The 72,089-nt window shown below is 36.3% G+C and overlaps 2 protein-coding genes across 4 annotated transcripts; both read left to right on the top strand.

Moving 5' to 3' along the window:
• The first annotated feature begins 37,660 nt into the window (after positions 1-37,660).
• Positions 37,661-48,389, top strand: LOC145130001 (TMV resistance protein N-like). Of its 3 annotated transcripts, none has more exons than XM_079064850.1 (6): positions 37,661-38,490; positions 44,125-45,226; positions 45,315-45,545; positions 46,351-47,052; positions 47,186-47,264; positions 47,344-47,499. In XM_079064850.1, the coding sequence occupies exons 1-5, from the start codon at positions 37,901-37,903 to the stop codon at positions 47,213-47,215; spliced, it is 2,655 nt and encodes an 884-aa protein (XP_078920976.1). In that variant the 5' UTR covers positions 37,661-37,900; the 3' UTR covers positions 47,216-47,264; positions 47,344-47,499. The 3 variants fall into 3 exon arrangements, with proteins under 3 accessions (XP_078920976.1, XP_078920973.1, XP_078920972.1); XM_079064847.1 differs by having other exon boundaries at positions 37,664-38,490; positions 47,146-47,264; XM_079064846.1 differs by having other exon boundaries at positions 37,668-38,490; positions 47,146-48,389.
• Positions 48,390-65,638: 17,249 nt separating this feature from the next.
• LOC145130548 (uncharacterized) lies at positions 65,639-67,318 on the top strand. The gene is made up of 2 exons (XM_079065328.1): positions 65,639-66,315; positions 66,721-67,318. Exons 1-2 carry the CDS (start codon positions 65,639-65,641, stop codon positions 67,316-67,318), a joined length of 1,275 nt encoding a protein of 424 aa, XP_078921454.1.
• The last annotated feature ends 4,771 nt before the right edge of the window (positions 67,319-72,089 follow it).

Here is a 72,089-nt window from a genome sequence, read left to right as displayed (position 1 = left end):
TTTTCTCATGTCAGTCATGTTCCCTGACGACCTCTCGCTTCCAGCATGCGTCCGTAAGAAGGTTATTCACTATGGTGTGATATCAGATAAGCGGTTTCACCAACATACACTTCTTGACATAGGTTAGCTACCTTACATGATGGAAATTCTCCACAACTTCCGGAATGGCCCCAAAGTGATGTCTATGTGGTATCTTCTTTGGGGAGGCAATAGAGAAAGATGTTAACTCTCTTGTCGTGGTTGTTCTTAGTTTAATTGACTTGGGTTCTTCGATTTTTGCTCTACTTGACTATACAAATTCGAACTTGCTTTCAGCTTTAGTATTTTAGTTTGACATCTAATAAGCTTTGCCTGACGTAATTTTTTGGTTTTTTTATGCGAAATAGGAAGAAGAATGGTGTTTTTTTGGTGTGGGTACGTTGTGTTATATGTGTTATAGGTGGTATATGTGACTGGTCAATTGAGGAATTAGGGATTTGTGACTATAAGTTTTTCATGAATTTTCTTTCATGTTTCTACACCCCAACTGTTCGATGAAATGCCTAGAAGACTTTACTATTTGTTTATCATGGGTATATTTTGATTTGTGAACAGTTTCCAATCCTACGCTTTTGATTCGTGAACATAATCTTATTTTCTTTTAAAGAAAATGATAAATGAAAGACCTTTTTTGTAGATACAGCTTTTATAAAACTCCCTTTTTATAAACTTTACATTAAATTTTATAAAACTCTATTTTTATAAACTTTACATTAAATTTTATAAAACTCTTATATTAATTATGTAAAAGATGCTTGTGTTAGTGATAAATTATGAAGACCACCAAAAGTAAAAAGATTATTCTCATGGTCTCCCACTCACACCTCCCATCCACTTTCCTTTCCTTTCCTTTTTCTCCCAACATATTATTCTCTTCACCACTTAAACCTTCTCTATTATTTCTCTCACTCTCAATCTCGAAATTTCCTCCAAGAAATACTCATATTCCATCCAAGAACAATCTATTATACTCAAATCTTCATCCCTCTTGAAGCATTCATCAAGGTATGTTGTTAAAAGTTTTAAATTCATACAAGAAACAAATTAAATCCACCAAAATATCTAAAACTCATTTTATGCATAAATCTGATTTTTCTCAGAATACCATCAATAAAATAAGAAGTTCTGGAAATTTTCAGAAAATAACTTATTTTTATTGAATTATTATAATTATTGCAATAAAGTAGGGCAATAATTCACATAAAATACTTGTTGCATTCAATAAATTCTGAGAAAATTCTGGGATGACCTATATATTGATTAAACATGATATATGAAGTTTCATGCATTTATATTACTGTTTACTATTATTTATGATTTTATTGATTAATTAATAATGAAATATATAAAAAATACTTCCCATAGTCACAAACATCTAAAACTTATACACTGGGCTCTATATCATGTTATAAAACTATGGTTAATTTTATAGAATTTTTGGGAATAATTTACTATTTTTCCCGAATTTTGTGTTGTTTAATCATTAAAATATTAAATAAATACTAAAACAGTTCAGAAAAATATAAAAATTTTACAGTAATTCATACTGTATGAAATAATTATTTCCTAATAATTTCATATTTTTTCAACACTGTTTACTATTTGAAACCATTTTCCTAAGTATTTAAGCATGTAAAAATGCATTTTAATGATTATTTCATATAAATAATTGTTAAAATCTGTAAATAATTATAATTGGGCAAATTATTATTTTAATAAGAAATTATTAAAATCTGGCCTAAATTGAAAATATAAATTAATTATGCAAAGTAATTAATTCAATTTAAAATTCATTTCACAAATAAATACCTTAATATTATAATCAAAATGAATTATTGTTAATTCATCTAATATAAGAATATGTGTCTAATTATTTGTATTAATACTCCATTCTCGTTTAGCAGTTCCTAAACCAAAACTATTAATTATATTAGGTTCTACGCCATTTTGACCCGAACCGTCTATCGTACGACACACGCATTTCGTTTTGGGACTAGTGTGAGTAATCTACCCCATATTTTATAATTTTCAATACTTTTGGGGTGTATCATGTGGTTCTAATATGTTCCAACTTCATTTTATTGTTTTATCACAATTGAGACATTGTTGGGACATTTATACGTGAGTCATTAATTGTATAACTATTGTTTGTTTACGCTACATGTACTTGTAGTGCATTATCATTTTTAGTCTAATCTCCATGACTATGCCCGTATTCTTGAGGTACGTTATGGACAATAATAGATCTATTGGGTTGACCACCCCGCCTTGGGACGCTAAGGTGATTGATGGCACGTGGTTGAGTGTGTATGATGATTAGATGCTCCATCCTTTATATATATATATATATATATATATATATATATATATATATATATATATATATATATATATATATATATATATATATATATATAGGGTGAGGACTTATTGTTGTTGTTATCATTTGTTAATCAATTTTTGATTTATAAACCGTTATCTCAAATACTATTGTTTGTCGACTTCAAAAGAAAACAAATTTCAAATTATAAATGTTTCAACTTCACAATTTTCTCTACTAAAATTTGATTACTCACCAACTCTCGTAGTTGACCTGTTTTTACCCATGATGCAGATTTGAAGAATGAAGAATGATGAAAAATAGGTTGTGCCTTAGAAATCCACAAGACAATTTAAATTTGATGTAATAAATGTGGTTTGCATTTGTATTTGTACTTGTATGTTGTGGATCTTGTTTGCATACTTAGTACTTAATTGAATCTAATCACATTATAACCTAGTTGTCATGAGACTTTGAACAATATATCACGCCTTGATCGATTCCGACAAGGATCGGGGTGTGACAGATTGGTATCAGAGCCCTTGACTATAGGGAATTAGGTTAATTGCCTTGACCTAGTCTATAGCCTCTAGGGTCCTCTCGTATGCTAGTTTATAAAATGCACACACAACTGTATGCAATTCGCACTTAGAAAATCCTAGGAATACCTTTGTGTGTTAATTGCTCCCTTATATGCATACGTATTACTCCTAACACTTATATGTGTGCATACACTTGTGAATATTCTCCTCTTTCTCTGAAAATCATACACATATTCAAGTAGTTTTGTATATACGTATATATTCCTTAGAGCTCATAGGAAATTCAAAGCCATCCACTCTAGTTGGGTAGGATCATAGTAATGGACGCGTAGTAACTGGAAGGGGGAGGTGCCGGTAGCCCGAAAGTCCTGACTAGGTAAGCATTCGTATACATCCCAATCAACCGAGGGACCAGTTTGCTTACCTGGGGACCAAAGGCGAGAGTTCCCAAACCTATAGGCCAAAGCGCGTCATTCACATTACTTTTGAGCCATCAAAATACCCGACCTTATCAAACGTATCCGAAAGGATACACACCAAAATGGCCAACTCATTGGACTATTAAGTTCCCTAATGGGCCTAGAAGTGGGAAAGACATGTGAAAACTTAGTTTTGTGGGGGCCCACGCAAGTGCTACATGTTTCACATTTAGTAACCATGGAAAGCCCAAAAGGTGCCCAACACTCCTAACCATGGCCCAACAAGTGTTTTAAAATTATTTTACCCAACAATGTCTAAAAACTTTATTTCCATAATCAATTTACAAATAATTCACAAGTCCATATGCGTGTTTCTCGTAGATGGCATTACGACCCCCATACGCTGCTCGCAACAACCGAAGGCTAGCTGCCCTTATCGCCAAGGAGGTAGCAAACGTCATCCCAACAATTACAACCCAACTTCATTCTCTTCAGCCCCAAGCTCCAGCAACCACTCCTCGTTGCTCGTTCAAGCACTTTCGTGACTGCAATCCGCCTTACTTCAAAGGCATCGATGGTGCCACCGCACTCCTCACGTGGATTGAAGAAATGGAGAGTACTTTCATCCATAGCGAGTGTCCTGAGGACCTGATGGTCCGTCATGCTACAGGGTGCCTCCTAGGTCATGCTCTCACATGGTGGAACCTAGAAAAACGGGCAAAGGGAGAGGCTGTTGCCTTGGGAATGACCTGGTCAAAACTAAAAGAACGCATGATGGAGAAGTTCTGCCCTGACAGCGAACTGCAAACTCTCGAGGATGAATTCTGGAATCTGAAACAGGAGGGAGGCGACAACGCGACCTACACCAATAGATTCCATGATCTCTCGAGACTCCTACCTCACATGGTTCAACCTATGAAAACTGCAATACGCCGCTACATCAAAGGGTTACCACGCCAGATCCGTGATTCGGTGACCAGCAGCAGGCCATCTACCCTAGAATCCGCCATTGGAATAGCAGGTCAACTCAACGAGGGCAATATGAACGATGGTGTCCTCCCACGCAAGGGTTCAAAGATGTCAACTGAAAAGCCGACCCCTGAGACCCCCCTAATTGTCAAGTCCGAGTCCTCCCACCGACATGACAAAAAGAAGCGGAAAAGTCATCACCACAACCATGCTGTTATTACCCCTGCTACTCCTATCACCCAAGTTACCCCACAAGCCCAACCGAATAAAAAGCCGTATACCGGACCTCACCCCCTATGTAACCACTGTAACTATCACCATATGACCACCGGCCCGTGTCACCTCTGTACGAATTGTGGTCGCTATGGCCACTTGGCGGACACATGTCGTGCACCAAAAACTCAGCAACCACTCTATCTACCCTCAAATCAGCAAACACAAACCCGGTATCCAACTGGAACATGTTTCAACTGTGGTGACCCCACCCATTTCAGAAACGCATGTCCTAGGCTAGTCAATATCATCAACACCCAAGCCCAGGCAAATCCAACGGTGCAGGTTCCAGCTCCCAAAGGCTGAGCCTTTGTCATTACCGCAACCCAAGCAAAGACCGATAACAAGGTCGTAAATGGTACGTTTCTCATAAATGACTGCTACGCATCAGTACTTTTTGATTCAGGTGCCGATAAAAGTTTTGTGTATTTGGAATTTGAGCCCACACTTCACACATCTCGCACGATTCTTGATGAGTACTTTACCGTAGAAGTCGCCGATGGAAAATACGTTTCACTCAATGCAGTCATCCAAGATTGCACTTTCGATTTTTGCGGTCATAAATTTTCTGTCAAGTTAGTTCCTATGGAAATTGGTAGCTTCGACATCATCGTAGGAATGTATTGGCTATCCCAAAACCATGCTGAAATAGTATGTTACGATAAGTTCATTCGTATTCCTCTCGCCGACGGTCAAAGTCTTCGTATTTATGGCGAGACTCATTCGAAAAAGCTTAGTCTTATGTCATGTACTCAAGCTCGATCATATCTACGAAAAGAATATGGCTAAATACATAATACAAACTATAATACCCAAATTATACAAAATTTTCTGCATTAAAAAATCAATAGACTAACACAATGAAACTGAAAAGGGTATCAAACTATCAAGAGAAAAACACATACAATGTAGATTAAAATCCACTGATCATAACAAAATGACTAAAAAAAAAAAATAATAAACTCCTTGATTACATCCAAAAATACGTTAAAGAGAAAAGGTAAGGACTAAGGATTGTTAAGTTCTCTCTTCTTATAAATAGCTTTGAAGCAAGCTTGCCTAAGCTTCTTTGTTCTTTCTGTCAATTCCATACCTGGCAATTTCTCCATCATCTTCTTGTGCCCTTCTAACGTCTCTATCTCCTCCTTTAATCCCAACTCTTAGTTTTTTTTTAAAAAAAAGGTAGATGCAATATATTTTTCGTGTGAGTTCACAAAATTTACAATGAGTTAAGTTTATATAAATATAAATCAGGAAATCGTAGTAAATCAATTGAATTGATGTGGAATATGCCTAGGGCCATTGTTTATGTTATAAAGAAACTAATAATTAAAATTTTAGAAAATACCAAAACTACTTTGGTTACCAAGTGCAGGCATGCATGCATGAGTAATGTATAGAAGGTTATTATCGTAATTTACCTTGGCATTTTGAATGAGGGATTGTAGGCTCATAAGTTTTCTATGAGGCCATCTGTTTATGTTTAGCTCTCTGCATCTTTTCTTCAACAATGTTAACCCTATCCCTAGTTCCTTTGCCGCCATGATTATCGGCATCTCAAAGTACTTCGCTATCTCTTCAAACTCCAATGGTCTCAATCTCTTTGCCACCTTCCGGCCACCGTGATCAGTGGTGGCAGCACTAGAACTACATGTAGCCTCACCACCGGATTTACAGTCTTCACTGAAACTAACCAATGGTAAATTACCATCCTCCCAACAATCCCATAAGCTTATGTCTTTAAGGGGATCTCTTCCTATTAGAACATTGTATTTTGAAAATTTTGTTTAGTTAAAGCAATGTTGTCCAAAAACAATGCAATTTTGATTGCTATTATTGGATAGATTTGTCAATTATTTATGTTTGATTTTGATTTTTGTTTAATTTTGATTTATGTTTGATTTTGATTTATGTTTGATTTTGATTTTGTATGGTGTTTAAATATATGTTTTTATGATTATTCAAGAAGTTGTTTGGTTATTTTATAAACATAAACATTGAATTTGGCAAAAAATAATACAGAAGGGTAAAATTGTTATTTTTATAATTTAGCACATCAATTCAGAGGTTCCAACCAAACAGCATGTTACAATTCATATCTTAAAAATTCAGACCCTCTTAGAAATTCAGATCTCTTAAAAATTTAGATCTTAAAAATTCAGATCCTGCCAAACAGCCCCTTAGTCCGGCATGGATAAGAAAAAAAACACGAATAAAATATTCCATACTCTGAACCCATCTTGGGTACTTATATTTTCTGATGATTTTACGTATGTTCATTTTTTGGAGTAATGTTGGAGAAGAAGACGACTCTTGAAAAGTATCCAGGATAATCATCCAAACACTCTTAATTAATGAGAAATTAATGCTTGTAGAGTGCAATCAGAGTGTGAAAAGAAAAAGGACGAAAATATCATCGGGGTGCAAGTCACATTATCCTATTTAGGCAGTTATACTACGGAACGATGACTTATAATTAGAACGGTAACATATTTTTCGATTTGTATACATTTAGTCACTAAGTTATTTTTTGTCCACATTTTTTCATTAAACTTGTTTGAATGTTCAAAAAAATCCTTATGACCTGTTATCGCGGGTTTAGCCGGTTTCTGACGTATTTGCCATGTTGTGGCCCATCCAATGCCACTTCGTGGTCATACATAAATTCCAAAATATTAAATGATTAACTTAAGAAAAGAATACATGCAAACTAGATGTTACAATTCTCTCTCATTTGAATCGGATTTCGCTCTCGAAATCCTATGCAGTAAACAGGTCAGGGTAGTGGGTACGCATCTCCTCCTCGGGTTCCCATGTCAATTCGGAGCCCTTCTGGTGCTACCAATACACCTTCATCAAACTTACCACCTTGTTGCGCATGGGCTTCGTCTTCCTATCAAGAATCGTCATCGACCGTTCAACATAATTCAGATGATCATCAACTTGAATATCATTCAGTGGAACTATAGCTGTCTCGCCGGTCAAACACTTTCGCATTTGAGAAACATGGAAGGTGCTATGAATCCGACTAAAGGGCTGTTTGGTAGGATCTGAATTTTTAAGATCTGAATTTTTAAGAGGTCTGAATTTCTAAGAGGGTTTGAATTTTTAATATCTAAATTTTAAATATGTTGTTTGGTTGGAACCTCTGAATTATTGTGTTGAATTATAAAAATGACAATTTTACCCTTCTGTATTATTTTATTGTTGAATAATTATAAAAAATGATATAAACACCATACAAAATCCAAATTAACATGAATCAAAATTAAAAAAATCTATATAATAAAAATGACAATTTTACCCTTTTGTTTAGAATAATAATAAATACCACAAATCTATTTAAAAAATTAAGAAATTCATACAATACATTATTAAATTGAAAAAAAAAACCTCATAAGAAATCTATCAAAGGTGCCTCAACCGGTATGTATCTCCTTATCTTCCTCTTTATACGTCATCTGATCTTTAGTAGTATTCATGGTTCCATTTTAGACTCCTTTCATCTCTTCCTCTTTTAGTGCTCATTTAGTATTCATCTCTTCTGATTTATGTTGATTTTTTATTGTCTTTGATTTCATTTAAGGAGAATAAGCATTTCTATGTGACTTGAAGAGTTTACAATTAATCCATATCTACACTCAACAGCCTACATGTAAGGGAATTTGTTCAATCCCATGTCTTGGTGTATTAACAATAAAGTCAAACACTTTATCAAAAGAGGATTTCATTTAGGCATTTCATCAAATGGTTTATATGCAAGAAAATGTAATATTTAAATATATCTTATGTGACATACCTGTATATTAAAACTTGTTTCCAATTGCATCTCAACACATAAAACCTTCAAGCAATCAATTACTAGTTTTCTTTAATCATTAACAAATGATGCCAGATCTTTATGAGGTACCGACAATGTATAGATACATAAATCAATTCCTATCGGGACCTAAAGTTCTGGTCATTAGAACACATCCATGTATTTTCGATTTCAGCATAAGGATTTTTGAAAGTATTTTAAATTTCAAAGATGGTTACATGGAAAAATCGATTTCATAGAAAAATCGATTTCAGAGAAGAGATTGTTACATGGAAAACACGATTTCATAGATAGAGAAAGAGCTTACCAGCAAGAGAAGGTGTGGCGTCGGAGGTGTGGGAGGTGGCGTTGGAGGTGTAGTAGGTGGCGACGACCGGAGATGTGAAGTTGGAGAGGATGGAGGTGGGTTTTGTTTGATTGCTGCAAGAACGACGAGAAGAGGGGTGACGAGGGTAGGGCGAGGAAAAAAAACAATAACGCACGTCTCTTTTTTATTTTCAGATGTATGATGAAGTCTGAATAAATAGGAGGGTATTTTATAATTAAGAGGAAAAAAAATAAGACATTGCCAAACGATCTGAATCTGAATTTTTAAGAGGATGCCTCTTAATTTATCAATTAAGAGGCTACCAAATAGCCCCTAACTTGGAAAAGGACTGATAAACCTGGGGCCCAACTTGCCCCGCTTCCTGAATCGAATAACGCCCTTCCAATGTGATACTTTTAGGAGTGTCATATCCCCGAACTGGAATTCCAACTTAAATTGACGTCGTTTGGCATAACTCTTTTGTCGACTCTAGGCTGCCTCTAATCTCTGTCTGACCTGCTGTATAAGCTCCGTCATCTTGAACACTATCTTCATGCTTCCCATGACCCTCTATCCAACCTATCCCCAAAAACCGGAGACCGACACTTCCTCCATAGAGAATCTCGAAGGAGACATACCGATGATGACGTGATGGTTGTTGTTGTATGAAAACCCATCCAAGGGAAGATATGAGTCCCAAATCCCACCGAAGTCAATGCTGCAAAATCTCAACATATCCTCCAGGCGCCCCAGCATCTGAATGGTCCGCTCACTCTATGCGTTCGTCTGCAGAGGATAGACGATGCTGAAATGCAACTAGGTACCCAACTCCTCATGGAACATCTTCCAAAATTTAAAAGTGAAACGAACATCCTGGTCTGAAGCAATAGAAGTAGGCACACCATCAGGGGCGGAACACAAACACAATAACTAGGGGGGCCGAAATTAAAATTTCAAAACAAAACCATGTAAAAAAAATTGTTTCAAAACTATAACATATCAAAATTCGAAACAAGAAAATTAATAACAAATATTGTTATATCACTCTTCAAATTTTTAATTTTCATTTTTTGGGATCTTGAGTAGTATTGACACGTTTTTTTTAAATAACACATTAATAGTTGATTGTTTTTTTTATGTTGATATATGCAACATAAACAATTTAAATAACAAAATATAACTAAAAATAAAATTACAACCAACAAATATATTACGGCAAATATCAATATTTTGTAATAAAATACAAGTTATTGAATGCTTTTTATGATGATTTCAAAACCTAAGTAAATAATATATTATGATTTTAATCGATTATGTTTTTAGTGTTTATAAAGATTTTATATAATAGAAAACCAATAAATAATATCAATAAATTCAAAATAAATGTTATCATTAATAGGGTAAAAACTTTTCAGATAAAGCATGTGTACTGCCTATATGCCCTCCACCATCATCTCAAGACAAGTACTAAAGTAGACGAGTCATTGACATAAAACAAGAGAGGGAACAAGACTCAAGAGAATTAGAGAGAGAAAGGGAAAAAAATTACCAGTGTAGTCTTCTTGTGGAATCTGGGAAGTAGATCGGAAAGGGAGAGTGGCCGCCGGTAGCAGGCAGAGAGAATGACAAAGAAAAGAGAGCAAGACGGAGAATCGATAAGCCGACGATGGAAAAGGGGTGGTCCGGCAAGTGGCGTATGGGCGAGATGCAGTTGGTCAACGGCGTTATTCCGGTGAGATGGATGTTTCCGGCTTCGAAATTTCAGGATCTTTCTTATTTTCTTAAACTCAAATCTTGAGTTAATAATTTTATACCTTTGATTTTGTTTTATAGAGTTTAAAAAATAGTTTCTTAGTTGTATGAGTTTCCTATTGTAATACGATTCTTTTGATGGTTCATAACTAAATTTCGGATGATTTTGATGGTTCATAACTATATTTTATTTTTGATTTCATCAGTGATTTTCTGATGATTTTGATGGTTCATAACTAAATTTTGTAACTCTAACAGGGGGGCCAAATTAACAAATATAATGACAATGGATTTAATTGTTTTAAAATAAAACTATATATGTAAGGTATTAGGCTTAAAACCGGGGAGGCCATGGCCCCCCTGGCCTCTATTAAGATCCGCCACTGCACACCATGACGAGCAATCACCTCTCAAACATAGATCTCAGCCAATCTCTTGGCCGAACAACTCTCCTGAATAGCTAGAAAGTGAGCTCTCATAGTCAAACGATCGAAATCACTCCGATAGCATTGAATCCCTCGTAGTGAGCAATAGGGTCCTTTACCTAAAGAACTCGGGAGCTCCACGAGCACTAAAGTCGCGGAAGGAAAGAGTGAGAGTTCCCACAATAGTCATAATCTTAGTGAGGAACGTGCCCAGAAGCTCTTCCAAAATCTCCATGATCCCCTCCTTGACCGAACCAAAGATCACAGGAGTCTGCTCCAAAATAGCGCGGGTGATCTCCGACGAGATGAACTCCCACACCCGCTCATCAATCGGCTCAGTGCTAGAACCAGATCCTCCGCCACGAGTGTTCATCAATATACTGAAAAGCAACCATACAATAATCAGAACATACCTAAGAATCCTCGTTCACAAGCTTCCTGGATTCTCCGTGACTCCTCTCGATTCAAGTATGGACCTTGTGCTTTCAGTAGTACGGGCTCAATGCTACCTTCCACACCTATCCATACTTTCCTCAAGTGTTATCCCAAATCCTCCAAGTCACCTTATCAAATCGGTACTTCAAGTACCTGCTAATCAACGCAACCAAACCCACTAATGCACTTCCTAAGCTCTCCTAGGTTCTGACCTCACCCTTCCATCAGTTGCTGAAGAACTCCCACTAATATCAACTAACTACTTCATGAATATAATCACATGCCATAAAGCTTAGATAATCATTCGAGTAACAGACTCAACCCTACAACGGTTAGACTTAAACGAGAGTTGTTTGTGACAACCGTCAAATTTCGGTCAAGGCAAAGTCAAACTAAGTCAACAAGTCAAACCGGTCAACTCCCTTAACCCTTGTATGTTAGGGTTTACGTTATGTAATAACTGTACAATTCGCTACTTTAATGAGAAAACATCATTTGGAAAATTCATGTGTTTGATTTTCATTAGCCTTTACAGTGCTAAACAACATTGGAAATTTAATAAACCCTACTCAAGATTACTTGACGCTAATAGGATCAAAACCTATACACTACGATATAAATTGACGTTAATAGCAACATAGTATAGTACAACGTTATAACTATAATCAAATTAAATTATGATACCATATTAAAATCAAATCAAAGTATAATGCTCTAATTAAATTAAAAGAATCAAACTTGAATGCTATAATTAAACTTCAAATCAAAGTAGATTGTTATAATCAAATAATAACCTATCTTTTATAAAACTCCCTTTTTATAAACTTTACATTAAATTTTATAAAACTCTATTTTTATAAACTTTACATTAAATTTTATAAAACTCTTATATTAATTATGTAAAAGATGCTTGTGTTAGTGGGAAATTATGAAGACCACCAAAAGCAAAAAGATTATTCCCATGGTCTCCCACTCACACCTCCCATCCACTTTCCTTTCCTTTCCTTTTTCTCCCAACATATTATTCTCTTCACCACTTAAACCTTCTCTATTCTTTCTCTCACTCTCAATCTCGAAATTTCCTCCAAGAAATACTCATATTCCATCCAAGAACAATCTATTATACTCAAATCTTCATCCCTCTTGAAGCATTTATCAAGGTATGTTGTTAAAAGTTTCAAATTCATACAAGAAACAAATTAAATCCACCAAACTATCTAAAACTCATTTTATGCATAAATCTGATTTTTCTCAGAATACCATCAATAAAATAAGAAGTTCTGGAAATTTTCAGAAAATAACTTATTTTTATTGAATTATTATAATTATTGCAATAAAGTAGGGCAATAATTCACATAAAATACTTGTTGCATTCAATAAATTCTGAGAAAATTCTGGGATGACCTATATATTGATTAAACATGATATATGAAGTTTCATGCATTTATATTACTGTTTACTATTATTTATGATTTTATTGATTAATTAATAATGAAATATATATAAAAAATACTTCCCATAGTCACAAACATCTAAAACTTATACACTGGGCTCTATATCATGTTATAAAACTATGGTTAATTTTATAGAATTTTTGGGAATAATTTACTATTTTTCCCGAATTTTGTGTTGTTTAATCATTAAAATATTAAATAAATACTAAAACAGTTCAGAAAAATATAAAAATTTTATAGTAATTCATACTGTATGAAATAATTATTTCCTAATAATTTCATATTTTTTCAACACTGTTTACTATTTGAAACCATTTTCCTAAGTATTTAAGCATGTAAAAATGCATTTTAATGATTATTTCATATAAATAATTGTTAAAATCTGTAAATAATTATAATTGGGCAAGTTATTATTTTAATAAGAAATTATTAAAATCTGGCCTAAATTGAAAATATAAATTAATTATGCAAAGTAATTAATTCAATTTAAAATTCATTTCACAAATAAATACCTTAATATTATAATCAAAATGAATTATTGTTAATTCATCTAATATAAGAATATGTGTCTAATTATTTGTATTAATACTCCATTCTCGTTTAGCAGTTCCTAAACCAAAACTATTAATTATATTAGGTTCTACGCCATTTTGATCCGAACCGTCTATCGTACGACACACGCATTTCGTTTTGGGACTAGTGTGAGTAATCTACCCCATATTTTATAATTTTCAATACTTTTGGGGTGTATCATGTGGTTCTAATATGTTCCAACTTCATTTTATTGTTTTATCACAATTGAGACATTGTTGGGACATTTATACGTGAGTCATTAATTGTATAACTATTGTTTGTTTACGCTACATGTACTTGTAGTGCATTATCATTTTTAGTCTAATCTCCATGATTATGCCCGTATTCTTGAGGTACGTTATGGACAATAATAGCGCTATTGGGTTGACCACCCCGCCTTGGGACGCTAAGGTGATTGATCGCACGTGGTTGAGTGTGTATGATGATTAAATGCTCCATCCTTTATATATATATATATATATATATATATATATATATATATATATATATATATATATATATATATATATATATATATATAGGGTGAGGACTTATTGTTGTTGTTATCATTTGTTAATCAATTTTTGATTTATAAACCGTTATCTCAAATACTATTGTTTGTCGACTTCAAAAGAAAACAAATTTCAAATTATAAATGTTTCAACTTCACAATTTTTCTCTACTAAAATTTGATTACTCACCAACTCTCGTAGTTGACCTGTTTTTACCCATGATGCAGATTTGAAGAATGAAGAATGATGAAAAATAGGTTGTGCCTTAGAAATCCACAAGACAATTTAAATTTGATGGAATAAATGTGGTTTGCATTTGTATTTGTATTTGTATGTTGTGGATCTTGTTTGCATACTTAGTACTTAATTGAATCTAATCACATTATAACCTAGTTGTCATGAGACTTTGAACAATATATCACGCCTTGATCGATTCCGACAAGGATCGGGGTGTGACATTGTTTAGTAGAGTTAAATCCATCACTCTGAGATTATTTAACCTTTGTAACATGTGACTTGACATATTCACTTAATAGTTAACTGACATCAATTAAGAGTTCCATAAAGCACAAAGCAAGCAACAGTCGTGCAGTGACACTCCAAACTACAAATCAATAAAAGGACATACCAAGCTCACTTACTACTGTCCATGCTAGGTACCTCCAATCTCACTACCGGTTGCCTTATGCATGTAAACTATACACAATACAGAATCAAATAGACTGTCGAATAAAAGACTCTACCCTAGGACCACAACCAAATGAGGAACTAGAAATAAGGCCAAATCAACCATTCTAGGGCCATATGATCATATCGTATACAATTGTTAAAGCATACACTTAGCAATTACTGATATCAATATATATTTCCAATCTAACATAGCATCTAATGCTTCCTAGGCTGAAAGGCATCACATATCTGGCCAATCTATCATGCAATTCCTGAAAGTATCCCTAGCCTCATCCTAGCATGCAAACATTCATATCATATAACATATCAACATGTATAGGTATTCTGGGAATCACTTACTTGAGCTTGGTCGATTGCACGCATCACACCCCCTTTTTTTCTTTACAAAGGTCTTTTTAGAAAAAAAATTCTTTTAAAAGATTACCAATTCCTCAGTTTGAGTTCAGTCACCCCCGAGAGTGTGCCTGAATTTGTCAAACCAAGGCTCTGATACCAACTTGTAACATCCCAAAAATTATAAGGAAAAAAATTCATTTTTAATTCAACCAGAAACACCAATTATCCTTTTTTTAATCATTCAAAAGTATTTCGGAATAAAAACAATTATTAGAGTACAATCCCAAATCATCTAGTTGCGGAAACATGGGTGGATGTGCTGCGATCAAACCAAACCCTTCCCTTTCGAACCGGAAGTACCTGAAACCATAACCATAAAAATGTAAGCACAAAGCTTAGTGAATTCCCTAAAATACAACATACCATACATACCATTGGGCCTATCCATCACATTGGGCCTAGTCCACCATAATAGGCCTAGCCCTCATACAATGGGCCCAACCCAACATACAAATGCAAGAGTCACAGAGACGGCTAGCATCCTACATAACATACATTGGGCCTAGCCCTTCATGATCCATGGGACCAGCCCACCATACAAATGGACCTAACCCGTTATACAATGGGCCTAGCCCAACATACCATGCAAGAGTCACAAAGACAACTAGCATAACAGATCCTAGTGGGCCAGCATTGGTGCCTTCGACCCACGGGTACAGTGAGGAGACTCACTTCACACTCTACATCGAGCCATCCTCCGTTGCCTTGGTTTGGATAGTACGGATCTCCGGGGATATGGAATCCAACCATGTTATCTACACGAGAAAAGGGGTAAAAGAGATAATTAATAGATGTACTAATTAAGATAATTATAAGATGATCCTTACCAGTTACTCCAACATTTGTGTAGCACATACCAGTCATATGTGACCAAAACATGATAGACCTTCGAATAGGTGACCCTAAATCTAAGCCCACAACCAAACAATGAACATGAAGTAAAGAAAAGATCACAGATTCTAAGTCTATAACACCCTAGTCACATATAACCTTAGCCTATCCACTCCGCAACTATTGACATACTAATTAAGACCCTTTTTTTTGCACATAAGTAATTATGGTAACACAAAATACTCCTATAGTATTTTAAGTTTATGTTATGTTCTAATGTTTTCATTGTAGCAGTGTTGGTAAGTTTTTAGACTTGCTGCAACACCACAACCATTCCTGGGCACATGCTAATCACTTCTCGGAAAGATATAGTTGATCAGGCTATATTACTCCCAGATCTGACCATATGTTCCCAAGCCTACTTGTGCTGTCCAACAATCGTAATACTTTTGTTCTGTCCTAGTGACACTGATTTTAGTATGAATGCAGGTATGTATACTTTGGTTAAATGTTTTATTATTTAAAAGTATAAACTCTTGGTCAGAGTATTTTAATCCCGTTGTGTTTATAGTTGTATATCTTTTATGGGTTGATATACTCAATTCACTATAAACAATGCTCTGATACCAATATGTCACACCCCAAAACCGGAACGGCGGAAACGTTCGGGGGCAGAGGACGTCATGTACAGTATCACAACAATGTATAATAGTAAACAAGCAACAACATCATCCATTGCATTAATAGTAATAATTTTAATACAAGTGTGTTCTGAAGTTTATAAGACACCAAAAATGTAAATCAAAATAAGAGATGAGTCTTGAACGTGCTCCATCTTCTCAAAACCTGGTCATCGGTACCTGTCTACTGGTGACCTGAGAATACAAGTTATTTTGAAAGCGTAGATCAGCATTAAAGCTGGTGAGTTCATAACTATTTTAGTGTCATTGTTTGTATAAGTTTGAAGAATGTATTAGTAAATGTTTGATGTAAAAGTTTGTAAGTATTTGATGTAAATGTTTGTAAACTTCCTAGAAAATCCTATATTTTCTACTAAAGTAGTCTTCTACCAAGACTCAACTGTTCTCTATGTTTGTTCTTTTGTAAAAGTGTGAGTTTTCCCAAAGTATGACTATCATTACCAAAATATAGTTTCTCATTACCGTTTATGTGAGAAGATCACGATGTGAATGAAATGGGAAAAATAAAGATGTACTGTAGCTTTATCTAGGTAACTACTAATATACTAACTACCTTGAAACTTGTTAGTTAATTAAGGTAAAATATGATATGATTGTAACCATACTTGATCGACCAGTAAAACACGACGTTCTAGACGTCGAAATGATATGACATTCGTCACCCGTAGACCTGCAGGTCCTACTGTAGCTAGCAGCAAGGTTTAGGAGGGTCAGTCCCATATAGATCTATACACAAATTCACGCTCTCCCTCCAGGAGACTCTGGGTACAAAACGTGACACAGCAGTATCTTGCCGAGCCATGAAGTAGTATCTCACATTAATGTTATAGCATTCTTGTATTTGTATAGTATGTACTAGTGTAGTGTATGTTCTCTCTGTCTAGTATGTAGTATGTTCTCTAGTGTATAGTGTGTAGTATGTATTGATTCTCGTTATAGTATGCTCTCTCTGTTTCTCTTTATAGTGAGTATTGTTTCTCGTTATAGTATGTACTGACTCATGTATGAACTGACTCTTGTATGTTTCATTGTTCTAGAAATAGTAATAGTGACTTCCTAAACTATACCTATTATAGTTTACTAGCAATGTTGTTTGTATGAATGAACATGTTTGGACACCTTTGCTACCCAAAGGTATTGAACTGAATGAAGAAATTTAATATTTATATACATACACATAATATATAACTAAGATTCAAACGAACTTCGGACAAATAACCGATACCCTAAGTCCACAACCAAACAAGGAACAGGAAATAAGGCGAGTTATTAGTCCTAAGTCCTTTCAATCCTACTTATATAACTATATCTATATAGACATGATTTTGACAAAGTATAAGTTTAAAAGAGTTTAATAGAAAGTATTTATCATGTAAAAGAGTTTATAAAACGACTTAAAACAGTTTGTTTGATAACACAGTTTGAAATGTAAGAAATCCACTGGTTTTATAGTTATAAATCACATGTGATTGGTATAATAACTATAATAGTTCTACTTGTATCCCACCACCCCATAAAAGCATTTAAAATCATTTAAGAGGTAAGTTAAAGGGGTATGAACTCACCTACAGTGAGTGATACGAATGAAAGATCGATTTGAAGGATGTTAGGTGTCAAGTGAAGACTTGAGCACAACGGATCCTAATAAGCATATAATGAACATATATGTATATAATTAGTGTTTAAACTACTAATCATGTAAGGAAAACCACCTTAGGACTTAGGAAACACTTGCTAGAAGTACTAAGGATTGCATATAAGGGGTGTATGGCCACCTAATGGTGGTTACGGCCATGTGTTCACGGCCCTTTGAGTTTGCGGCCATAGGGTTTACGGCCGTATGAGTTTGCGGCCATAGGGTTTACGGCCCTATGAGTTTACGACTGTAAACTCATGAAGTCATGTGATAAAGAGGTGATTTAAGGTCATACAAACATCATGGAAGTGTTCTAGACCGGATCCAAGCCTTAAGGAAGAGTTTATGTCCAACTAGAAGGCTTAACAAGGGTTTACGGCCAAGGGAGATGCTCCTGGCCGTAAACTCTCTTTGATCTTGGATATTGGATGATTTTAAGTAGCATATCTAGTAAGTAATACACATAGGAAGGTACTTACAAGTTTAGAAGCCTTTAGGAGTGTTTGAAGTCCAAGAACTTAGTAGGTGTTCTTGGTGAAAATGAAGAACTCTTGAAGATCAAACCCAAAAGATGAAGTTAATGGAAGAAATCAAGGGGGTGATACTAGAAAATGAGATGTATCAATGATTCAAGGGATGAAACACTTACATTTTTGGAAGAAAAATGAAGATCCTTATGATACTTGAGAGAGAAATCAAGTTCTTGAGGTTGGAATGGTGAATAATGAGGAAGAAATGATAGAATATCATGTTTATAACATGAGTTTACGACCACCTTGAGTTTAAGGCCGTAAACTCATATGGTGTGGCCTTAAACTCCACATTATGAAGTTTATGGATTGCTTGGTGCACAATGGACTCAAGCAGATACTTCCTAACACTCCTTTCTTGGATGTACTAGGCTTAAAACGCTCTAATTGACTCTAAACAATGCTAGAAGATAGCAAAATGAGTCCAACCTTAATTGATTTGAACACTATTCAAGATAGAAATTTCGGGTTGTCACACAACGTATGTTGGCTAACTTCACTTCTTCTTTTTAAGAGCTTATTCCATTAAGTCTTTTCGACTAAAGGCAGATCTAGTCCCAAAATAACATCTTAAGTCATAAAGTTTCCAACTTTATGACTTTGCATGGCTAGGAAGTGCTCAATACCAAAACCCTAACTTCTTAACTCATTAAGACATCCTAGAACACGCATTAAGACATCCAAACAACCAAGATCTAGTCTTTAAGTCTCAAAGGAACCGAAAGAGCATCTTTTCCAGCTTAATCCATTAAGTCCAAGTCTTAAACGTTTAGATCTGAATCAATATGATGTTTAGATTGATAAAGTTTCCAACTTTATCCATAACAAGGTCAAAAACTTTCCAAATCTAAACTTTATGCACTAAAGTGACCAAAAGCTCATAACACCCAAGACTAGCTAGATCTATCAAATGCATCATCAAGATTCAACTACCTGTAGAAGAAAGATTAAGGATGAACAAAGTCTAGTTCCACAAGCTCCAATGCAACCAACACTTCTCCAATGAGCTCTTTATTCTCCAATATACACCAAGAACACTCCAAAGCACTTAAAAACACTTTCTTTTTTGCTCACAAGGCTCAAACTAGGGTTAGGGTTTCAAGGGATGGTGTCGGAGAGGTGGACGCTGAGAATGGAATGGGTTTGGGGAAGTTAAGGAGCCTAAATAGGGTGGTTTGGGCACTGATCACGCATGCCCAGCTTACTCAAGGATGCCTTAGTACGCCCAACGTACTTCCCCGTACGCCCAGCATACACGACTTAACCCAAAACCGCTCTAACTTCAAACAGTCATAACTTCTTCGTTTCAACTCCGATTTCGACGATCCTTATATCCACGGAAAGGAAATGAGAAGCTCTATAGTCCTATCAACTATCATTTGTCATAAAAGTTTCCAAAGTTAAATCCAAAATTCATAAAAGGCTCGAACTAACACTTTACAGTTATACCTTTGGGCTCCAAAGCGTCAACCGAACTCTCGGATCACCTAATCTATATTACCCACATCCAAAGGAGTGTAAATATCTCTTTCCCCTAAGGGCCGAAGCCTTATGATAACTGATCTTTGGGTCACGGTCCCGAATAATAAAATGATTCGAAACAGGGTGTTACAAGTGATCTGTTAGATCGATATCTTGGTATATAAGATGTTGCTATGCTGTAGTGATATGTTAGATCTGTTGATGGTTTTTGAGCATAACAACAATCCTATGGTGCACATGCAAACCCTAAAGCTTTGGATCTAGTTTTTCTAATTGTACATGCAATAATCATCCAAAGCTTATAAACCCTAATCTAACATGCTATTTTCGAAATTGACATAATAAACAAGTTAGAATAATACATTTGATTGTAGTTTGAAGATCTTCAACCTTTAAGAGCTTAGTATCACAAGTGTAATACCTCTAATCGATCACAAACACCAATAGAAATGGAGGAATGTTAGAGAGAGGCTAAGGATACTAATTTTCGACTCTCAGATCCTTCTAGGGTTCAATTGGACGAAAATATGATGCCCAAGGGTTCCTTATATAGCTGAGGTATTAGGGTTTCAGTCAAATACCTAATCTGGTTGCTTAAGCCCTAAGCAACCCAGAGGATCCTTCCAGAACCCTTACCTTGGAAGAATTCCTTATGGGTTATCCATAAGATTTCGTCCATCCCTTAACTTAGGGATCCTCAGCCTGAGAACTCTTGATCTAGGCTCTCTTGCCTTTTCCTTGTTTGGTTGTGGCTTTAGAGTAGGATCATATATTCGGGTGACTATCTCACCTCTAGGTACTTATGGTTACCATTTCATGGAGGTTAATTAGTAGCGGGACTGTGTGCTGTGAGAGGACTAGTAAGCAGTACTGAGCTGTATGATTGTTGTTTGCATGTATTATGTGCCTACTTGATCCAGATTGTTATATATATATATATATATATATATATATATATATATATATATATATATATATATATATCGACATATGGTAGTAGTGGGTAGAGGTGGTCCTGCTTTGTGTTGTAGTCCAAGACACCCGGTGCGGGCTGGCTGTAAGCCGTAGGCACGGAGCTTCCGGAAGAGCGGTTGGGTTGAGGCTATAGGCCAACAAACCTTGGTTATTTTAGCCCGATGGCAGATTGGACCCGTTGCATGTTGGCATTCCAATCTAAGGACTGATTAGGCATGGGCATTCCAACCGGGAGGTTGTGGGCCGTTATGCATGGTTGTATGTTTACTATATGAGGTATTTAGGGGAAAATCACTAAGATTTATGCTTACCCAGTTGTTTATTGTTTCATGTAGCATTGGTCATCATGGGAAGGCGAATGACTGACTGTACAAATTCACCAACAACAATGGAGATTCTGCACCTTAATATTACTCTGATTTTCTCTAATAAATGTATTTAAAATAAGTAGTTCTCTTCATAACGGATTTATAATTAGGAAGCTTTACTTAAATAAAAATGAAAAATTTTCGTTGTGAAATTGGGTCGTTACAATTAGGGGTGAAAAAAAACTCATACTCGATGGAGAACCTAAAACTCACACCCGTTTTGACTGAAGAATCCCCAAGTTGATCGCGGATATGGAATCCTCAAATAAAAAAGTAGGGATGGTGATGAGATACCCATAGTCTCTGACCCTAGTATATATTAATATATAAAAATAATCTAAAATATATATTTATAGTATATTTTATAATACTTAAAACTTGATCAAAGTAACTTAACTTAATAGTAATTACTTGGTCGAAATTTTATTTTTCCTTTTTCTTTTATCTAATTTAACCCCGTCTATACATTCTTTTCCTCCTTGGTTTATCTATCCACTAAATATCAATCTAATATATATATATATATATATATATATATATATATATATATATATATATATATATATTTTATATATTATTTGGTTTTCATGTATGTATTTAAATTTGGTAGAAAAATTGTTTATAGTTTCTATGAAATTTTTGAATATTTTTATGTTTTTTAAAATCTTTAAACATATGTTAGTAAAATTGAAACTTAAGGTTTTTTCTTTGCGTATAAGTTTTCATATTAAAAGGGAAAAAAAACTCTCGATTTTCCGTTGGGATCCCTAAGTTGGCGGTGGTAATGAAGATTCATTTATATTCAGCAATTGGGATGAGAATATGGAATAATGATTCACAGAGGTGGAGGCTGAGAATGAAATGAGTTTGGGGAAGTTAAAAAACATAAATAGGGTGGTTTGGGCACTGATCACGCACGCCTAGCTTACTTAGGGATGCCTTAGTACGCCCAACGTACTTCCCCGTACGCCCACCATACGCGACTTAACCCAAAACTGCCCTAACTTCAAACAACCATAACTTCTTCGTTTCAACTCTGATTTCGACGATCCTTATATCCAAGGAAAGGTAATGAGAAGCTCTACAACCCTATCAACTCTCCTTTGTCATAAAAGTTTCCAAAATTAAATCCAAAATTCATAAAAGGCTCGAACTAACACTTTACAGTTATACCCTTGGGCTCCAAAGCGTCAACCGAACTCTCGGATCACCTAATCTACATTACCCACAACCAAAGGAGTGTAAATGTCTCTTTCCCCTAAGGCCCAAAGCCTTATGATAACTGATCTTCGGTTCACGGTCCCGAATTATAAAACGATTCGAAACAGGGTGTTACAAGTGATCTGTTAGATCGATATCTTGGTATATAGGATGTTGCTATGTTGTAGTGATCTGTTAGATATGTTGATGGGTTTTGAGCATAACAACAATCCTATGGTGCACATGCAAACCCTAAAGCTTTGGATCTAGTTTTTCTAATTGCATATGCAATAATCATCCAAAGCTTATAAACCCTAATCTAACATGCTATTTTCGAAATTGACATAATAAACAAGTTAGAATAATACCTTTGATTGTAGTTTGAAGATCTTCAACCTTTGAGAGCTTAGTATCACAAGTGTAATACCTCTAATCGATCACAAACACCAATAGCAATGGAGGAATGTTAGAGAGAGGCTAAGGATACTAATTTTCGGCTCTAAGATCCTTCTAGGATTCAAGTGGCCGAAAATATGATCGCCAAGGGTTCCTTATATAGCTGAGGTATTAGGGTTTCAGTCAAATACCTAATCTGGTTGCTTAAGCCCTAAGCAACCCATAATATCCTTCCAGAACCCTTACCTTGGACGAATTCCTTCTGGGCTATCCATAAGATTTCGTCCATCCCTTAACTTAGGGATCCTCAGCCCATTTTGCAATTATCTTATAATTACAATATCAGTCCCCTTAATTTAATTAATATCTTTTGACCACAAAATCAATTATAAATTAATTCTTGACCAACATTAATTAAATGATATGATTTCTCTTTTAATATATTATTTTTATAATATATTAATAAATCATAATTAACCTCTTTCTCCATTATTCATCCAGTCAAGTTGGGTTGGTGAAGGCAACCCAAAAGGACCATGCTACTATCGGGTCAAGTACATATCAATTATAGTTGTGGGCTTAGAGACCTAATCAAACAGTCTCCCACTTGGATAAGTCTAATAACTATAAATGCAAGTACGACTTCAAAAACCCGATTAGCAATCGTAGCTCTAAAAAGCCGATGTCGAACTCTGACACGTCCTTTAGATAAGGGATCGTATAGTCCTCCGTTCTGAAGATATCGTGCGTACAAATACATGGAACTTAGTCATACTTATTGTCCATCAGTTTGTTTCCTGATTTCCGATTTGTCTGACATAGAACTTAATTGACCACATCAATTTAGTCCTGACCGGGCCCGACACATAAGTCAAAACAAAATCATCGAGGGGCTCAAGATATCGCTTTTAACCTCGTAGGATAAAAGGAACAGATAAACTTTGACTTATATAAGCTTGCACTATTTACTCATCAAATCGTACACAATAATATGTTTTATAACATCAAGTTACTAATGCGTTTACGCATTATCAATGCATAACCAACTCGTAAACAACAAATCATATATCTAGGTTTAAAGACTATATGATATTATCGTCTCACAATCACTCGTGTTAAATTCCATGAAGTGATTCATGTGAGCGCGGGTTTAATCCAATACTCAAATCTTATTTCAGGAGCACTCATGAACGTTGCAGCAACTTTTGCTATGTCTAAACGCTTTAGACAGTCTACAAGCTAATTCATGACAGTCTTACTTCAATACCTACTTCCAATATATGATCGACTGTGGATAGTTTGAATAATCTTATTATTCTGGAAGTCAAAACATGCAAAATGAAACAATAGTAAATAATTAACACAAGAAAGTAACTTTACTTATAAATAATACTCCTTTATTTAATCATCAAATGTTAATTACAATTTACCAATTACACGTTTCTAAAAGCTATCTAATCACTAAAACTAATATCGTCCTTCAGCCCAATACTCATAGCATGCTGCAAGTGCTTAACCCTACTCAGTCCCTTCGTAAGGGAATCTGCTGGGTTCTCTTCTGACGATACCATCTTCACTACGAGGAGTCCCTCTTCTACCTGATGTATAATAAAGTGATATTTTCTGTCGATATGCCTAGATCTGCCATGATCCCTCAGTTCCTTGGTTAAGGCAACCGCACCTTCGTTGTCACAGAAAATATCCATAGGCTCCTTTATGGCTGGTACAACTCCAAGGTCTCCAATGAAGTTCTTTAGCCATGTCGCCTTCTTTGACGCTTTGCTCGCTGCTATGTACTCTGATTCGCACGTTGAATCAGCTACGGTCTCCTACTTGGAACTTTTCCAAGTCACTCCTCCTCTATTTAGAGTAAATACCCAGCCCGACTGAGAGCGGAAATTATCTCGGTCGGTCTAAAAACTGGCGTCAGTATACCCTCGCACTCTCAAGTCATCACTCCCACCGAGGATAAGGAACCAGTCCTTAGTCCTTCATAGGTACTTAAGAATGTTCTTTACCGCAGTCCAGTGAGCTCTACCAGGATTCCCTTGATATCTGCTGACCATGCTCAAAGCGAAGGCCACATAGGGGCGAGTACATGTCACAACATACATGATTGAGCCAACTGCGAAAGCATAAGGTACTCTGCTCATCTCTGCTATCTCTGCATCGGTACTCAGACTTTGAGTCTTACTCATCTTGGTATTGCTTTGCATGGGTAACTCCTTTTTCTTGGAATTCTCCATGCTGAAACGTTTCAAAACTTTATCCAAGTAGGTACTTTGACTAAGTCCTATTAGTCTCTTACTCCTTTTTCTCAATATCCTTATCCCTAGAATATAAGCAGCTTCTCCGAGGTCCTTCATAGCGAAACACTTCCCAAGCCAGGACTTAACCTCTTGTAAGGTTGGGATGTCGTTTCCTATGAGCAGTATGTCATCCACATACAATACCAAGAAGCTAACTATACTCCCACTAGATTTGACATATGCACAGGACTCATCCACGCTTCTCGAGAAACCAAACTCTTTGAATTTCTCCTCGAAACAAAGATTCCATCTGCGAGACGCTTGTTTCAATCCATTGATGGATTTCTCAAGCTTACACACTCTATTAGGGTGCTTCGCATCGACAAAAACCTCTGGTTGACTCATGTAAACATCCTCAGCCAACTTCCCATTAAGGAAAGTGGTTTTGACATCCATATGCCATATTTCATAATCATGAAATGCAACTATGGCTAGCATAACCCTTATAGATTTAATCTTCACAACTGGTGAGAAGGTCTCATCATAGTCAACTCCAGGAGTTTGAGTAAAGCCCTTCGTAACCAATCGCGCCTTATACGTGTATACCTTCCCATCCATGTTGGTCTTCTTCTTGAAGATCCATTTGCACCCGACCGTCTTATGACCCGGTACATTTTCAACCAAGTTCCAAACTTGATTGTCATACATGGACTGAATCTCGTTGTCCATTGCCTCTTTCCATTTCGCAGACTCCGGGCCTGCCATGGCTTCCTTGTAGTTGTTAGGTTCATCCAAATTTATCAACGTGCTATCACTGATAAACGTATCACCCTCAGTTGTTATATGGAAACCATACAACACAGGTGAAACACTAACCCTACTGGAACGTCTAAGAGGTAAGGAATCGCCAACTGGTTCAATAGGAGTTTCCTCCTCGGGTTGATCGCTAGTGTTAGAGGTTCCTTCATCACTTGACTCTTGAAGCTCTTCAAGGTCAATTTGCCTCCCACTGTCCTCCTGGCATATGAGTTCTCTCTCGCGAAAGACCCCTCTCCTTGCAACGAAGACAACATTGTCACTCGGTCTATAGAAGATATATCCAAAGGACTTCTGTGGATAGCCGATGAAAATACACCACTCACTACGAGGTTCGAGCTTGTCGTGAGTCTCTCATCTTACGAAAGCTTCGCAACCCCAAACCTTGATATGTGCTAACGAGGGAACCTTCCCTGTCCACATCTCGTGAGGTGTTTTGGCAACCTTCTTAGTCAGGACTAGATTAAGGATATGGGTGGCAGTCTCTAAGGCATACCCCCAGAATGAGATAGGTAACGAAGCACGACTCATCATGGAACGAACCATGTATAACAAGGTTCGATTGCGCCTCTCAGCCATACCATTAAATTATGGTGTCCTAGGTGGTATCAATTGTGAAACAATTCCACATTCCTTAAGATACTCGTGGAACTCGATACTAAGATAATCACCACCTCGATCAGATCGTAGCATCTTTATCTTCCCGCCCAACTGATTCTCCACTTCTTGTTTAAACTCTTTGAACTTTTCAAAGGTTTCTGACTTATGATTGATTAAGTAGATATACCCATATCTGTTATAATCATCAGTGAAAGTCACATAGAAGTGGCTCACATCCCTTGTGGTGGACCTGAAGGTCCCACATACATCAGTATGTATGAGATCCAACAAACCCTCACCCCTCTCACAAGTACCAGTGAAGGGTGACTTGGTCATGCTTCCAAGTAAACAAGACTCGCACGTGTCATCTGATTTTAGGTCAAATGACTCCAACACTCCATCCTTTTGGAGTTGGTCTATGCGCTTCTTGTTGACATGTCCAAGATGACAATGCCACAACCATGCTTTGTCCAAACCATTGGACGAATCGATGTGCAACACATTATTTCCTAAGTTGTCTACAACCATCACAGTTTCATATATATCATTACAAGGCAATGCTTCAAAATAGAAAGTACCATTCAAGAAAAATTAATAGAACCAATTTCATTATTAAATGAAAATCTAAAACCTTGTTTATACAAACCATGAAAAGAAATAATGTTTCTCGCCATATCAGACGAGTAGGAACAATTATTCAAATTCAACCCTAACCCACTACTAAGCACTAAAGAATAAACTCCAATCTTGGTGACAGGCGACACTTTCCTATTCCCCATGATCAGGTTCATCTTCCCATGCTCCACATCCTTACTTCTTTTTAGACCCTGCAAATCAGAAAAAATGTGAAAGCCACATCCTCTATCAAGGACCTAAGAGCTAGCATGTGATGAGTTATTAGATTGAATAGTGTAAATACCTGCGAAGGTGGGCTTTATCTTCCCATCCTTGATTTCCTGCAAATACTTCGGGCAGCTTCGTTTCCAATGCCCTTTTTCATGGCAGGAGAAGCACTCTGCTTCCTTTGGGTTGGTAGAGGAAGCAGCAGAACCACCTTTGGTTCCAATAGAAGCGGATCCATCATGGGACTTTTCCTTGTGGCTCTTAGAAGGAGCCTTCCTCTTCTTCCCTTTCCCTTGTCCAATTGCCAAGACTGGGGCAACAACAGTAGGAGTAGATGCAACAGATTTGCCTTTCAAACTACTCTTGGCAGTTCGCAGAAGGCCTTGAAGCTTGCTCAGAGTGACCTCCTCCTTGTTCATATGATAGGTCATACGAAACTGATCATAACAAGGAGGCAAAGAGTGTAGAATAATATCTATGGCCAGCTCCTCGTCGAAGTTGACATTCAACTTCATCAAGCGGTCCACAAACCTTTGCATTTTCTGCAAGTGGGCCGTGATGGACTCTCCATCCTTCATTTTGGTAGTGATCATTGAGGCGATGATCTCGTACCTCTCCTGCCTAGCACTTTGATGGTACCTTTCCATCAAATCTTGGTGCATCTCGTATGGATACTAGTCCTTGTAGGACTTTTGGAATTCAGCGGTCATTGTCGTGAGCATGATACAATGTACCTTAGTCGCGTCCCTTTCATGAGCCTTGTAGCCAGCAATTTGCGTAGGAGTAGCAGTATTGTGGTCAATCTCCTTCAGCTCCTTATTGAGAACATACTCTTTGTCCTCGTAGCGAGTGACCATGCGAATGTTGCGAATCCAATCGTTAAAATTGGATCCATCAAATATCACTTTCCCACACAAGTTCATGAGTGAGAATGAGCCAAAAGGGTTTGAGCCAAAAGCGTTGTTGTTTGGAGTAGACATGTGAAAAGAAAAAGAACAAAGTTTAGATTAGATAAGAATCCCTAATTAAACACCCAAATGAGAAATTAGGGCTAGGACCCAACACAATTATTTACAATTCAGAAAAGGGATGCCGTAATCTAATTGCAAATAATTTGAAGGTAGGTAAATGACTATTTACCAATTTCCACCATGAAAAACGAAAAAAGAATTTTAAGTTTTAAATGATTTGAAATTCCTAGATTCTTTTGAGATTCATTGAACTTTTCAATGACATGTTTAAATCTCGATTATGCCCTTCAAGTTTGTGACTGGGATGCCGAGGATCAGAAACAAGGTGTGAATAACCATGCAAATATGTTTGGTACTCTCGATGTCATTTATCACCTAATCAATGTGCTGGTTAACCACACACACTCCATTAATCTATGATAAACATCGAGCTACCCTTTGCCACCCTTTCTAGTCCCAAATTAGTGTGCCGGTTAGCCACACACGCTCCACTAACGACTTGGCAAGGTGCAAAGTGCAATTTCATGGAATAGCATACATTTTCACATTTTTCATAAAGTAACTAAGATTGGGAATTTATAAAAATATTTAGTTACTTTATATAATCATTATACTTATTAATGAGGAATTAGTTGTCATATCCTACCCATTCAGCTAACGACACTCCACCAATCAAGGAAGCGGTGGGTGAGAGTGGACACCCATTCAACCACCATTTTATAGGCAGATTCCTTATACCCCCCCCCCTTATAGATCGGCTTCGTGAATGAGACCTACTAACGGTAAGACTGACTCGTCTTATACATATATATAATTATTAATCTTTTAATATTATAATAGTATAAGGGTTGAATTTTAAACTTTTAAAACTCTAGGGTTTAGAATTTAAATATTTCAAAATTAAACTTTTTAATTAAAATTTAAATTCCAAAACTCGAGGGCAAACTTTTGAAACTTTTCAAAATATCTTTTAGATCAAATTTGAAAATAAATTAAATATCATATAATTAATATTTATCACATAATTTCAACTAATCTACTTTCAAGACAAGATAATTCAAATAAAAAATAAAAATAATTAATCTTTATCATATAACCAATAATTATCTTATTATTTGACAATTATCTTCTAATTGAATGAGGATAATCATTACCATATTGTAAAAATTGAATTTTTATCAGTAAAATAGTTTATGGTAATTATCCTAACCCAATTTTAGTCAAAATCCCGAAAAATCTGCCAACAGACCCGAAAACTCGTCGAGTCAGGCTTGGACTCGTCGAGTTCACTGCCCAGTGAACTCGTCGAGTTCTTCCTGTAGATTCAGAATTTCGACTTTTCCAGCTTTGAACAATTAAGCATAGCATCAAATACAATAGAAAAACGACCTAGGCTCTGATACCACTGATGAGTTTTGAACATAACAACAATCATATGGTGCACATGCAAACCCTAAAGCTTTGGATCTAGTTTTTCTAATTGTACATGCAATAATCATCCAAAGCTTATAAACCCTAATCTAACATGCTATTTTCGAAATTGACGTAATAAACAAGTTAGAATAATACCTTTGATTGTAGTTTGAAGATCTCCAACCTTTGAGAGCTTAGTATCACAAGTGTAATACCTCTAATCGATCACAAACACCAATAACAATGGAGGAATGTTAGAGAGAGGCTAAGGATACTAATTTTCGGCTCTAAGATCCTTCTAGGGATCAAGTGGCCGAAAATATGATGCCAAATGGTTCCTTATATAGCTGAGGTATTATGGTTTCAGTCAAATACCTAATCTGGTTGCTTAAGCCCTAAGCAACCCATAAGATCCTTCCAGAACCCTTACCTTGGACGAATTCCTTATGGGCTATACATAAGATTTCGTCCATCCCTTAACTTAGGGATCCTTAGCCCATTTTGCAATTATCTTATAATGACAATATCAGTCCCCTTAATTTAATTAATATCTTTTGACCACAAAATCAATTCTAAATTAATTCTTGACCAACATTAATTAAATAATATGATTTCTCTTTTAATATATTATTATTATAATATATTAATAAATCACAATTAACCTCTTTCTCCATTATTCATTCAGTCAAGTTGCTTTGGTGAAGGCAAACCAAAAGGAGCATGCTACTACCAGGTCTAGTACATACCAATTATAGTTATGGGCTTAGACACCCAATCCAACATCTGTAGCCTGGTATATAGGATGTTGTTATGTAGTAGTGATCTGTAGAACTGTAGGTTTATCTATACTTGCTGGTTATCATTTAGTGAAGTGCCTTAGGGACTGTATGTAGTCATGTAGGGTAGCCTGAGAACTCTTGATCTAGGCTCTCTTGCCTTTTCCTGGTTTGGTTGTGGCTTTAGAGTAGGATCATCTATTCGGGTGACTATCTCACCTCTAGGTACTTATTGTTACACATTTCATGGAGGTTAACTAGTAGCGGGAATGTGTGCTATGAGAGGACTAGTAAGCGGTACTGAGTTGTATGATTGTTGTTTGCATGTATTATGTGCCTACTTTTGTTTATATATATATATATATATATATCGACATATGGTAGTAGTGGGTAGAGGTGGTCCTGCTTTGTGTTGTAGTCCAAGACACCCGGTGCGGGCCTGTTGTAAGCCGTAGGCACGGAGCTTCCGGAAGAGCGGTTGGGTTGAGGCGATAGGCCAACAAACCTTGGTTATTTTTGCCCGATGGCAGATTGGACCCGTTGCATGTGGGCATTCTAATCTAAGGACTGATTAGGCCTGGGCATTCCAACCGGGAGGTTGTGGGCCGTTATGCATGGTTGTATGTTTACTATATGAGGTATCTAGAGGAAAATCACTAAGCTTTATGCTTAACCAGTTGTTTATTGTTTCATGTATCATCGGTCATCATGAGAAGGCGAATGAGTGACTGTACACATTCACCAACAACAATGAAGATTCTGCACCTTAATATTACTCTGATTTTCTCTAATAAATGTATTTAAAATAAGCAGTTCTCTTCATAACAGATTTATAATTAGGAAGCTTTACTTAAATAAAAATCAAGGTTGCAGAAATCGCTCGACGTTAGCTCGGCGGTGGACTGGGGTCAAAAGATTAATCGGCTAGGCGGAGATTAATCGGGGACCATTAATTATTAAAAAATTAATAAATAAAACATTAATCCTAAGAATATAACATTATATCTATTAAAAAGTTACTAAAAATTAATAAATATAACATTATAACATGATACTATTATTACAAAAACCCTTTTGATCCCTAATACATCAGATCTAAATAACCAACAATTGCATTTGGATCGAAGTCTGCATAAAATGGGGAGAAAAAAAGTGTTATGAACAATGGGTTCCAATAGCACCGGGAAGAGATGTGGACCTGCAACCTGTTGTCTACTGCATTTGGAACTTTGTGAATGTTGAGGGAATTCAATAGCAGGAGGCTGTGGATATGTGGGAATTCCATGATCGATGATTCCATCCTGATTATTGCTATATAACACACAAGATGCGGCGACTGTTGTAGAAGCTTAAGAAGGCGAAGACTAGTTTAGCTTTGAGGATGACGACTGACGGACTACGATGACGTGAATGGAAGAAAAAGACGGTGTCGGAGGAGGGACAGATGGCATAGAAGAAGAAGATGGCATCGTTTTAGAAGCTTCAGTTCATGCTTTCTTTCGTTCCTTCAGACTACAAAGAGAATTTCAAAAAAGAAAAGAAATGAAAGCGATGGAGTGAGAAGAACCCTAGCATTAATTCTAACAATTTGAAACTTTTGCCTTTAAAGTTTTTTTTTTTTTTTTTTTTTACCGATTAGGACGCCTAGGCCCGCTTAGACCCGCCTAGACCCGATAATCTCCGTCTTTGACCGATTTTGACTGCGTCCGATAATGGGGTCCGATTAGTTATAAACGTCGACGGTGGAGGACCGCCAAGCGCCTAGGCGCCGATTAATCGGCCGCCTAGGCCGATATTTGCAACACTGATAAAAATGAAAATTTTTCGTTGTGAAATTGGGACGTTACAATTAGGGATGAAAAAAAAACTCATACTCAATGGAGAACTTAAAACTCACACCCATTTTGACTAAAGAATCTCCAAGTTGATCGCGGATAGGGAATCCTCGAATGAAAAAGTAAGGATGGTGATGAGATACCCATAGTCTCTGACCCTTGTATATATTAATATATAAAAATAATATAAAATATATATTTATAGTATATTTTATAATACTTAAAACTTGATCAAAGTAACTCAACTTAATAGTAATTACTTGGTTGAAATTTTATTTTTCCTTTTTCTTTTATCTAATTTAACCTCGTGTATACATTCTTTTCCTCCTTGGTTTATCTATTCACTAAATATCAATCTAATATATATTTTTTTATATTTGATTTTCATGTATGTATTTAAATTTGGTAGAAAAATTGTTTATAGTTTTTATGAAAATTTTGAATATTTTTATGTTTTTTAAAATCTTTAAACTTATGTTAGTTAAATTGAAATTTAAAGTTTTTTTTTTGCGTAAAAGTTTTCATATTAAAAGAGAAAAAAATTATCGATTTCCAGTTGGGATCCCTAATCCCTGTTGGCGGTGGTAATGAAGATTCATTTATATTCAGTAATTGGGATGAGAATATGGAATAAGGATTCACAGATGTGGATGGCGTTCGTAATTCCGTATGTTCTCCGCCCTCTCCATCTCTAACTAGGCGTAACCTTGCGCGTTGCGCAAGAATGCATTTAAGTGGTTAAAATAATTATGGGAAAAAATAGAAATATGTTGAAATGTATGTTTTTGGTCATGTTTTCAGCATTAACCCAATTATCAAATAATATAAAAATCCATCAACTTATATTTTGATACTATCTAATATAGTGCATACCTTATAAACTTTGCTTTTACTTTTATACTATCCAATATATATTATAAGTTTTTGTATAACATTAATATAATCTACTTTTCTTATATCCGATAATATTTTTTGGATAAAATAAGAAATAAGTTGTTTTGAATGAGCTATTAATAAACAATATTGAACTAATAAACTTTGTATTACACTATTTATATTACACCAAAACATCCAAGGTTTCATATATGAACTTTCAAATATTAAACATTAAAATTAAGAATAAAGTCATACAAAATATATCATTATACATAAATGTCATCAATAGTTTTAAAATAAGTTGATTAGTAAATATGATATTTAATTTTAATTACATATTTTGCAAGGCGTACGGATGACTTTATGTTGGTGCGCCGAGAATCCTCTTCCTTAATTTGTACCTAAAAAATTAAGGTGAATAGGAATATAAAATAGATATTACTAAACATTAATATAAATAACTAAAAAGGGTTTGTGGATCTCCTACCACCAGTTAAAGACAACATACCTCTCTGGTGGTATCGATTCCTATGTAAAATTGAAGTAGTCATTCTATGTATACCTTTTTTTCTAATTACATAAACAAATATGAGTAACCAAACATAAAAATGTTATCTTTATGCTGGAAAAATATATTAGTTAACTAACAAATTAAATAATATAAGTTTAAGAGTTAGGAGTTTCAAAACATTAATATTCTTATTAATCAATGAATTAAGTAACATATTTTGAAATTATTACAATCATTATTAAAAAGCATTTGAAATATTAGATTTTAATTGAATTTTGGTTGAAGTGTTTTGACCTCTATTATAATATATATATATATATATATATATATATATATATATATATATATATATATATATAGAGAGAGAGAGAGAGAGAAAGAGAGAGAGAGATGGAAAGTATAACATATGTATGAGTTTTAATTAATTATCTTTTTGAAACGGTACAATTACAAAACAAAAAAAACATTTTTAAAATATTTAATTATATATTTTCCACATCACCATATATAACATATGATCAATATATTAACGATTAAACCACAATATACAACGACTGTATTACAATAATCCAAAAACGAAGAAAATATAAAAACGAATTAGTATAATAAACTTACAAATTAAAAGCTCTAATATAATAACATATCTCCAAAAATGGTCATAAGACCTCAACCCACCACAAAAACCTTTAAGTTTGTTTCGTTTTTGAAATTTGTACATGATTTGTATGCATGTCTTCCAAAAGATTAGCCTTTTTATAGTAAACTTTTCAATAAATGCTTATTTAAATATAATATAAGTTATAAAACTTTTGAGTGTTAAATCATAATTAAGAAAACTTTTGAGTTGCATTAGTTAAAAAATGGGGGTTTCAAATTAATGTTGTTTGAGGAAGTTAAAAAATGGGGTTTCAAATGAATGTAGGTTGAGAAAAAATGATTCTATTATAAAATACTAGGCGAATCCTTGCGCATTGCTCGAAAATAGAATTATATAGTTAAAATAATAACTTTTACCAAATTATTATTTAATATTTCTAGTTTGAAACAAAATGTTAGTAGTAAAGCAAACATATAGTTAACATATTAGTTTTATTAAACATTTTAGTTTAATTTTTAAGTCATTATGATATATACAATTATTTGATAATTTTATAAACCGTTTAAAATTGTGTAGATTATATATGAAATGAATGATAATATAACGGGTAACAAAACGTATGAACCAAAATATGAACTACAACTTTTAGTAACATAAAAATAGAAAAACATCTATTATAACATTTGTATTAAAAAAGATATATATACAACGAATAATAAAAAATATGAAAAATAAACACTATAACTTTTAATAACATAAAAACACTAAAACATCTATTATAACATTTATATTAACTCTTCATATTTAAATCACAAATCTCTTCAAATACATTAATGTTTTTAATGAGCAAAACTTACAACCTTATAAAAGAAAGGAAAATAAAAAGTTATTAGTGATTACTAATTAATAATCATAAGTTAAAAACTCTTGAGTTGTAACTAATAAATATACATAAATTAGAAAACTCTTGAGTTGTAGTGTGAGTTTCAAATGAATACGGTACTTGGAAATGTATATTTATTATTATTATTATTATTATTATTATTATTATTATTATTATTATATTCGTATAAATAATTGGTTTTGATGCATCATTTTAATCCCTTCAATTATTAAACATAAATATATTTAATTATAAATTTATAACATACATAGGTGCATATACATGTTAAACAAATCACATATAATATATATATTTTCGTAAATGTCATATGTAATTCTTGTTGTAGTAATATGGATAAATTACTTTCATATGAAGAACATATCATGATAAGTCTATCATAATTATATATCAAATGTTCAAAATTATGTTATCTTTTAAATATTGTCTTTTAAATATGTTGTGTAGGATAACCCAACAAAAAAATAATACAAAATAAACATAATCAAAATAGAAAAACTACAATCAAATAAATAAGAACATTGGGTGGTTGAATATATAAATAAAGATGTTACATAAACATACATTTAAATCAAAAGAAAAAACTAACATTTGTCAACTTTGCTCAAACAAAAAAACTTATATCCATTTTATGAATCTTCTTTCTTCATTTAACACCATTCAACCATAGAAACTTGATGACAATTCTTCACTAACCTGCAATCAAAATATTTTTCTTGAAAAAGAAGAATCAGAAAGATATTCCAAGCAAAACATTGATGTTTGGAGAGTCACATTCAAGATTGAGTAATACACACAAATCACATATAAAGATTGAATGAGAAACTGAATATAAAGAAAGAATAGAAAAGCTTCATTTGTTTTGGTTGAAAGAGAAAATCATATTACAATTACCATCGATGCGACATAACTCATTTCTTCAAATCATCATATTTGGATCGTGAATGCTTTAACTATATGAAAACTTTTGAATCACAATATCTTCAAATCCTTCTTACATGTAAGATTTTATATAACACAAAAGACACAAAAGATTGACCTTTTATAGTAAATTTTCACTAAATGCTAATTAAACATAATATAAGTTATAAAACTTTTGAGTGTTAAATCATAATTAAGAAAACTTTTGAGTTGTATTAGTTAAAAAATAGGGTTTCAAATTAATGTGGTTTGAGAAAGTTAAAAAATGGAGTTTCAAATGCATGAGATTCAAAAAAAAATGCTAATTTTATAAATATGTATGATGTATGATATATATTGATATAGATAGATAGATACATATATATAGATAGATAATGATGTATTATTTATTTCAAATAAAATAATAACATTAGTTTTTACTTAATTTTTCTATAAACATGTATTATTGTTTAAATTATATATTAATTACATTTATAATAGATTTTGGGACCCGCCACCCTGTGGCACCCTCCCCTCCTGTCCGTCTTCCTCACACGCCGGTAGAACTCTTACCATCGTCTTCACCAACCACCTTCCCTTCTCCCTTTCCCTTTCTTCCACGTCCCCACCGGCGATGCCCCCCCCCCCCCCCCTTCCAACCACCCACCCACCCACCTAGCAGTGGTTCTTGGTGGGTCAAGTTACTTAAAATCCCCGATTTCTGTTTCTGTTATCGATTCGAAAACAAACTTAGCTACGAAAACCCTAAATTGAGATACAGAGAAGTCACCACTCTACAATTACTCTATGGGCTTCCAATCCGGATCTCTATGCTCTGATTATTTATCACTTCTTTCAAATCTGTCCCTATCTTTTTCTCTCTAATCCAATTCTGAAAGTGGAGGTTGAATCTAAACGGAAAACATCTCCCGTTAAATTTGAGAGGTACTCTTCGATCAACTGGAAAACATCTCCCGTTACTCTTGAGTCCTATTATTTATTGGCATTTGGGACTGAGTTGAACTTCTTAAATGTTGTCTTCTTTTATGATATTAGAATCTTAAATCTTTGCATTTGATCTGTTCAGGGGTTTTGGAAAACAGCTAAAACTAGTGAAGCATAATGCTTGACATCATACTATTGTGTTTTTTCTTCTTCTTCTGCCCACAATTGCAAGCTGATAAATTCAGGGACCAAATAGTGAAATAGGGATCAAAAGGTCTTTTTTTTTTTTTTTTTTTTTTTTTTTTTTTTTTTTTTTTTGAGCAAGACCAAAAAAAAACCCTCTGAGTATGGACAAAAAATTGTACTAGTTTTATTTCTATTATGTGACAAAATAATGTCCCATTCTATTTTCACAATAAAAAATTCCAAGTTTAACAAAAAGCCTCCTTTATTTCCATTTCATTGTTTCAAATGAAAATGGTCCCATCCAGAAATTTCATCTGTATTTTCTTTAATAGACGTCATTGGAAATTTCTTGGAAACTCACTTCTCTTTATATAAAGCTCATTTCATTGAGGTGCTTAAACCACACACATTCTATCCCAACATATCCACAAATCAATGGCATCTTCATCATCATCATCTCAGCCATGGGAGTACCATGTTTTCCTTAGTTTTAGAGGAGAAGATACTCGTCAGAATCTTGTGGGTCATCTCTACAAAGCTCTCGTAGAAAAAGGGATCTACACTTACAAGGATGACGAAACGCTTCCTCGCGGCGAATCAATCAGTCCAGCCCTCATGAAGGCTATCGAAGGATCACAACTTGCTGTCGTCGTATTCTCTAAAAATTATGCAGATTCATCGTGGTGTTTAGAGGAACTTTCACATATTATGGAATGCAAGGAAACGAGAGGCCAAATCGTTATGCCTATATTTTATGACGTGGATCCGTCTTATGTGCGAAATCAAAAAGAAAAATATGGAGAAGCATTTGCCAAACACGAGCTCAAGAACACTGACAAAATCAAATCTTTGGTTCAGGCATTTATAATTGACCCTTGTGGATGGTTCTTTGCACCGTTAGAACGAAAACGGGAATACGATGAAGAATATACCAAACAGCACTTGGAGAATAAGACACAGGTTGAATCATGGAGAAAAGCAATTGTGGATGCAAGTAACATATCTGGATGGTTTATTGCCAACAGGTAAATATCTTCTTTGTTTTTGCTCTTTTATGATTGTAAATATGTGTCTGCTGCAACACATTTATTCTGAACCGTATAATCATTTAAATGATAAGGCCAATTATTTATGATTAAATGCATGCATGTTTGTAGAGAATAACTGCATATAGATGCAAAAAGGAAGTGTTAAACTTTTTTGCATTTTTGTTTTGTTCTACTTCATATTTTGGTTTCAAATCTATTTTCATTTTTATTTTACTTTTGCTGCATTATAAATGGTAAAACGACAGTGGAATACACTGCTTATCAGTTATGAATATACTGACTGATTGAATATATTTCATGATTCTCATTTAGGATTTAGGAATATTATCTATTATAATTTTTTTGGTATTTTCAAAGTTTTTTATGTTGTTTGGAAATAAGAAATTAGTAGGTGAAGACTTGTATTGGATTGAGCGTTTTAAAGATTATCTGAGGATTTCCTTTATCATGAAAGTTGGGATGATTATGATTTACATACATGTATAATATATTTGTAGTTATTTTCGTAACAATTATGTTGCAAAAATATATTTTTTGCACAATAGTGCCCTTTATTATCACGTTAAGGCTATACAAGTCTTCCATAGACACACATAGGGCCCGGCCTGCTATTCTAACTAAAATTTGGTGAAAATAGCATCGATTCATGCGCCGGTAACAACATCACCATAAATCAAGTTATATAATTTATTGGATTTTATTTAAATTTTTTTATTTATATATAAACTTAGAATTTGCTTCACTTATTAAACTTTGCACTTTTTTTTTTCCTAGTTTTCCTTGTATTCTTTCCTTCAATACAATTCATAAAGTTTAATAGGGGAAATGACATTTTAGCCCTACTATGTTTTTGGAGTTGGTCTAATCAGTCCCTAAACTTATTTCAGGTTTCAGGTTAGACCAATCAGTCCCTAAGCTTAGGGATTGAATAGACCAATTCCGAAACATTTTAGGGCTAAAGTGTCATTTTCCCAATTTTATATGACTTGTCACTTTTGTGTTAAATGTATATATTTTGATAAAAAAAAATCTTCAGGATAAATATAATATCCCACATGCACAGGGGATATAATTAAGTACTACATATAGAAGATTGTGAGATGTCTTCACAGCTTCATTATATATTAATAAGCCACCGAAGGCCATTTTGGGCACTTGTGTGAGGGCAGGAGCGGCGATGGATTATACCAAGAGAGGTAAAGAAATATGCAAGATTGCGAAATTCACCCCCCCCCCCCTCCCCCCAATCGGTTTGAACCTGTTTAAGTTTTGTTGTAAATTGTCTTTCAACCATGAGAACAAAGTTTTTAAAAGTGATATAAACATCCGATTTTTGAGGTAATGGGTAAAACCACATGTATCGTGAATGATGATCAACGCATAATAAAAAATATCGGTGACCATTGAAAGAAGTAGACGGGGTGGGGCCCCAAACATCACAATAAACTAAATCCAAAACATGATTACTACAATAATTTGAAAGTGGCAACGACAATTTTGACGATTTCCCCATTTGAAAACTAGAACATAAAGAAGAAATTACATGTGAAGAAATAGGTAAATGACTACGAGAAATAATTGATTGAAAGAAGAAAGAAAAGAAAAAAATCATAGATTTAGGGTTACAGAGGCTGTGGCGGCTCTGATACCATAATAAGCCACCAAATGATTTTGTATTATCTTGAGATTTGAAGATTACAATAAAGGTCCTATATATAAGACTAGATATTACACTTTAGTACCATCTATAATAAGATAAATAAAATACTGTTAAATATCTTAAATATATATTGTCTATTATATATAATTTCTTATGCTAATGGGGTTTCATTAGCTCATAAGAATTTTAGATTCTTTTCTATAAGTCAAAGATAAGAATTAGTGGATCGTTTTCCTTTTCCAAATTAAAAGATATCCGAAATCATAGGATTATATATAAGCTCAAACTAAGTTTTATGATGGACTTCACTCAATTGTAATATTATGTTCATACTTACCATCACTGGCAATTCTAACGACAAGCCCACTATCTTTTGCATTTTCCTGCGCATGGATCTATTTGGTCTTTTTCATGAAAATTGTTAGAACTACTTATGATACTAACTTTACAAGTTCTATTTGAATGTGAAATGTAATTAAGAGATATTTAGCACTCCTTTCCCTTATTTCATGGAACATGGAAGATTGGACGAGACCTCTTTTTGTCCATGTTAATAAGCCACCGAATGATTTTGTATTATTCTTAAGATTTGAAGATTACAATAGAGGTCCTATATATAAGACTAGATATTATACTTTAGTACCATCTAGAATAACATTAATAAAATATTGTTAAATATCTTAAATATATACTGTCTGTTATCCCCCCGCAAGTTGAGGGCGGGGAACGACCTGCAACTTAGACCTTAGCATTAGAAATCTTTGAGATGGAAGTGGTTTCGTAAACATATCGGCAACTTGATCATGTGTGGAAATAAATTGAACTAGCAACTTTCTTTGAGCAACCTTTTCTCGTACAAAATGGTAGTCCACTTCTACATGTTTTGTTCATGCATGAAACACAGGATTGGCGGAAAGATATGTGGCCCCCAAGTTATCACACCAAAGCGTGAGAGAGACTTTAGATGTAATATCAAGCTCGTTTAGGAGAGCTTCTAGCCATGTTATCTCAACAACCGTGTCGGCAAGTGCTTTATACTCAGATTTAGAAACTGTACGTTGTTTGCGAGCATTCCACGATATTAAGTTGGAACCCAAGTAGATGCCAAATCCCCCCATGAGAAACAATCTCAAGGCCCAAGAAATAGTGTAAGTTCCCTAGATCTTGGACAACAAACGTTGATCCTAATTTAGAGATAACACCTGTGATTGCTTGAGGATCAATCTCGGTAACTATAATATCATCCATGTAAACAAGAACATAGACTAAGGTACCCCTATTCTTGAGGATGAACAATGAGGGATCAGTTTTAGAACCAACAAAACCAAGAGACTATAAGGTTGTAGAGAGTCGTTCAAACCACACTATCGGTGCATGTTTCAATCCATACAAGGATTTATGGAGTAAACAAACATGATCAGGTCTTGATTTATCAACAAAGTCCGGTGGTTGACGTAGATAAACTGTTTCCTTGAGATCACCATGGAGAAAAACGTTTTTAACATCAAGTTGTCTGAGAGACCATTGATTTGTCACAGCAAGAGATAGAATAACACGGATTGTTGCTACTTTGACAACGGGACTGAATGTCTCTTGGTAGTCAACACCCGGTTGTTGGTTGAAGCCTTTCTCGCCACAAGGCGGGCTTTGTAGCGAGTAACATTCCCATTCACATCCTTTTTGATCCTGTAAACCCACTTTGAATCAATGACATTAGTGTTTTTAGCAAATGGAACTAGAGACCAAGTTCCGTTTTTAGCGAGTGCATCAAACTCTTCAGTCATGGCTTGACGCCATATTGGGGATTTGTTAGCAACGGTAAAAGAGGATGGTTCAATAGAATCAGTAGGACAATGGAAGAGAAATAGGCTGATGAGTCATATCTGGTGGTGGTTTTTGGGCTTTGGCGAAGGTTGGGAGGTCGGGTACGGGGCTGTGTGGGTAATGGTGAAGGTTGAGGCTGAAAATTGGGTGTAGGGGCAGCAGGTATAGGCTGAGTTTGTGGGCTGTTAGAAGGCTGAAAAGAGGCAGCAGCGGGCTGAAAAGGAGCTACAGTAATAGGTGGATCCGGGGTTGCATTTTGAGTGTCAGGAATGGGTTGAGGTTGTGGAAAGGAGGAGAAATAAGGAGGTTCTTTTTCAGTAGGTAAAGGTGTAGGAGAAGGGGTAAAAGGGAAAATTTCTTCATTGAAACGAACATGTCACGCAATGTATACGCGATCAGTGGTTGGATCCAAACATTGGAAGCCATGATGAAGAGGGCTATATCTCAAAAAGACATATGGGGTGGATCTAAAGTCCATTTTATGTCGGTTATATGGGCGAAGATACGGGAATCATTGACACCCGAAGATTCTAAGGAAAGATTAATCTGGGGTTTTATTGAAAAGATGCTCAAAAGGAGATTTGTTGGAGTAATTGCGAGAGGGCAAACGATTGATTAAGTAAACCGCCGTCTCGAAAGCGAAGTCCCAAAAACGTGGAGGAGCATGTGAGTGAGCAAGGAGAGCAAGGCCCATTTCTACCACATGTCGGTGATGCCGCTCAACAAGGCCATTTTGGGCACTTGTGTGAGGGCAGGAGCGGCGATGGATTATACCAAGAGAGGTAAAGAAAGATGCAAGATTGCGAAATTCATTATATATAATTTCTTATGCTAATGGGGTTTCATTAGCTGAAGCTGAAGTGGGCTGATTTGGGCATTGGGCTGGAATATGACCTATGCCACACCGGTTACAGTGGCCATATTCTGAGTTGAAGCCCAAGCAAAACTGAGGTTGACGAGTGTTACCACCGGAACCAGAAACGCGTGAATCATCACGATTTCGGTTGTAGTTGCCACAGGAGTTGCCACGACGCTTGCCCTGATAATTGTTTGAAGATCGGTTGGTATAAAAGGCTTGGGGCTGATTATTTGTAGCCACAATAGGGCTGATTTGGTAGCCAAGTTGGGCTGCCAGCTGTAAAGTAGTCAATTGTGTTGGTAGGGAAGCTGGGAGGCGTGAAACAGGTGGGACAGCAGCCGTGAAGGCCTGGGGGACTAATGGAAGTGATCGATTTATCATAAACTCATGATCACTTAATGACCCATGCAAATCATGGAAGGTTATTGGAGGGAAACGAGCCAACAGATTTGACTTTAGTCCATTATATTCATCACGTAGCCCGGAGATAGCTAACATGGTCAGGTCTTTGTCTTTTATGGGTTCTCCAATATTGGCTAAAGCGGTTGCATATTCCTGTGCTCGGGTGTGATACGCGGATGATGTTTCATCACCCTTCATCTCGATCTTCAAAAGTTGAGTCTTCAATGTGTATTCACGAGAAGAGTTGTTGGGGGCATAGGCTCTTTCAAGGGAGAGCCATAGATCCCGGGAAGTTGTACCTTGAACATGTTGATAGGAGGCTTCTGAAATAGTAAAGAAGCATCCGCACGTGTGCATCATTGGTAATCCAATGAAGATAGCTAGGTTACCGGTGGAGGCCGTGTCAATAGTTGCAGCTGTCTTCGATGGAGGACATTGGATGGTACCATCTATATAACCGAATAGACGATTGGTGACCAAGAAGGGCTGAATCATTTGCTTCCAGAATCCGTAGTTGGTGGGTGAGAGTTTAAAGGCGAATTTGTGAGTAGTTTTCTCAACATTGATAAAGGATTGGATCATCGCCATTGAAGAATGATTGAAAGAAAGAAAAGAAAAAAAATAAAAAATCGGGGATTTAGGGTTACAGAGGTTGTGGCGGCTCTGATACCATAATAAGCCACCGAATGATTTTGTATTATTCTTAAGATTTTAAGATTACAATAGAGGTCCTATATATAAGACTAGATATTACACTTTAGTACCATCTAGAATAACATAAATAAAATACTGTTAAATATCTTAAATATATACTGTCTATTACATGTCAACGTGTGTTGCTTATCCTTCTATATCTAATGTGCAGGGATCAGTCGAAGGCTGTTGAAGAAATTGTTGAGACAATTTCACAAAAGTTGCATCCAACATTAGTTGAGGATGACAACCTGATTGGAATGAAGGTTCGCATGCAAGATTTGATGTCAAAGTTGCAGATTGGGTTTGGTGGTAAGAGGATGATTGGAATATGGGGGGTTGGGGGTGGTGGCAAGACTACTCTTGCCTCTTCTATTTATGATGATATCTCTAGAAAGTTTGATGGTTTTTGCTATCTAAAAAATGTCCGGGAGGAATCCAGTAAAACGAACGGTTTGGAAAACTTGCAAGAAAAAATTCTTTGTGGTATTTTGAAACAAAATCAAGTGGGGGTAGGGAGAGTTGAAGAAGGAAGACGCATGATAAGGGATAGATTACAACATAAAAAGGTGTTGATTGTCCTTGATGATGTCAACGAGCTTGAGCAGCTAGAAGAGTTAGCTGGATCACGTGATTGGTTCGGTGAAGGAAGCCGGATATTAATCACCACTAGAGATGAACATATATTAACTGGACACAAAGTAGATGTGATACACAATATTAGCTTGTTAAACGATGACGAGGCTATGAAGCTCTTTTGTAAGCATGCACCCCAGGGTTATAGACGTATAAAAGATTATGAGCAGCTTTCAAAAGATGTGGTTTCATATGCTTGTGGGCTCCCATTAGCACTTAGAGTTCTCGGTCGTTTTCTATGTGACAAAGAGACAAATGAGTGGAGGAGTGCTTTGGCTAGATTGAAAGAAATCCCAGAGACTGATATTTTGGAAAAGCTAAAAATCAGCTTTGATGGACTTACATACCTGGAGAGAGAGTTGTTCTTAGACATCGCATGTTTCTTCAGAGGGGTGTATAAAGATGAACGTATAATGATGAAACTTGATGCTTGTGGCTTTCACCCTGTTATAGGCATAAAGGTGTTGATACAAAAGGCCCTCATAACAATTTCAGATGGAAGGTTTGATATGCATGATCTGATGCAAGAAATGGGACACTACATTGTTCGAGGGAAACACCCGAAGAATCCTGAAAAACATAGTAGAGTGTGGAAGGTGGAGGATGTTCTAAAAATATGTGCTATGGATGCAACAACGGTAATCGTTAAACTAGTTATTCATGATATATATGTATAATTAACCACTTTGAACTCGATCCTGAAACCATTTTGTTCATCTATCCCAGAACCTTGACAAGATCGAAGCTATAAATCTTTTGTATTTAAGGAGTGACGAATCACATGTTTATCATGTCGTTGCAAACATGAAGAAACTTCGGTCGATTAGTTTGGAATACTATGAAGCATTGTTTGAGACTCCACTGTTAATTATAATGCCAGAAAATTTTCCACCAAGGGAGCTTTGTTGTCTAACACTGAGGTTTCTCAATGCAAAACAACTTTGGGAGGGTTACAAGGTAATTCTTATTATTTAATGGATGAAAGCAAAGTGAATGACTAAAATTTTAATATCTATCTAATGTGTCTGTGTGTCTAAGAAGCAAATGCTGTCTATAAATGGCTGATTTTAATGTATCTCGGTAATCATAAAATGATAAGTTCTTATTAGGACGAATATATGATTTATTAAATGTTATTAGCTTTTGCTTATTTTTATGAAGTGACTATTAATAATTTTATTAGAAAGTCGGTGGTAATGTTATATACATATGATAGTTGGGAAGATTACTTATACATCGCATTATCCAACACTTGTCGGACAGTATGCAACCGAGTCATTTATAAAACCTTTATTAAATATACAATGCAAGCTCTCAACTATAAACATATAATTTCATATCTCCTTTGAGGTCCAAAACTAGGTCAGGATCAACAAGACTGAAAAAATACAACCAGGACCTAACAAACTAAACTGGAAGCATATGCAGCTATGTTTGGTTGGGTTTTGGTTCTTGATTTTGCTTATGTACTTATTTAAAGGTGGTAGTTTGTTTTGTTTTCAGTATTTATTTTTGCAAATATCGATTCATAATCTAGTCCATTCCGGTTGACAACCGGACCCATGTTTTTTAAACTTTAAAACATTAAAGTTGAAACCGAATCTTTTTAAATTATTTTATTTTTCGATTTTATTGTTCTAATGTTTTTTCATTTCACTTTTTTTTATATTCGTTTAATTAAAGCTGAAACCGAAAATATACATATACCTATATTCCATGAACCGTTGGCAAAGTTTTGAGTTATGTGCACTTGTGTACACAGTATCTACCAAATTTGAGGATGATCAATCTTGAACACTTGCGGGACCTAATCAAGACACCTGATTTTAATGGGCTTCCGAACCTTGAAAGATTGATGGTTTATGATTCTCCGCTTTTAGAAGAGATTCATCCATCATTTGGACAGTCGGAAAACCTTGTTTGTGTAGAGATACGGAGTTGTGACAATCTTCAGATGCTTCCTCCCATTACCCGGATGAAGAAACTGGAGGCTCTTGTACTCTCAGGATGCAGTGCAGTTAATAATCTTTCAAAGATCCAACAAAATATGGAGAAGTTTGTACCTCAAAACATGAACTACATAGGGCTATGGTTTTCTAGTGAATGCTTAAGAAAGCTGGATCTCAGGTGGTTCAAATTGGCAGATGGAGTCATCGGATCTGGTGCTATTTGGGAGTTACCCAACTTGCAAGAACTCAATCTAATAGGAAATAGTTTTGTACGTTTGAATTTTAGTCTCTTGCGAGTTCCTCAGCTCCAATATCTCAACATATCACAATGCTATAACCTTGTAGAATTGTCGGATCTTCCATCAAGTATAGCTGTTGTTATAGCGGATGGTTGTAGGTCACTTCAAACCCTTGGAGACATTTCAAACTGCAAATGCTTGTGGAAAGTCTCACTTTCAGAGGAGAACAACCTTGGTCCACATTTTGGTGACATGTTACTAGACTCCATGCTCGAGGTTTGTCTTTTAATTTGAGGTTCATTCTCTATGTATATAAACCCTAACATAAGAAGAATAAGATTAATCATAAACAAATGTGTACTGTGGCAGGGAAACGCCAAACACTACTTTATCAATATCACTATTTCAGACATTGACATTTGGATGGGGTTACCTGTAGTTTGGGTCGACTGGGTGAAGACTTATAATATGCTGCTTCCACATGATTGGTACAATCACTTTTCTGGGATTTTGATGTTCGTCAAATCTGAAGCCATCTATATGGAAATTAATATAAGTATGAAGCAGGGCATAGACGAAGATTTTCAATCTCAGCTTTCGAAGGAGTCTAATGAAAGGCCTGATGCTCATTCTCGAGAGACATGTGTAGGATATGTTTCATTTAGTTCATTGAGGCACACCGGATGCTTGGATTCGACATACAATACCATTTTGTTTTCCTTATGCAATGAGTATTTGTATGGATATGGGTGTCGGTTTAGGGCTGTACTCGTTCCTAAAGATGATCCAATGCAAACAGCAGATTCATCAGAATTTTGGCATGCGGAGGAAGTTTATGAAAGAAGGGTATTTACCATCCAACATGATGCAAACTCCTCTATCGAGATTTTATGGAGACCTGTCTGCCATTTGTAAACCCATTCCCACATGTCTCTTGCCTAGTCACCAGTTCCTCATTACCACTCTCAACTTTTTATTTTGCATTAGGGCATCCACAATGCATTGAACTCTATAGAGTTGAATGGATTGTCACATCATTTTTCTACATTCCATACAACTCAATCAATTTTTTCCTACAATGCATTGAACTCTACAAAGTTTAATAGAAAGTTACAAAAACTAATTTATTATATATATTTAAGATTAAAAAACTTTCTTTTTTTCCTAATAAAGAGTTGAATAGTCATTGAACTCCAAATCCATTGAATGTCAAGGTGGCATCTCACTATGGTAGAGTTTCATCCGATGAATGACAACTAGACTTGTCACCTCATTCAACCCTCTTATTGAACTCACCACTGTGGATGCTCTTATTACCACTCAATGATCTCTGGTGCCAGTTTCCTTTTATTAATTCTTTGTTTTCAACCAAAATCTACGCTGTGAAATATATTGAAGAGTCACTTTAGTCTCAATTCCTTGGTGGTTTGTTTATTAGTTATGGTTGTCTTTCTGTTTTAAACGAGAGTTTTAAGCCGGTGCGTTGTTGCATTAGTTTAAACAATAATTTTAGTGAACATATTCTTATGAAATTTAAGTTATACCCACTTGTAATTCGTTACCCACAATAGCAATGTACTTTGCATATTTTACTAATAATCTTATGGTAAAAATATAGTGCATTGCCCAAATTGGTAGGTAACTATGACAAACTCACAAAAGTTATCATCATTAGATCATCTAGTTCTTAATTTCCTCCCAAATAAGTTATTATCTTAGCATACCCACATCACTTTATTGGGTAAAGCAATAGAAGATATATGATTTAAAAGCATTCCACTTCACTTTATTGGGTAAAGCAATAGTAGAAGATATATGATTTAAAATCATTCCACTCACTTTATTGGGTAAAGCAATAGTAGAAGATATATTATTTAAAAGCATTCCACTTGGAGTTTGCCCCATTAAAGGTTACCATGGGAGTCATTCACATTCAAGGCTGAAGGATTAATTCTTAATTAAAAGTAAAAAACATTACTTAGGGTTTGTTTCTTTTTTACCAAATGTGTTGAATGGGTAAAGCACTCAATCTAAACAACTAAACATGTAATGGCTTAATGGGTTAAGTCTTAAGTAGATAGAAATCAAACGACACAAAATATCACAACATCAACAATTCTTATTCAAGTAAGAATCAATTGGTTTTCATTTACTTACAATTGAAAACTCACTTCAATAACTCTCAACCCTCTGATTATGGACTAATCTATCTACTGAACATAGAACAAATCAAGAAGGAAAAATAACCCTAACTTCAGTATGAACAGACACAGACCGAATACATACAGAAGATCTAGAGAGAAAGGACGAAGCCACTGTAACGTAAAATGAATACAATCTGAACCAAAACACAGTCAAGGCACATATTTATACAACGGGTCAACCCGAGTATGAATCAAATAAAACTCGTGCCTCATTCTCCTTGATAATCTTCAATTAGAACTCCGCAGCCCAAAAGATTTATCCACTTTGCACAAATAACCCTTCCTACAAATATCTAACCAACACGAGAAATACAAACTAACATAAACTACCCTAAATAAATAATAAATACATTTTAAGGATACAGAAGATTATCAATGAATTATAAGTTTGAAGGAATTGACATCAACTATCTCAACACCCCTCCTCAAACTTAAAATTCAAAGAAAGCATTAACAAACTCCTTGGAAAGGATCAACAAGACCCAACTTTTGACAAATCCATTCGTGTCGTGAAACACTTAAACCCTTAGTAAAAATATCAGCCAAATTATTTTTAGAACTAATTTTAAAAACCTCAACGATTCCTTTTGAAACACGATCTCTAATTAAATGAAAATCAACATCAAAGTGCTTAGTTTTCTCATGAAATACTGGATTAAGAACAAGCTTTATAGCTGATTCATTATCACAAAAGATTGGAACAGGAGTTTTATTCTTAATACCAAGATCAAAAAGAATTTTCAAAATCCAAATAATTTCACAAGATACAATACTAAGGGCTCGATATTCAGACTCAGTCAATGAGCGAGAAATAGTCTCCTGTTTTTTACTCTTCCATGAAATAAGACTATTACCAAAAAATACTGCATAACCTGTTACAGATTTCCTTGAAACAAGACACTTTGCCCGGTCTGCATCAACAAAACTTTTAAGACTTAAAGAATCCGTTTTCACAATAGAAAAACCTCTTCCAGGGTTACCCTTTAAATACCTCAAAAGTCTTATAGCAACATTAAAATGAGACTTTCTTGGACTATGCATGAATTGACTCAAAACTTGCACAGAATAAGAAATATCTGGCCTGGTAATGGTTAAGTAAATAAGCTTTCCAACCAATTTTTGAAACAAAACAATATTAGGTATTAAGCTATCATTTTTATCTAAACAATTGCCTTTAACAACAACATTATTATCCGAATGAATTTTAACAGGTTTACAACCTAACATCCCAAATTCATGAATTAGCTCAATACAGTGTTTCCTTTTACATAAACAAATACCATTATTAATATTAACAACCTCAATACCCAAAAAATATTTTAACTTTCCCAAATCTTTAATTAAGAACTTAGACTTTAAGAAATTCTTTACTTTATTAATTTCATCAACACTACTACCTGTAAGAATAATATCATCAACATAAACTAAAAGTGCAAGAAAACAATTATTATCAAACTTCACAAATAGAGAAAAATCATTTATACTTTGTATAAAACCAAATTCAAACTAAGCACCACATAGTTTCTCATTCCATTTTCTATGAGCCTGCTTAAGTCCATATAAAGACTTTAACAACTTACAGACCTTATTATTATTTTTATCATGATATCCTGGAGCCAAAGACATATAAACACCTTCATCTAATTCACCATATAAAAAGGCATTATTAATATCAAGTTGAAACAATTTCCACCCAGAATTGACAACAATAGTAATAACAGTTCTAATAGTAACCATTTTAGCTACAGGAGAGAAGGTTTCCTCATAATCTAAACCTTCTCTTTGATTATAGCCTTTAGCTACCAACCTAGATTTATACCTTTCAACCTCACCATTTGATTTATATTTAATCTTATAAACCCATTTGCAACCAATTGGTTTTCTATCAAAAAGTAAATCACAAATAATCCAAGTTTGATTTCTATATAAAGCTTCCATTTCCTCATTCATAGCTTTAACACAATTGGAATCTAATGAGGCTTCATAATATGAATTAGGTTTAACGGTCTTATTAAGATTAGCCACAAAACACCTATTTTCAAAATCCAAAAAAGAATAGTTAACAGATTTCTCAATTCCATATTTATACTTTCCTTCAATAATAAAATCACTAAACTTTTTTGGAAATTTAGATTCTCTATGAGACCTCCTCAAACACTAACTATCAGAAGAATTTGAAACAACATATTCCTCAGAATTGTCTAAAAATTCAGATATAACTGGATCAGGTTGCGAACTATGTGTTTCACAACCTGGAGAACCTTCCTGATCAGGAAGAGTTGCAGTTCTATTTAAACTACCTTCAAGACTAGAATCAGTTGCACTCACAAGTTGAACAACATTAAAATCACCCTCCTGATAGTTACCATCTAAATTCCTAGTGTCTTGACTATCATCAAGAATATCAGATAACAATATCTCATCATTGGAAAAGGGATCCCATGGAACATGATCACTCAATGAAGGAGACTCAAGAAAATTAGGAAAAGCACCAGATTTTGAAGTCATTTTAAAAGGAAAAACAGATTCATAGAACTTCACATCCCTGGAGAAAAAAGAAATTCCACTATCAAGACTAAACAATCTATACCCTTTCTTAACATTAGAATAACCAATTAAAACACACTTTTTAGACCTTTCAGAAAATTTATCTTTAATATCAAGTTTAGTTGAAAAACACAAACATCCAAATACTCTAATTTTATCAAAAACAGGCACATGTTTATAAACAAGTTCAAAAGGAGTTTTACCATTTAAAACATAAGAAGGAGTCCTATTTATTAAAAAAACATTTGTTAGAACAACATCTCCCCAAAATTTTCTAGGTAAACCAGATTGAAATAAAAGAGACCTAGAAACATTTAGAAGATGTCTATGTTTTCTCTCTACAACACCATTCTGTTGTGGAGTATGAATACACGAAGTTTGATGAACAATACCCTTTCCTTTAAGAAAAGTTTTCATATTAAAATTCATAAACTCGGTCCCATTATCAGATCTGATCGTTTTAATTTTAACATTAAATTGATTCTCAATCAAGGCATGAAACTCACGAAAACAAAATAAAACATCACTTTTAGATTTTAAAAGATAAACCCAAGTAGCTCTAGTAAAATCATCAACAATTATAAGAAAAAATCTAAAACCACTAGCAGCAAGAACTTTATAAGGACCCCAGACATCCAGATGAATAAGTTCACCAAGTTTACTAGACTTATGTTCACTTAATGGAAAAGGTTCTCTTGTTTGTTTAGCCTTATGACAAACTTCACATGGCATGACATTTTCATTTTCAAATTTAAGAATAGGTTTTAACACATTTAAAGCCTTATCAGCAGGATGACCTAGCCTATTGTGCCAAGTAAGTTTAGAAACAAAACATTTAGAACTATAAACAAAATTTGACCTACCTAGAGAACTATTTTTATTTTCAAGATAGTAAAGACCTCCAAATTCTTTACCAGTCTCCACAGTCATCTTGGATAGAGAATCCTGAACATAGCAACTATTTTCATAAAAAGTGACTTTACATTTGTTTTCCTTACACAACTTATGAACAGATAAAAAATTGGCATGAAAATCAGGAACAACAAAAACATCGGTTAAGATGATAGAATTTAAAAGATTCATGTTTCCAATTTTGTCAATCTTAGCAGTGGATCCATTAGGATGATCCACCTTCAATTTAAACTTATAAACATCAACCATATCAAAAAGTTGTGATTCAGAAGCAGTCATATGTTGACTAGCTCCTGAATCAACAACCCACCTTTTGTTTTTAAAGGAAACATTATTACACATCATACCTGCCATATTGGCATTTCCAGTAATATCTTCTGAAGACCGTTTCTCATTAAGAAGAGCCAAGACTTTAGAAAATTGTTCACTTGTTAAAAAATGTTAATCAAGCTTATCAGAAGAGGTTACTGAAGAACTACAGTTTTCACTAGCATGTGAATTGACATGGGAAGCAGTTCCAGATGAAGAGACTTTTTTAAAGTCAGATTTAGGTTTGAAATCTTTGGGATATCCAATAAGTTTATAACACTTTTCAATTGTGTGGCCCTTTATACCACAATTTTTACAAACCAAACTCTGATTTCTACCTTTAAATTTTCAGCTATCATTAATTTTCCCAGCAAAAGCTGAAGAAGAACTGTTCTTGTCAGACAAAACAGAAGAGGATCCATTTCTTTGATTAGACTCTTCTCTAGACACAACAAAAAAAAAGCAGTTTTAACATCAGGTAAAGGTTCCATTAAAAAATGTGACTTTTTACCTGACTAAATGACTCATCTAAACCACTTAAAAATTGCATGAGTTTCATAAGTTTAGAATGACTTTTAGAGTGAGTAGCAGCATCTCAAACGCACTCAGTACACTTAGTTAAACTATCAAATTCCTTCCACAGACCATCAAGTTTGTTATAGTAATCAGAAACAGATAAACCATTCTGAGAAAGAGAAGTTATTTGTTGATGGACATTAAAAACAACAGATCCATCAGCCTTGTAATAAGTGTCACATAGATCATTCCAAACATCCAAAACAAACTCTATACATACATGACCAATATAGGTATTCTTAGATAAGGAGTTAAGAATCCAAGAACAAACAATAGCATTTACCCTGTCACACTTAAGAGACCTAACAGGATACTTTTTATCCTGAATCTCAGTACCTTCAATAAAACCTTGTTTATTCCTAGCTTTCAAAGCTCTAGACATAGAGCTTTTCCAAACTCTGAAATTTTCAGTTCCTAGTAGTTTAAAGCTAATGATTGTACTAATAGTGTAATCAGAAGGATGAAGATATAGAGGATCATCAAAATTAACAGAATCAAGTTTACCAGAAGAAGACCCTTCAGGCTAGTCATGATTACAAAGAATCAGACACAAGAAAAATCACGAATCTAGAATCCTAATCTCAGAAGTTTACAAATAGTTTCTGTAAATCAGTCCAGATTCATAACCATATAAGGTCAAAGTAGGATGAGATACAGACGTAAAGCAACTAAGATTAGTAGATAAATGATAGATCTAAAAACACCACAAGGAGAGAAAAGAAGCGTGCGAAAACTTACAGACAACCACAACAAGTGCACAGCAAATCTCAAAGTCGTTTCGATAGATCAAAAGATCTACCACTGACCACCACAGGGCATTCAAATGCCAGACACCAACCCTGTTAATGATACCCTGTTTGCACAATCTTGATGTTGACCGTCAGGCTAGTGTATACATCCAATTTAACACAGGTTAAACCACTACGCACATTATCTGAACGTGTACTCTCAAGATAATAACAAGATAACACCAGAGTTGATGGAAAAACTTCTTAATCTGAAAAACAGATCAACGAACAACTTCACGATCTGATGACAGATCGGCGACCACCTTCACGATCTAATAATAGATCGACAAAAAACAGAGGTAGACTAAGACGCAACCCCTAATTAGAAACCCTAAAACGGAAACAAAGAACCCAGACAACTAGAACACCTAACTGAGCTCTGATACCATCTTAAGTAGATAGAAATCAAACGACACAAAATATCACAACATCAACAATTCTTATTCAAGTAAGGATCAGTTGGTTTTATTTACTTACAATTGAAAACTCACTACAATAATTCTCAACCCTCTGATTATGGACTAATCTATCTACTGAACATAGAACAAATCAAGAAGGAAAAATAACCCTAACTTCAGTATGAACAGACACAGACCGAATACAGAAGATCTAGAGAGAAAGGACGAAGCCACTGTAACGTAAAATGAATACAATCTGAACCAAAACACAGTCAAGGCACATATTTATACAACGGGTCAACCCGAGTATGAATCAAATAAAACCCGCGCCTCATTCTCCTTGATAAGCTTCAATTAGAACTCCGCATCCCAGAAGATTTATCCACTTTGCACAAATAACCCTTCCTGCAAATATCTAACCAACACGAGAAATACAAACTAACATAAACTACCCTAAATAAATAATAAATACATTTTAAGGATACAGAAGATTATCAATGAATTATAAGTTTGAAGGAATTAACATCAACTATCTCAACATTAAGCCATAAAACTTGGCTTAATGGATGAAGGCGCTCACCTTTACTTGAACTCTTTTTTTCCTCCCAATTTCTTTTACTTCAAAATTGACAAACATTGTGAAATTTGTTATTTGGAATATAAAGGTATAATGGAAATCTAATCTCATTCAGACACTTATCATTACCCAACCATGACTTATTGGGTTAAAAGAGAAACATACCCATGATATAAAAGTCCAAATTTATATCTAAATTTACTCACAGGTTTAGGGGTTTGGATTTCAGCTACCAGGCACAAAATGATTGACTAGGTAAAGAAAGGACGTTGTTGCCTTTTGCCTTTTTTGAATTGTTGAAGTACTTGCTAAAGGTAATGAATTTGGGCCTCCATCTTATGTTGCATCGTTGTAAATTTTGTAAATCATAAATTTTGTAAAAGAAGAATGAAACCAAATACAAATTGTGGTATTTTATTATAATATTATATTATGTTGTTTTGTTTCCTTCTTTAACCCCCATAGAGTTACTCAAGGTCTATTAAATTGTGGTATTATATTATAATATTATATTATATTGTTTTTTCCCTTCTTTAGCTCCTGGAGAGTTACTAAGACTATCTATAACCACTTTCATTTTTTCCTTAAAAATGGAGTAGGAAATAAGGTAAATAGTATTTATCTCCAATCCTACTTTATTTTTTATCCCCCAAAATATATTGATAGTATATTTCATTCTTCCAACTTATATAGATTGTCAAACACACCCCTTCTACTAATTTGGTTTTAACAAATATGTAATCTATATCTGTTTATTACAATAATATTTAATAAATAAGATTATATTTAAAACACACTTATAAATAAATAGTATACATGCATTTATAGAAATATTACACACACACTTTTGATGTATATATATATATATATATATATATATATATATATATATATATATATATATATATTACACATACATACTATTAAATAAATATTATACATACATTTATATAAATATTGCACATACACCCTTTTAAATAAATATTATACATGCATATATAACATATTTATGCATTTGAATAAATTTCCCATAAATGATCAACTAACGCATTATGTAGACTGAAGTGTGCTTCTTTATCTTTATTACGTTTATATCGAGCAATAAATTGTTGGAATTGACTGTCTTCATCCATCATCAATTCAACCTCTATTGGTGGCACTTATCTTGCAATTTTGTAACATCCCAAAATCATAACAAAAATTTTCATTTTTAAAACCAATCTGAAATCCATTAGTTACATCAAAACATAGTTTCTCAAAACCACAAACATGAACCAGAGTATCCTAAAATTATAAGTGATATAAAAATCCAGGATGATGTGCACAATCACGCCTTCGCCTTGCCCTTATCCTCTGATGTACCTGAAACCATAAAATCAAACTGTAAGCCAAAGCTTAGTGAGTCCCCCAAACACACTCCACACGATAATAACAAGTAAAATGCATGTAATAGGGTTTGTTGGCTCATGACCTCAACCCAATCAACTAGCGTTTGTTGGCATATTGCCTCAACCCAACTATCCAGAGTTTGTTGGCTTACAGCCTCAACCCAACCATCTTGGGTTTGTTGGTCTACCACACGAAGCAGTACCACCTTAACCCAACCATCTTGGGTTTGTTGGCCTCCCGCCTCAACCCAACCACCAATATGTCGACATATGCAAAAGATAAACAATAATCAGTAAGTATAGGTAACCTTACAGTCCTACCAATCTAACAGGTTACTATAGCATAACAATACCCTATAAACCACGACACACAACACAACCTAGTGGGCCGACATTAGTGCATTCGACCCACGGGTACAATGAGGAAAACTCACCTCAATGTTTGAAAGATATTTGAACTGAATGCTGCTCCAAGTACCGACTCTACAGGTCACCTGTACAACACACATGGACCAAGCCTCAATATACTACTCAAAGTATCCTAAATAACCTAAAGTCAAACTTGGCCAAAGTCACCGGTCAAAAGTCAAAAGTCAACCTCTAGCTGGTCGCCACGTCGTGGCAATCCTTGGCTACAGTGTGGCTGTTAAATGACAAGACAGACGAGCCCTAGCCCACTCGCCACGTCGTAGTGACTTAAGGCCAGGCTGTGGGCATTGGGTTCCTAACAACTTAACGGTATAAGTCGTTTTCGTTGATTCTAAGGGATCCCAGGCTCAAATCTGGTCCATTCTATGGTCTAAATGCATAAAGTTCCAAACGTTATCCCTTTAGACTCTCCAAGAGATAAAGATCTCCACTTATAGGTCCCAAAAGGGAAAAACACAACTTGGCTTAATCAATAAACACTAAATCTTGAAAACCATGCTTTTCAGACATTTCCATAAAGGTTTCTAGCACCACACCTTACATAAAAATCCATGCTTTTCAGACATGCATGTCCAATGCATGTCTTGAACTCTTATTAGGTCAAAATGAGGGCTAATGGCCAAAAATCCATGCATGACACCAAAACTCATCTCTAATCCAGATCCAAAGCGCAAAATACGCCAAAAGCTGGAGATTCATAAAGTTGCAAACTTTATGAGATCTCACCACTTAAACCCATTAAGACATGAAGAAAAGGGATAAAGTCTAGAGATCTAGCAACTTAGAAAAGAAAAGGTTGGATTATGGACACTCACCAAGGTCCAAAAGATGTGCTAGCTGATGAACAGGTTGCTTGCAAGGTAGACTACCAGACCAAGGGATTCCTTTTCCTTTAAAGATCACCAAAACACCAAGAATGAGTTCACAATAGCATTAGAGGCCAGGGTTAGGGTTTATGAGCTTGAGAGGATGATGGAGGCTGAATGATCATGAAACCCTAGCCTTAATGCTCTTTAAATAGGGCCCAAAGCCCAAATATTAGGGTTTCTCTCTAAAAACACTTGCCACGGCGTAGCGGGTCATTTAATCCCCGTGATAAAAAACAATACTGCCATGTTGTGGTGAAGCTCCACCATGTCGTGGCTACCCCAAAATAAAAGTTAATATTTAAAGAATGACTCATACCTGGAATGGGTGTTACAAATCTCACCCACTTGAATCATACTTCGTCCTCAGGTGCAAATAACTCTAGGTGGTGCTCCTGCATCTTTACCTCGGGTTCCCATGTCCACTCGGAACCCTTCCTATGTTGCCACCGGACCCTGAATAATGGCACTACCTTGTTGCACAATGCCTTCATCTTCCTATCTAAAATAGCCACCAACATCTCCACATAATTCAGACACTCATCAACCTGAATGTTGTCGAGTGGAATCACTGCTAAATCGTCAACTATACATTTCTAGATATGGGAAACGTGAAAGGTGTTATGAATCTGGCAAAGCTCCTCAGGGGGATCCAATCAATAGGTCACCTTGCCTGCTCTGGCCACCACTCAGAATGGTCTGATAAATCGGGGTCCCAACTTTCACTCTTCCCGAAGCGTTTAACACCCTTCCCGGGTGACACCTTCAGTAAAACCATATCCCTAACCTGGAACTCTATCTCATATCGTCGTCGGTTGGAATAACTCTTCTGTCAGCTATGGGTTGTCTGCAATATCTTCCTGATCTGCTGAATAAGCTTTGAAGTTTAAAGGACCACCTCGGTCCTACCCATGACCCTATGGATGACCTCTCCCCAACAAACTGGTGTACGACACTTCCTTCCATAGAGAAGCTCGAAAGGCGGTGCAACAATACTACAATGATAACTGATTTTGTAAGAAAGCTCGGATAGGGGAAGGTAGGAGTCCTAACTCCCACTAAAATCGATGATGCAAGCCCTCAACATATCCTCAAGCGTATGAATGGTTGCTTACTCTGCCAATTAGTCTGAGGGTGATAGGCAGTGTTGAAATGCAGTCTCGTACCCAACTCCTCATGAAACTTTTGCCAAAACTGAGAAGTAAATTGTACATCATTGTTAGAGACAATAGAAACTGACATACTGTGGCGAGCAACAATCTCGTGCACATACACATCGGCCAATTTCTCGGCCGAAAAGCTCTCCCGAATGACAAGAAAATGGGCACTCTTGGTCAGTCGGTTGACAATAACCCAAATCACGTCAAATCCCTTGGCCATCCTTGGCAACTTGGTGATGAAATCCATAGAGATCTGCTCCCATTTCCACATGGGGACCTCCAAAGGCTGAAGCTTGCCATGCAGCTTCTTGTGCTTCGCTTTGACTAACCGGAAGGTCAAACATCTCTCCACATACAATGATATCTCCCGCTTCATATAAGGCCACCAATAACTAAGTCTCAAATCATGATACATCTTGGTGGCTCCAGGATGGATCGAGAACCTAGACTTGTGAGCCTCCTCCAACACTATCTGTCGAACTCCTCCACAAAAAGGCACCCATACCCGACCGTACTGAGTGAAAAGTCTGTGACTATCGGTAGAAAATATGTTAATCTCACCTCTGATCTTCTCTTGCTTCCAGTTCTCCATCTTGACCCCTTGGCCCGAGCCTCCCTGATCAGATCCAAAAGTAGGGAATCGTTGGTCATCCTTAAACAGTACTCTCGAGCAGGAGTACTATCTGCCTTACGACTTAAAGCGTTGGCCTCCGCATTGAACTTCCTCAGATGATAGATAATCTCAGAATAATAATCTTTGGCCATATCTAGCCATATGTGTTGCCTCATGTTCAGATTCAGCTGACCCATAAGATATCTCAAACTCTTTTGATCCGTGTAAATGGTACATTGGACCCCATAGAGATAATGTCGCCAAATATTGAGGGAAAACACCACTACCCCCAACTCCAAATCGTGAATCAGATACCTAACCTCATGAGGCTTCAATTGCCTGGATGCATAAGAAATGACTTTACCTCTCTATATGATAACTGCCCCCAAACCTATGATCGACGCATCACAAAATACCACAAAATCCTCAACACCCTCATGGAGGGTTAATATCGGGGCATCACATAACTTCCTCCTTAGAGTCTCAAACGCAGCCTACTTCTCAGGCCCCCAATGGAAATCTGCACTCTTCTTCGTCAGGTGGGTCAGACAAACAACAATCTTGGAGAAATTCTGAATGAATCTCCATTAATAACCTGCCAATCCTAGGAAACTCCTAATCTCAGACGAGGACTTTAGAACCTCCCACTGTATCACTGCATCGATCTTGGCTGGATCAACCAGAATCCTGTCCTGATTAACGAGGTGTCCCAAAAACTGAACCTCCCGTAACCAGAACTCACACTTGGAGAACTTGGCATAAAGCCTCTCCTGTCTTAATACGCCCAACAACTCTATAAGATGCTCCTCATGTTGTTGCCTGTTCGTGGATCAGATCAGTATATCATCAATGAAAACAATGACCAACCGATCACGCATCAGTCTACACACCCGGTTCATCAAATCCATGAATGTTGTCGGTGCATTGGTGAGCCCAAACGGCATCACCACGAGCTCGTAATGACCATAACGAGTTTGGAATGTCGTCTTCTCCACATTCTCCTCTCTAAACCTTATCTGATGATACCCGGACCTCAAATCGATCTTGGAGAACCAAGATGCACCCTACAGCTGATCGAAGAGATCATCAATTCTAGGGAGTGGGTAACAGTTCTTCACCATCAACTTGTTCAACTCCTGATAATATATGCACATGCGATGAGACCCATCCTTCTTCTTCACAAACATAATTGATGCTCCCAAGGGTGAATTGCTAAGTCAGATAAACTGCTTCCCCAATAACTCCTGAAGCTGAGAAGACAACTCTTGCATCTCTGGTGGTGCAAGGCGATATGGCGCCTTAGAAATTGGTGTTGGGGCGGGGATCAAATTGATCCTGAACTCCACTTTCCTCATGGGAGGCACACTGGGTAAATCCTCCAGAAATACATCTGGAAACTCCCTAACCATGGGCACATCAGAAAACGAAACTCCCCACATCCCAAGTGTCAACCACATACACGAGGTAACCAAAACACCCATGCTATAGATACTACCAAGCCATGGAAGCAGAACAATAGGTTGAACCGACCCTGGTACCCTCGCCATAAATAATTAGTTCTACCCTCCCTGGTTCGAACTATCACTCACTGTCTCTCGCAATCAATCACGACGCCAAATTTGCTCAACCAGTCCATCCCTACTATTACACACACCCCCCATAAGGATGTGAATCTATTCAATCGGTTAAGATACCCCAAATATCTCCAAAGTATAATCCCAGAAAACACTCGAAGTTGTAATCCCATGTTCGTTGGCAATGGAAACACGCGACGGAAACTCGAACTTCCTAATGGACCTGAAAAAATCTCAAATGAAGGACCGGAATACAAAAGACCGACTTGCACCTCAGTCAAAAAGCACAAGAGCATGCAAATAATTCACTAAGAAGGTACCTATCAGAGATACAAACATAATCATACATAAGAATTACCAAACAATAAGTAAATGAAAAAATACCAGTAACGACGTCAGGCGCTGCCCTGGCCTCCTCTGTTGTGAGTTGAAAAGTGCAACCATTGGCCTTTGGGGCCTCAGCTCTCCCCTGGCGTCCATCCATGATCCGAAAAGTCCCTAGGGCCGGTGTCTGCACGAGCCTAGTAGCAAGTACAGGACAATGGGCCTTTACATGACCCACTTGATTGAGCATGCTTTAGTGTAACATCCCCATTTTCACGGCCAAAAAAGACCGATTTTTTTTATGCTTTATAAAAACCAGAGTATCTCTTTTAATAAAAATGTTGCGGAATGTGTTCCCAGAAAAACATGATAAATACATTATCAAAGCATTTCCGAAGAAATGTATTTTATTCATTTTAAAACATTTGGGATGTCACCGTCAATACAGAAACATAAGCATGAACAGAACTTACATTCATTTACACTAGTGATCTACATCTCTTTTAAATATCTCAGTGTAAAGTAGTTTCATATCGACACCTGTGATACAAATAAGCTTGAGTGGGTCAGGTTGGGAAACCTGGTGAGTACATAGGGTTTTCAACCCACAATAATATAACTATTATGTTTAAACATCAAAGAATCAACCTAATTACCCATCCCCATTATCTTCTTTACTCTTAAGGATCTACCCTAAGAATCAGCTATTTCTCGTTCATTTATTCCTAAGGATCATCCTAAGGAATAGGTACGAAGTTCATCGTTGTCAATGACACAGCTGTCAAGCATAGCTGTTAATATTATCATTTAGGCACAGCTACCACAATTGTGACATTCTCTATGAGGGGTATTGTCCTTTAGGCGCAGCTGCCAGGGTTATGATGTTCGATGTTAGGCGCAGCTGTTGATATTGTCCTCTAGGCGCAGCTGTCAGGGTTATGATGTTCTCTATGAGGCGCGGCTCCAATACTATCCTTAGAGCGCAGCTGCTAGGATGTTTAGAGTACCTCGTAGATCAAAAACATCTACAGGTTGTGGCGCAGCTGCCAATGCTCATCTATAGGGTACTAGGTCCATTGCTACCAATGTTCACCTATTGGGCACTATGTACATACTACCAATGTTCCTCTATATCAGCTTTCATCCCTCATCATTCATCTACCCATATTTTACCCAACATATTTTGTAGATATAAATACATATACAGTTTAAATCATTTAAAACATGTATAAAATCATTCACCCAGCATAGACAGCAAGTATTCAGATAATATGCACACATAGCACGTAATTTATATAAAATACTTCGTATCTATGTGTAAGATGAAAGTAACTATGCACTCACCTGTAAAGGTGGTGACTCTGGGTTCAGACAGCGCTTCGCTTCTTTTAAAAACAATTTCCCTCGACGAAACCTAGTATCATTACCACTAGAGTTTAGTCTAATATCCACCGAGACTAATTATTAGTCTAAGCATTATTACGGTTATATAAGCACGAACCAATACTTCTCAACCACTATGTATAGACAAGGGCCAGACATGAAACACCGTAGGGCAGGATCATTTTGGCATATAGCACTTCTGAATCCAGCAACCCAAGCGGCCCTTCAAACCAGATTCCCCGTACCGTGAGTAGTTAAAAAGATATTATAACGACACTTATATAACTCATAATAATAGCCCAAATACTCATTATAAGGTCCTAATAACATTACTATATTTAAACATAAGCTATACTTAATGTAGGGTAGGCGTATCCCACTTACAGCGGGTTTTTCGCAAAACCGGGCTTCGCTGAAGCAGCGTTTCTGAGCTGAAAGCTCTTCTTTCCCGAGCCGTCGGGAGCTCCGGGGCTTCCTTCTCATGCTAGGGAGTTACCCTAGGCTTGGGGGGGGGGGGGGGTTGGGGGGTTAGAGAGAGAGTTTAGAGAGAGAAAGAGAGGGTTGAAGGTTTGAGGAATGAGGCTGCCCCACACCTCTATTTATAGGCTGAAAATCTGATCGACTCGCCGAGTCGGAATACTGACTCGCCGAGTCCATGCCACATGTCAACATCTAGTGGCTAGCCGTGGGGAGGAAGCTACGGCCAGGATTGCGCCAAGTCACCCAAACTCGGACAACACTTTCCCGACTTAGAAAAATCATAACTTTCGCATACGAGCTCCATTTTCGACGTTCTTTATATCCACGCGTAGGTGGGATCATACTCTACAACTTTCGTTTAGACTCCGTTCGCTAATTTTGAATCAATTTTTACAGTTATATTTTTAACAGGCTGGGACAGGAAAAGTCCGTTAAAAATTCATAACTTCTTCATCCGACGTCCGTTTTCATCTGTCTTTTTACCGTTGCACTAATAATAATGAGATCTTCAATTCTCATGTAGGTTGTGTTGGCCAAAATCGCGTGATCTAAAATTCGAATTTCGGGCTGTTGTTAGGTGCAATTTGTGCACGTTTTTGCACATATTTTAGTCCCTCTTATGCATCTATTTAGCATAATTGTTCTTCATTTGTCTTGCATTTCATCATTTTTCATGTTAGTCTCTAGAACAACCTTATTTGCACATGATTATGTCTTTTTCAGGTAAACCGGAGCTTGGAATGCGCTTTGGGAGGTGTCGGGAAGCATTGGTGAAGATTTCGGGATGATCGGGCGAAGAACGAAAAAGTTGGAAAAATCAAGTTTGGATTCGGAGTCAGAAGGGTACACGGGCCGTGTTGGATTTACACTGCAAAATCAACACGGGCCGTTTTGACCAAAAGGGAAGCTGTTGACCAAGCTGAACACGGGCCGTGTCATTTTTACCTTATGCTCAACACGGGCCGTGTTCGACCCAAAAAAACCAACTTTTGGCAGTTTTCCTGTCTTTCATATTTCGGGTTGAGGGTCATTTTTGGGGGGAGAGAACATATCATAGCACATTTTGAGAGGGGATTTCGAAGGTTATTGCAAGGGATTGATCAGTAATCATTTGGAAACATTATTTCTAGTATTTGTAAGTTGTAATTGCACATTATTTCCATATTTTATTCTTGTGATCTTGTTCTAGCCATGTGTGGCTAAGAAACCCTAGTTTCTAGTTCTTGTTCAAAACATGTTGATTGCTTGACTTGAAGCATATGATTTGATGTTTGATTTGTGATTCTATTCTAGTTATTATGTTCTTGTTTAAACTAGAATCCTTAAATTTGATTTGTGTTTGATTGGCCACTTTCATGAATTGAATTTTTGTGTAGTTAATTAACTTTTAGGGCACCTAATCGTTCTATAAAGTTAATGGTTGGTAACAAACAATAGGTTTTCTTATTGTAGAACATTTATCACATGTTTTCACACTTCCGAGCGTATGAGAAGAAATGAACATTGTTAGGAAGCTTGTACAAAACTTAATGTAGTTTTTCAATACAATCTAAGAGCGTGTTTAGGTTGAATTAGTAAAGCTAGGTCTAGTCAAAGAGCGTGTTTTGGTTAGATAACTTGGCAAGCGAGAGGTATTAGAGTGTGTTAATATCTTTCAGTACCAACTTAGAATAGTAATCACAAATTACATCAAGTCATAATCAGGTTAAATGACAACATTGAGAACTAGAACTGGAAGCACTTTTACAACTTGTTTACAAATCCATTTCATTTTCTGCATGTTTCAAAGTTGATTGTTATTTTCATTATTTGACTTTTGCAAACAAATCCCCCTTTGTGACCAAAGTACCTTGCGCAAAGAGATATAGACTTTTATCCCGTGTCTCCGTGGTTCGACCCTGCTTGCCTTGTACTACCTTTTTAGTGCATTAAAGCAGTGTATTTGGAGTTTGTTGTACCCCTATTATTTGTTGGGTTTGACACGCCTAACAAATTGGCGTCGTTGCTGGGGACACGGTGTTACTAATTGTTTATGCCTATATCTTTCCGTACAGGTACACCATTGCTAATTGACTCGGAGATAGAGAAGACTGCAAAGAAGTTAAGGAAGCAAGCCAAGCTTCGTAAGAGGCGACCGGGTTCCGGGACTTCTTCGTCTTCTAAGTAATCAACATTTGGGAGGACATACCCCTCTCAAGTGTGTCCGCATCCGAAACAGAAAGCCTATCACTCTCATCTCAACCATCCTCACCCAAAAATATCACTCCACCATCTTCACCTACTTATAATATTCCAAACACTACACCCACCGAAACTTTAACCACTACTCACACCATGGGAGATAACTATGGAGGGAATCCACCTCCAAATCCACCACCCGAGCAAACTCTCCGTCAATGGTCGAGGCAAGAGGTTACTCAACAACCTCTTTGCATCACATATCCAGCAGCCACCAACCTAGAACTGAAATTCGGGCTCATCCACTTAATCCCAACCTTTAGAGGCCTGGAAAATGAAGATCCTCACAAGTTTCTAACCGAATTCCATGTTGTGTGTGTGGACATGAAACCACACAATGTAACAGAGGATCAAATCAAGCGTAGGGCATTCCCCTTCGCAGTGCAAGATGCAGCCAAAGACTGGCTTTATGACCTCCCACCGGGGACGGTAACTACTTGGGTAGATCTTGCGAGGTTGTTTTTGGATAAATACTTCCCAGAGATGAAAGCTTCAGCCCTACGGAGGGAAATCATTGGAATTAAGCAACATAAGAGAGAAGCTTTTCGTACATATTGGGAAAGGTTCAAGAAACTTTGTGCCCGTTGTCCCAAGCACGGAATTACCGAGTACCAACTCCTCCAATATTTCATTGAAGGAATGACTCCAATGGAAAGAAGGCTTCTTAATGCTTCAAGTGGTGGGTCTTTACCCGACAAGACTCCAACCGAAATCTGCAACTTAATCAAGAACATGGCTGAAGATTCTAAGCATTCAAGTCATGATGAAGAATGGTACATGGATGCACCCCGAGGTGTAAAGGAAGTCCAAACTCCTCAAATTGAATCTCAATTGTCCGAGCTTACGAAAGTGGTTATGATGCTAGCCAAAGACAAAGGTGTGCAGCCCATACCCCGCCCATGCGGTATCTGCACTCAAGTGGGGCACCCAATCGATATGTGCCCATAACTTCAAGACGAGGATTATGCGGAAGCAAATGCGTTAGGAGGATATTCCGGGTCAAACCAAAGGGGATTTGAGCACTCTCGAAATGACTAAAGATGGAACAATAATTAAGGTTGGGGAGGAAATCAACAAGGAAATTATCAACCAAATCAACCACATCAATACCAACAAAGACCACCATTTCCTCAAAATCAACAAAGACCACCTTTTCAACCTCAAAATTTCCAGCCAAGGCATCCACCACAACCACCTCCACAAGCGGGTTCATCAATCATGTCCTTAGAAGACATAGTCAAAAGCCTTGCCATTAGCACTCAAAGTTTTCAACAAGAAACCAAGGCAAGCATCAAGAATCTTGAGCACCAAATGACACAACTTGCTCAATCGGTGAGCAAAATGGAGAATCAAGGAAAGCTACCTCCTCAAACTGAAAAGAACCCAAAGCACAATGCTTGTACAATTAGCTTGAGGAGTGGAAGGAAATATGATGGCCCAAAGATGCCCAAAGAAGAAGAGGAGTTAGTGATAGAAGAACCATCAAAGAAGGATGAAAAGAAAGAAAAAATGGTGGAGAAAAAGAAGCCGGAGGAGAAAGAAGCAAAGATCACACCACCACCTTTTCCATCAAGATTGAGCAACAACAAAAGAGAGAGAGAAGATAGTGAAATAATGGCGATGTTCCGGAAAGTTGAAGTCAACATCCCTCTTTTGGACGCCATCAAACAGGTACCTAGATATGCTAAGTTCCTTAAGGAACTTTGCACATCTAAAAAGAAGCTGCAAGGTAATGAGATAGTGAAATTAAGTGAAAATGTTTCTGTAGTTTTGTAGAAAAGGATGCCCCCAAAGTGCAAGGATCCGGGTGTTTTCACCGTTCCTTGCAAATTAGGAAACCTTTATGTCCCCTGTACTATGCTAGATTTAGGAGCTTCAATCAATGTTTTACCATATTATGTTTATAAATCTATTGGCATAGGCACTTTAACAAAAACCAGGGTGATTATCCAACTTGCAGATCGTTCTATAGTACACCCAAAAGGTGTATTAGAGGATGTTTTAGTGCAAGTTAATGAGATTGTCTTTCCTGCGGATTTTTATGTGCTTGATATGGGAGATTATGACCACCCAACCTCGAGTTCCATACTTTTAGGTAGACCATTCTTAAAAACAGCAAGAACAAAAATTGATGTCTACAATGGTACATTGTCCATGGAATTCGATGGGGAGGTCACCAACTTTAATATCTATGAAGCAATGCGGTACCCAAGTGATGTTCAATGCATAAATTTTGTTGATATAATCCAGCCTTTGACTGAAAAGTGTTTTGAGTTGACTAACCATGATTTGTTGGAGTTAGTTTTGAGCAGGAATTTTGATAACAATTCAGTCAAAGAGATTGCAGAAAATTTCAAGTTAGATGAAGAGTTGCTGGAAATTGTGGAGTTCATGGAAGAAAGGAAGAAAATGAGGTATGATAATATCAATGTGAAATTGCCCATTTCTAACACAAAACTTCTTCCTTCCGTTGTGCAGGCACCTAAGCTAGAATTGAAGACTCTTCCAGATCATTTGAAGTATGCATACCTTGGAGAAGAAAAGACTTTGCTTGTCATTATCTCCAACAAGCTGTCCATTGCAAAAGAAGATGAGTTGGTGACTTTACTGAAAAAGTATAAGAAAGCTATTGGGTGGACAATTGCTGACATAAAAGGGTTGAGTCCTTCCTTGTGCATGCATAAGATTCTCATGGAGGAAGACTTCAAACCAACCCGAGAGGCACAAAGAAGATTGAATCCACCCATGATGGAGGTGGTAAAGAAAAAAATCATGAAGCTTTTGGATGCAGGTATGATTTACCCTATCTCAGATAGTAAATGGATGAGCCCCGTTCAGGTAGTCCCAAAAAAAGCCGGGGTCACAGTTGTCAAGAATTCAGAGGGAGATTTGGTGCCAACCCGTGTGCAAAACGGGTGGAGGGTTTGTATTGACTATAGAAAGTTGAATACCTCAACGAGAAAAGACCATTTTCCCTTGCCATTTATTGACAAAATGTTAGAGAGATTGGCGGGTAAATCTCATTACTGTTGCTTGGATGGTTTCTCGGGTTTTCATCAAATTCTGGTAGCCCCGGAAGACCAAGAGAAAACCACCTTCACTTGTCCCTTTGGCACATTTGCTTATAGGCGTATGCCTTTTGGTCTATACAATGCACCCGCAACATTTCAGAGATGCATGGTGAGCATTTTTTCTGAATATGTTGAAAACATCATTGAAGTTTTCATGGATGATTTCACAGTCTATGGAAACTCCTTTGATGAATGTTTAAGCAATCTAACAAAATTTTTGCAAAGGTGTATTGACACAGACCTTGTGCTTAACTATGAAAAATTCCATTTCATGGTGGACAATGGATTGATTTTAGGTCATATTATGTCCCAAAAAGGCTTGGAAGTTGACAAAGCCAAGATAGATGTTATCAAGAGTCTTCCTTACCCGACAAGTGTTCGGGAAGTTCGTTCGTTTATTGGCCATGCAGGTTTCTATCGGCGGTTCATCAAAGATTTTTCAAAGATTATAGTGCCGATGTGTCAGTTACTCCAAAAAGATGTTGAATTTGTGTTTACTCAGCCATGCAAGGATGCATTTGATCATTTGAAGGATTTACTCACTTCTGCCCTAATCATCCAACCACCTAATTGGGATCTCCCGTTTGAGATTATGTGTGACGCGAGCAACACGGCTGTTGGGGCATTATTGGGTCAATAGGTGGATCGAGCACACCATGTCATCTACTATGCATCAAAGACCCTTGATAGTGCACAAAGCAACTGCACCACAACAGAAAAATAGTTGCTTGCTATTGTGTTTGCACTAGAGAAGTTCCGGCAATACCTCCTTGGAACTAAAGTGATCATATATTCGGACCATGCAGCCATAAAGCACTTACTTACAAAGAAAGATTCGAAGCCGAGTTTAATACGGTGGATGCTGCTTTTGCAAGAGTTTGATATTGAGATCAAAGATAAAAGCGGGAAAGAGAACCTAGTCGTCGATCATTTGAGCCGAATAGTCCAACCCGAAGATGTGACTCCCATCCATGACACATTCCCAGACGAGTACTTGTTTGCTATCCAAAAACCACCTTGGTATGCGGATATATGCAACTTCATGGTCACGGGAAAGTTCCCACCCGATCTCACGAGGTCATAGAGAGATAAGATCAAGAAAGATGCAAGAAGGTACATTTGGGATGAGCCGTACCTTTGGAAACATTTTGCAGATCACGTAATAAGAAGATGTGTTGAAGAACATGAGGTACAATCTATCCTCAACTTTTGTCATAGTTATGCTTGCGGAGGGCATTTTGGTCCTCAAAGAACTGCCAGGAAAATTTTAGACTGTGGATTTTATTGGCCTCGACTCTTTCATGACTCTTACACTTTCTGTAAAAGTTGTGAGAGATGTCAAATGACAGGTTCTTTGAGTTCCCGAAACCAAATGCCCTTGACCCCCATCTTGGTTTGTGAAATATTTGATATATGGGGTATTGATTTTATGGGTCCTTTTCCTTCATCCTTTGGGAATTTAAACATCCTTCTGGCTGTTGACTATGTTTCCAAATGGGTAGAGGCAAAGGCAACAAGAACTGATGATGCTAAAGTTGTTGTAGATTTTGTCAAGGCTAACATTTTATGAAGGTTTGGAACTTCAAAAGCCTTGATCAGTGACATAGGCACACACTTCTGCAACAAAACTCTTGGATCAGTTCTCAAGAAGTATGGAGTCCAACATTAGGTGTCCACAGCTTATCACCCGCAAACAAATGGACAAGCTGAAGTGTCAAACAGAGAAATCAAGTCCATACTTGAGAAAACAGTGAACACAAACCGCAAAGATTGGAGTTTGCAATTAGACGATGCTCTTTGGGCATACCGCACTGCATATAAAACTCCAATTGGGATGTCACCTTACAGACTTGTGTTTGGCAAAGCTTGTCACCTCCCTGTTGAACTAGAGCACAAAGCTTTCTGGGCTATCAAAAATCTAAACATGAAGATTGATGAAGCGGGTGTTCATCGAAAGTTAGAGATTCAAGAGTTGGAGGAGATAAGAAATGAAGCATTCGAGAGTTCTCGCATCTACAAAGATAAGACCAAAGCATTCCATGATAAGTACCTCTCCCATAAGACCTTTGAGATTGGTCAAAAGGTATAACTCTATGACTCTCGACTTAAATGGTTTTCCAGTAAGTTACGGTCCCGGTGGGTGGGTCCGTTCATTGTTACTAATGTATTTGATCATGGTGCAGTAGAGATTAAGAGTAACAAAACTGGAAAAGTGTTCAAAGTTAATGGTCACAGGTTAAAGGTCTTCTATGAAGGTTTCCAAGAGAAAGACATGGAGGTTGATAGCTTGGAATGCCCGGACTACATTGAGTGAATCTAAAAGGCAAAGTCGAGCCAACGACTTAAAACAAGGGCAGTTTACCGGGAGGCAACCCGGGGGTATTTTTGTCTTTTCTTTAAAAACAATTTCCATTTCTTTGAGTTTTTGGTTTTCAATGTTCCAAATGCATTTAAACATGATTTAAAATCACCAAACGGACCTTGGGATGCAAAAACATTTCATTTGAATGAGAGGGAAATTTTTGGGTTCAAAAAGTGGAAGTGGCAATCAGAAGGGTACACGGCCCGTGTTCCTTTTGCCTTATAATGAACACGGGTCGTGTTCATCAATAGCCAACAATCCTACAGTCAGAGGAGTACACGACCCGTGTTCCTCTTGCCTTATAATGAACACGGGTCGTGTTCGCGCATATCTCGGGAATCTTGACCCCAACACGGGCCGTGTTAATTCACGCAGCAGTGCCTGTGGGTTTTAATGCTAAAAATCGGGTTTTTGCCCCATTCTTCCGCACACTCATTCCAAAACAGCCCCTTTCCCTCAAGAAAACCCCAAGGTCCGATTTTCATCAAAAACCCCTTGATTCTTCATGATTTTGGCTTAAATCTTCAAAAAAGTTTGATTTTCATCTTCCCCACTTCATCTCCTACATCTAATACACCATCTTATTGCATTTTCATGGTGGATTTGGGGGTTTTGACAAACCCTAGGTCCGAAAATTTCTTAAACTTTTTGGTGTTTTGTGCTTAATTCTTCATGTAGGCAAGCTTGGGGAGGTTGAAGAAGATCGTTCTCACCAACAACAACACCTTTCCACTAACGATTCGGTACATTCTTTCCTATTATTCACTTGTGGAATTTGTGTTCTTAAGGTCAAATTGCATGTATCTGTGGCCATTTTGGACTTGACAATAACTTGGAAATCATTCAAAACTGAGTTTCCTGCAAATTTTTGGTGGCGAAACTTCGGTTGACTGGACCCGTTAACAGTTGACTTTTTGACCCGTTGACCAGTTGACTTTTTGACTCTGCCCCAAATTTTGTATATGGAAGGTGAGAGTTCTAAACGACCCCAACACACCAAATCTTCGGCCCGCCGTCGTAGGTCCCCATCGCCTCCGCCCAGGTCCACGTCACCCCCACCTTCATCTCCACCCAATCCGGCACATAGTGGTGTGGTTTGTCGTGGCCCAATTCA

The sequence above is a fragment of the Lactuca virosa genome, chromosome 8, assembly GCF_052849685.1.
Source record: "Lactuca virosa cultivar CGN04683 chromosome 8, Lactuca_virosa_CGN04683_v6, whole genome shotgun sequence".
NCBI classification, from domain to species: Eukaryota; Viridiplantae; Streptophyta; class Magnoliopsida; order Asterales; family Asteraceae; genus Lactuca; species Lactuca virosa.
Note: the sequence above shows the minus strand (reverse complement) of the source record. Positions and strands in the feature narration are given on the sequence as shown.

Excerpts from the sequence above, each read along its gene's own strand:
- LOC145130001 (XM_079064846.1), top strand. The coding sequence starts at position 37,901 with ATGGCATCTTCATCATCATCATCTCAGCCATGGGAGTACCATGTTTTC. Across the intron at positions 38,491-44,124 it reads GGATGGTTTATTGCCAACAG|GGATCAGTCGAAGGCTGTTG; the intron begins GTAAATATCTTC and ends TCTAATGTGCAG. Across the intron at positions 45,227-45,314 it reads GTGCTATGGATGCAACAACG|AACCTTGACAAGATCGAAGC; the intron begins GTAATCGTTAAA and ends CATCTATCCCAG.
- LOC145130548 (XM_079065328.1), top strand. The coding sequence starts at position 65,639 with ATGGGAGATAACTATGGAGGGAATCCACCTCCAAATCCACCACCCGAG. Across the intron at positions 66,316-66,720 it reads TCAAGTCATGATGAAGAATG|GCATCCACCACAACCACCTC; the intron begins GTACATGGATGC and ends TTTCCAGCCAAG.